Genomic DNA, 70951 nt, shown 5'->3' with positions numbered 1-70951 from the left:
TGGGAAGACTTTTACTTCTCCATCTATCTTGATAAAATTTGACTGGGTAGAGTATTCTTGCGTTTGCGTTCTTTTCCTTCAATTTTTGGAATATGTTACTCCACTATCTCCTCTTCTTCATAGTTTCTGCTGATAGGTCTGAGCATATTCTTATTTGGTAACCTTTATGTGTGATTGCTTATTTTTCTCTAGATGCTCTCATGATTTTCTCCTTTTCCTCAAGGTTGCATAGTTTATTATGTGCCTTGGTGACTTCTTCATGGGATTCAGTCTAGCTGGTGTTCTTTTAGCCTCCTGAATGGTTGCCTGGTTTACTTTCGTTAAGCTGGGGGAGTTTTCCTCCAAGAATTCTCTTACTATTGTTGCAGAAGAATTTTTTGTTGTGTCTTCCTCCAGTAATCCAATTATTGTAATGTTATTCCTCTTCATAGCATCAGATATAGCTCTTAGGTTTTCTTCAGCTTCTCTGATGATCTTATTAGATATTTGTTTGTGTTTGTTAAAGTCTGCTTGACTGTCCTTCAAGTTACTGATGCGGTTCTCTGCTTCTTCCAGTCGGTTCTCGAGGTCCATGTGTCTGCTACTAGTTTTTGTTATCTCCTCCCTAAGCTCTTGTGTTTCTCTTTGGTGTATGGACTTTATCTCCTCTATCATTTCATCCTTTTTCTGTATTGTTTCCCTCATATCCTGTATGACTCCAAGCAGCATTCTGAATATTTCTTTCTGTGGCAGCTCAATGTCTGCTTCTTTTATGCATGTTGTTATGTTCAGGACATCTTCTGCCATTGCCTTTTGTTTCTCCTGTTTTTTCATTAAGGTCATTGAGGCTGAAGGCTGTTTGCATTGTGTTGTTTTAGAGGAGCCAGGTGCCATTTTTCAGGGAGTCGAAGAGCACTGGCTCTCTCTGGGAGACTTGTAGCAATGCTTCTGCAAACTGCCTACAGCTAATTTCACTATGGAATTAAACTATCATTTTGTCCTCCTGTGGCTTCCCTCTCAGGGGAGTGCCCCAGAAGGCTGGTGGATTGCCTTCTTTGGTGTTGCGGCAGTTGGGCAGAGGTTCCTGCAGCAGCTTAGAATGTTGACGGGTGTTGGCTGAGCTGCCTTAGACCTTGTGAGCCATTAAGGTATGCCGGAGGAAGTTCCCTCAGTCATGTGGGACAACAGAGGAAAAATAGGAGCACCTCCAGCCGGAATTCCACAAGCAGGAATTCCCTTGTAAGAAGTTGGGTGGAATATCCCTGGTGGAGGTAGTCAGGGCTTTCCTCAGCCTTGGGCTAGCTGCACAAGGTGGAGCTCATCTAGCTAGGTGGGGCGCATGCATAAATGCCATAGGCTAAGGGGAGTGGTCTGGAGGTCAGCAATGGAGTGTGAGAGAACAGGAAAAAGACAAATAGGAGGGAAATTTTTTTAAGTAAGCCTGCTGAGACTGTGGGGGGATAGAGAAAAGAGAGGGAAACAAGAGTAACAATGTAGCTGAGCCCTGATCCCTGCCTATGGAGCTGCAAGGGTTTAATCCCTGCCCTGAGGTGGTGGCAAATTGTGGCTGTCTTGAGATTATGCCCCTGCGCTGGCTCCAAATCATCCTGGCTCTGGCCAAGACAGTGGCAGGGCTAAGATCAAGCCCTAGCTGGCCTCCAATGTGGTACACCAAAAGCCCCCAGTCCCTCAAAACCGTGTGGATCTGTGTCTACTCATCTTTATGATGCTTCTCCTGAGATCCAGCAGTGTTGAATTTCTCTCTAAGTAACTCTCTTGGGCTGATTTCTGTGGAGTCCCTCTGGTATGTTACTCAGTTGCCATCTTCCCAGAAGTCTCCTTTTAAATGGTTTTTAATTACTTTTTACTTTCTTCGTATAGGATGTTCTTGATGCCATGCCATACTCAGTCATTAGTGTTCAAATGTGTCAAATCTGTTCTTGAGATGGTCTCTAAATTTGGGTAGGATATGCTCTAGGTCACATTTGACCTATGTAAATGTGCTTTACTTCTCTTAAGCTTCAGCATATGAGCAATTGACAGTCTGTTCCACAGTCAATCCTTGACCTTGTTTTGGCCAAGGATTTTGTGCTGCTCCATTGTCTCTTTGCACAGATGTAATAATTTTGCTTCCTTTGTATTCTATCTGGAATGGTCCAAGATAATTGTCACTTAAATTATTGAAAAATAAGCCAAAAAGTAAAATAAAATATTTTTTAAAATAAAGAAAAAATGTCTTTGCAATGAAGAAGTTGTTTGCATTGTGAAATCCTATCATGTGATCTCTGGCCTCATTTCTATCACAAAGGTCACATTCCCCCAACTACTGAGACTTCCTCTTTGTTTCCAATTTTCTTATTCCCATCACAAGCATTTATCAATGCATCTTCATTGCATATTGATGAATTTCCAATTGAAGCTGGTAGAACTTTTCAATTTCTTTATCATTGGCTTTAGTGGTTCATATATAAACATGAATTGTGGTTTAGTAACTGGTCTTCTTTGCATGTGTATAGATAATATCTGATCACAGATAGCATTGCACAGCAAAAGAGATCTTGAAACTGGCTATAAATACCAGATTGGAGAGGAATGGTTTATTCATCATGAATACACCATTCCTCTCCAATCTGGTATTCCCAGCATAATAAGCTGTGCAATCTTTTTTTAAGCTGTATGATTTTTTAATGAAAAAAAAAAGCCAACATAAATCTATTTAGCTCACTAATACCTAGAATAAGTAGTTTGGGTGGTATAGTGGGGAAAGGTTAACAGTTGAACCCACTAGCCACTCTGTGGGGGAAAGATGAGGCTTTCTGCCCCCATAAAAATATGCAGCCTCAGAAATACCAAAGAGCACGTCTACTCTGTGCTATAACATTGCTGTGCGTAAGAATTGACTTGAGACTAGTGACTGGTTGAGTTGAATGCCTACGATATCAATCCATGTGATCCATTTCATTCTTTACAACTTAAGATTTTCCTATATTTAACTTTGTATAACCCATGTTCTGATTTTTAATGGGTTTTGCAGCTATTTCTTGAGCCATGTCACCTCGGAAACACAACTGGTTGCTGCATCTTTGGACATCTCCATCAGTTCAGGAGCCTTTCTTTTTTCGCTAATGCCTTCAGTGTCGCTTGTACTTCTTCATTTGGTACCATTGGTTCTTAATTATAGGCTACCTCTTGAAAACTTTGATTGTTCACTAATTCTTTTTGGTACAGTGACTCTTTGCATTCCTTCTATCTTCTTTGGAGGCTTCCTAAATCATTTCATATTTTGCCCATAAAATCTTTCAATATTGCAACTCTCAGCTTGAATTTTTTCAGTTCTTTTGGTTCAAGATACAGTAAGCATGTTCTTCTTTTTTGATTTTCTAACCTTTGTTTTTGCACATTTCACTCATATCCTTTGTCTCTCTGAATTATCCTTTGAAATTTTCTGTTCAATTTTTAATGTCATAATTTCTTACTTTTGCCTTAGCTACCCTATGATTTATAGCCAGTTTCAGGATCTCTTTTGGTCGTTTTTTTTTTTTCTTTCCTGCCCTTTCACTAACCTTCTATTTTCCTCATACATAATGTTCTTGATGTCATCCCACAGCTCATCGGGTCATCTGTCTTTAGTATTCAGTGTATCAAATCTGTTCTTTAAATGTTCTCAAAATTGAAGTGGGATAAACTCAAAGTAGTATTTTGCCTCTACTGAACCTGCTTTGGATTTCTTCAGCTTCAATTTGAATTTGCATATAATCAATTGATGATCTGCCCCACAATCAGCCTCTGGTCTCATTTTAGCTGTTGAGATTGAGCTTCTCCATCATCTTGTCCCACAGTTGTAGTTAATTTGATCTCTGTGTATTCCATCTGAAGAAGTCCGTGTATAGGATCTCACCATTTATGTTGTTGGAAAAAAAGTATTTTCAATGAAGAAGTCGAGTCTTATAAAATTCTGTCATGTAACCCCCAGCTGTATTTTTATTTCCAAGGCCCTATTTTTCAATTACTGTTCCAAACCTCTTCCCCCTCCCCCACCCAGATTTTGCATTTCAATTACCAATGCATCTTGATTGCATGTTTGATCAATTTCAAATTGAAAACTTTGACAGAATTCTTCCATATCTACATCACTAGCTCTTGTGGTTGGTGCATAACTTTCAATAGTTGTAGTATTGATTGGATGTCCTTGAAGAAAGATAGATATGACCTTATCACAGACAGCATTGTACTCCATGATTTCACAGTGTCCTTTATGACAATGAATGCCATGCCATTCCTCTTGTTCATGTTATTCCTGACAAAATAAATCATAAGATTTTATGATTCCAAATGGTCAATTCCAGTCCACTCAGTTCACTAAAGTCTAGTATATTGATCATTGTGGGGTTCATTTAATTTTTGATGCCTTTCAATTTTCATAGATTCATACTTTGTACATTCTAAGTTTCAATTATATTTTGTTGTGTTTCAATTATGAATAGTTGTTCATAGCTGTTTATCCTCATTTTGAGCCATGGTCCATCAGCAAATGAAGGTCCTGAAGGCTTTACTTCTGGAGGGTTTATTCAATGTCATTATGGTCGACTCTCCTTTGAGAAAAAGTAAGCTCTTCCCTAGTCATATGTTGAGTGCCTTCTGATCTGCGGAGCTTTTCTTCTGGCACTCTCTCTGACAGTGTTCTGCTGGTCTTCGTAAGGTTGTCAGCGGCTACTTCCTCTGGAATGGATAGCCTATTACTTCATCACAGTCTGTTCTTAGTCTGGAAGCTCTACTGACACTTGTTTACTTTGGTGACCCTGCAGGTAATCGAAATATCAGTAACATAACTTGGAGCATCACACAAACTATCAATAATATGACAAACTGACAGTTAAGTGGTAGTCAACAGTATGTAAGTTTCTCTGTTTACCTCAATGCTCACCTGAACTGCATATTATTGAGTATTTAAATCTTGATCAATTTGATAGATGAGGAATGCTGTTTTATGTCAGTTTACTTGGAATGTTTTGTTAGTGAGATAGGTAGTTTATTGTGCCAGCCTGGCCGATAAACACAAGTGGGATTAATTGAAGGGCAGAGAGATAAATGGTTCGGTGAGCCTCACCTTTCTTGTCTCTCGCTCTTTGATCATCGGACCAGTGTGTGGCTGCCTTGCTTGTTCTGTGCCTCAATTTACAGGCTACACTACCTGTGGGACGCCTAGTCTATGGACTGTGTCACTGTAAGTTGAGGTCCCTTTAAGACCACACAATTGGAATTTACATCTCTTGAGCTGGGGACTGACAGTTGGTGACCTGCCTTGTTGTTTGCTGCCTGTGCCAGCATAGCCTGGATCTCTCTACAGAGGACTATCTGGCAGCCCTCAAGACTTGAAGGACCACTAGTGTCTCACAACTCTCTCATGGGAGTGAGTTGCACTGAGCCATTTGTACTGTTTTATAATTTAACTGTTCATTTCTTGTGCTATCTATCTATCTTTATATAAATATACATATATCTATAAAATCATTAGCAATCTGGTTTTTTCTCTCTAGAGAACCCTGTCTAGCACATTTAGTGAGATTGCATGTTTATTCCTATGTATAGTCCCTAAATATGTTTTTCTATTAATTTCATTTTTTACAAACTTCATAGAGTAGCTATGATTCAGAATTGACTCAATCACAGTGGTTTATAGGTCAGAATTTCTTAAGTTGAAGTCCCAGAACCTTTCATATGTGATATGAAATTTTATATGTGGGGCTCAAGTGGGAAGAGAATGCTTTGAAAATGATGATGACGATATATGTGCAAATGTACTTAACACATTGGAGGAATGTATGGATTGTGATAAGAGATGTAAGAGCCCCCAATAAAAGTATTTAAAATGTTTTAAAGAAAAATTTTATGTCTAAACTATATGTATTTTCCCTCTGAATAAAGCCCTAGGAATACCAAGGACCACTGATCTTTAACAACTTTTGTAGCCTGAGAGCATTATGTAGAAGAGAGAAAAAGGCCTATAAGGGACTAGGTAAATGGCATGAGGATATGCTCTGTGAATGCTTCTATTCTGCTCTCAAATGTGGGAACACACACACATCTTAGTAGCTCATCTTCATCTTCCCAATAACAATTCCTCAGTCTGCTTTCCAGAGGGGCCACCGGCCACAGGAGAAACTATAGGTCGATTGTAAATTGGTAACTACTTTTTTTTTAAGTTAATGCTTTCATGAATGTTGACAAACAACTCAAAATCTTTATATTATGGTTTGTAGAAATATCCAAAGATATTTAAGCTTTAGCCTAAGTATCTGTCTACATCTCGTCATCTCTACTCCACTGCATATTTTCTGACTTGGCTGACCACACTCTCTAACTTGCCTCATATGGTCCTTGCCACCACCACCATCTCCAGACCACTGTCCACACGCTCATAAGGGCTATTATTGCAACACCCCCAGCTTTTCATTCATTCCCATTCATAGCCCCACTTTTTTTCTTCTTGAAGAAATGCCACCAGTAATCAATGGGAGCAGAGTCTACCCTTGCCTATCCCTTCTATTATGCTAAGCCTTCTGCCAGGCCTTTGGCTCTAGGCACCTAGAACCCTACGCATTCTCTCTCCAGTTCCAAATAACAAACCACTGGTATTTGAGTCTAATCTGACTCGGGGGGGGGGGGGGGCGCTCAGGTGTGAGATGATAGAACTATGCTCCTTTGGGTTTTCGGTAGCTCATGTTTTAGAAGTAGACCACCAGGTCTTTCTTCTGAAACACTTTAAACCTCGTACTTTTCAGGTAGCAACTTAGCACCTTAACCATTTGTACCATCCTAGGACTCCAGGATCTTTCTAAATCAGTTTCTTCCACCTAAATGTTGTCTTCTGTAATCTACTCCACTCCTTGACTGAACTAACGTCTACTGAGATTACAATGACTATCCTGACTTTCTAGACCAAGTGGTATGTGCCTGTTTGACACTTTGATAGCATCCTACATTTCCCCCTTGATAAAAATAAAAACTTGTAAGGAGTACCCAAAAAAAAAAACGTTATTTTTTTCAAAACTATGTATTTACTTTTTTTTTTTTTTTTTTACAAAACCACCTTATCACCTTCAAAGTACTCTCCATTACACTGAAGACGTTTGTCAAATCTGCAATTCCATTCTTGGAAACATTTTTCAAACTCATCTATTTGGATGGCTGGCAGCCCCTCCCTCGTGTTTTTTTTTTCTTCACCTCTTCTACATCCTCAAATCACTATCCTTTTATGTCCCTCTGCATTCGAGGAAGCCAAAAAATAATCACAAGGAGTGAGGTCAGGTGCATTGGGCAAGAGAAACATGCTGTTTTTGCCAAAAACTGGCACACTGAATTAGATGGCTGCATAAGCGGGTGCATTGTTGTGGTGGCAAAACCAGTCCCCCATTTGCCACACATCAGGCCCATTTTGTTGTGCACTGTTATACAGCCTTTTCAGAACCTCTAAATAGATTAATAGTCTGACCTGGTGGAACAAATCCCAAAGGCACTATTCCGCTCACATTTAAAAAAAAAAACCACTAAAAAAATAAATGAGCATCATCGTGAACTTTGATTCCACTTGATGACCTTTTGGGGGGTGTGGAGGGGGTGGCAAAGTGATGATGGTGTCTTCCACTGGCTTGATTGAGGTTTGCTTACAGGGTCATATAAATAGCACCATGTCTCCTCACTAGAAATGACCTTGGTGAAAAAAGTTCAGGTTGTAGTGGTAAGAATGGTGATACCAGGAATGTGGAGGGAGGGTGTGGTGGAAAGGGGGAACCAATTACAAGGATCTACATATAACCTCTACATATAACGGGCAACAGAAAAGTGGGTGAAGGGAGACATCGTACAGTGTAAGATATGACAAAGTAGTAATTTATGGGTTATCAAGGGTTCATAAGGGAGAAGGGAGCGGGGAAGGAGAGGGAAAAATGAGAAGCTGATGTCAGGGGCTTAGGTGGAGAGCAAATATTTTGAGAATGATTAGGGCAATGAATGTACGAATGTGCTTTACACAATTGATGTATGTATAGATTGTGATAAGAGTTGTATGAGCCCCTAATAAAATGATTTTTAAAAGTTCAGGTCGCTTCATAGCTGTTCGTTGAAAGCAGTGGATGTTTCCACTGGTCACTTTTTTCCCGGTCACTCAGAACCCAAGGCACAGATTTTGCACTGGTCCTTCTCACTCCCAAGTCTTCTGTTAAAAGTCACTGAACCAAGCTCTCCAAGGCAGTCCAGATAACTTCCTCATTTCTTCAATGGTTCATCTTCAGTCCTCGAGCACAAGTGCACAAATTGTGTCTACATTTTCATCCTTTGGGGCAGTCGACACATGGTCAAAACAAGGTGTGTCATCAATGAACATTTCACCTTTTTTGAAATGAGAAAAACACTTATACGCTTGAGTTTTTCCCATAGTGCTGTCCTTGTAAGTTGTGTTCAACATCACAACAGTTTCTACAGCATTTTTTTGCGAGCAGGAACCAAAATTTCACAGCTGCACGCTGTTCTCATAAATCGGCCTTCATAAAAATCTAGGTTCAAAGGAAACTGCTTTTATGAAAAAATGGACTGTGACCAGAGAGAACTTTCCCAGGGGACACCACTGGGCGCACTAACTCAGAGCAAGTTCCTTGATGCACAACTAGCAGGAAAAAATGCATCCTTCATAAATCACTTTAGTGGGGGCTCTTACATTTCTTACAACAATCTATACGTCAATTGTATTGAGCACATTTATACATATGTTGCCTTCATCAATTTAAAAATATTTTCTTTCTATTTAAGCCCTTGATACCAGTTCCTCTTTTTTCCCCCTGCTTCCCCCACTCATGGATCAATGCTGAGGAGGGTATAGAGTGCCTGATGGGGTTGGATCAAGTGCAATGTAGCTGAGAGAAAGTAGGAAAGTAAAAAAGAAACAGAGGAAAGAACTGGGAGGCAAAAGACATTTATAGAGGCATAAATTTATGCATACATATATGTAAATACATTAACATAAAATGATAGGAATATAGGTCTATGTACATATATTTAAATGTTAAGCAGTAAGGTAGCAGATGGCTACTGAGTCTCTACACAAGTATTTCTCAGTGCAAGAACACTTTGTTCTAATAACCTGACATTCTGTGATGCTCACCTTCCTGACAGAAGCAATGAAGACAAAGTGAGTGCATAAGCAAATGTGATGAAGAAAGCTGATTGTATTCGGCTGTTAAAAAATATGGCATCTTGGGTCTTAAACGATTGAAGTTTAACAAGCGGAAGAAGCACACCACACAACAGTAACGTGGACTAAAGGAGACAGCGGGTGGTGGAAGATATGAAAATAATATTTTTTCCCTTTAGTTCCTTCTGCTTAAGATACACTGAATGTGGTATTCCTTTTTGGTTTTCCCTTTGTCTTTGCACATTTCATTGTAGTATTTTATCATTCGTCTGTCAGTTTGTCATACTGTGGTGGCTTTTATGTGCCTATGATTGCTGTAAGCTATGTCTTGGGTATTTCGAATGCCATCAAAGTCACCCAAAGTGAGCAGGTATCAGCAGAGATTCAAGACAACAGGGAAGGTCTCGGCTCCCCACTTTGGAGGAATAAGTCACTGAAAATGTTATACACAGCTCTGAAGCATTTCCAATAAATGAACGCCTAAGCAAAGGATGCAGAACATTATCGGAGATACTGCGAGCAGATGAGCCCCTCAAAGCTAAGAGTACTCCAAATGTGACTCAAGAAGAGCTGCTATCTTGGAGGGGAGTCGACCGTGGAGAGCTGGGTCCAGTAACGGCTGGGGGAGTGGAGTCCTCTGGATCTTCATTTGCTGATGGTAGAGAGAAAGTTGCCAAGACCTAATGATTAGAACTTGGAATGTGAAAAGTATGACTTTAGGAAAATTGGAAGAGGTCAAAAATGAAGCAGAATGCATGAAGAGCGATATCCTGGGCATTTGCGAACTGAAGTGGACTGGTACTGGCCGTCTTGAATCAGAAAATCATATCCTTTACTGTACCAGGAATAACAAAACCAAGAGGAATGGGGTAGTATTTTTTTGTCAGAGAAGATTTTGCTAAATCCATTATGAACTACAATGCTATCTGTGACCGGATTATATCTAACCACCTTCAAACAAATTAATCAATACAAGTATTATTCAACTTTTGCATTATAACAAAAGCTAGTGATGAAGAAATTGGAAAATTCTACCAACTACTTCAGTCAGAAAGGAAATTAATCAAATATGCAATCAAGATGTATTAATAGTTATTGGTGACCGGAATGCAAAAGTTGGAAACAAAGAGGAAGGACCAGTAGTTGGAAAATACGGACTTGATGGTAGAAATGAAGCTGGAGATCATGCGTTAGAATTCTGCAAAACCAACGACTTGTTCTTAGCAAATACCTCTTTCCAACAACACAAAAGGTAACTGTACACATGGACTTCCACATTGACTACATCTGTGGGAAGAAATGATGGAGAAGGTCAATATCAGCAGCTAACACCAGACAAGGGTCAACTACGGAAGTTTCTCATATGTACGTTCAAGATAAAGCTGAAGAATATTAAAACAAGCCCATAGCAACCCAAATACATCCTTGAGTCTATCCCACCTGCATTTCCAGAACATCTCAAGAACTGGTTACCGCATTGACCACTAGTGACAGAAGACCTGATGAGCTGTGGCAGGACATCAAGACCATCCTTCATGAAGAAAGCAAAAACTAATTGAAAAGACAGGAAAGAAAGAAAAGATCAGAGTGGATGTCAGAAGAGACTTGAAACTTGCTATTAATCACAGAGTAGCCAACGCAAATGGAAGACAGGGTGAAGTCAAGGAGCTGAATAGAGAATTTCAAAGGGCAGCTCAAGAAGCCCCTCCCCCTCCCTATCTCCCACCCCTCATCCCTACATCCCCTGTAAACCCCACATCCCCAGATGTGATCTCTATGCGCATCTACACCTGTGCTTCACAAACTGGAAAACCCAACAGAAACAATAAAATAAGTAAAGTGGTAAGGACAAAATTATTATAATATAAAGATAAAAATACAAATCACGAGTAAGAAAGAAAAGGCAGCCATCAATATTCAAAAAGCCAAGGGCAGACATTTCCATAGAACAAGGAAGAAATACTTCCAGCAGAACAAATTCACATTGGGTGAAGAGGGAGGTCAACTGATCAAGTACCAAGTTTGATTCAGCATAATCAAGATTACAATGATCTCTATGTGATAGTAATAGATGTTCAAGACCCTTGCCTGTGGCTAGAGGTGATCTGCAGCGGCTTAATCTGACTAGATCGCCTGCAGGTGGGCTTTGGGCTCCCACTACCCACCATAGCCATCTACAAATTGAGTGTTCACAATTTAAGCTCTGAAACTTTTCCCTTCATCTTATTTCAATTTTGTACTTGTCATCTTTGGATCACACAAGCTGGTGTGCTTCTTCAACGTGGACTTAGTTAATGCCTCACTTAGATAGCTGCTTATTTAAATACAAGCCTTTAAGATCACAGACACTATTACAATTGATTGATTCCAATTCTTTTAAATGCGTTGGGATCTGTTTTATGACAAATTGTAGCCCGTCTTGTTCACATTTCATGTGAACTTGAAAAGAATGTGCATTCTCCTGCTGCTTTACAGTGTGTCTGTAAAGGTCAATTTGGTCCTGTTAATATGGATTTCATGTATGGAAGCTCACAAAAAAAAGTCAAGGATTCTAAAATCTTACTGATTTTTTTTAAATCTTACTGATTTTCAGTTTTCTTTTTCTATCAATTTCAAAATGAAGAATGTTGAAATTTCTAACTGTAATTTTGGATCATTTCTGTTTCTTTTCTCTTGCAGTTCTTTCAGGTTTGGGTTCATATAGGTTGAGGTTTCATTTCTTTTAGGATTACCCCACCGTACTGATGAATGTATCCCTTTATCTTATGAGATCCTCCTTATTCCACATAATATCCCTTCTTAAGGTGATCTATGCTACCTGCTATGAGTATTGCTGCTGTCTTGAAATTAGTGTGTCTTTACCCTTTGACTTTTACTCTGCGGGGTCTATATATTTCTATTTCTTTTCAGTTCCTTCAGGTTTTGCTTCATGTATATTGAAATTCCATTATTTAGGGCTGTCATAACTTCCTGACAAATTCATCCCTTTATCTTATGAAAGATCCCTCCTGTTCCTAGGGATATTCCTTCTTAGTGGTCTACTTTACCTGGTATTAATCATTGTCGCTTTCTTATAATTAGTGTTTTTCGACCCTTTTTCTTTTATTCTATTTGGTCTATTTATTCAAAGTGGGTTTCTTATACACAGGAGACAATAGAGCTTTCTTGCTTTTAAAAATATATACTCTGATAATCTCAGACTTTCAGTCGGAATGTTCCAACCATTTATATTTAGTATAATTCTCAATATTGTTGAGTTTACATCTCCCACTTTCTGTTGGTTTTATAGTCTTTGCTACTTTTTGTCTTTTCCTACTTGATTGGAATAAGATGGTACTTTTTAACATTTCATTTCTACTACTGGCTTTCAGATACTTTATTTTTATTATTATTATTATTATTATTATTATTATTATTACTGAATGCTGAAGCCTGGTTGGTGGTGGTGTCACAGTTAAGTATTCAGCTACCAACCAACCCGTTGATGCCTGGAGCTCACCCAGCTGCTCCACAGACAAGAAAGGCTGGCAAGGTGTTCCTGCGAGGATTACAAGCTAGGAACCAATGGGGGGCAGTGCTACCCTCACACAGGGTTGCAATGCGTTGAAATTGACTCGATGTCACCTAACAACAACAGTTTTTAACAGATATTTTTAACTTGTCATAATATACCGTCAAAGATGATGCCACCGCATACATAAAATCTTATCATGATAGATCGCCATTTTATATGTATATATTTTTTCAGAGCAAGTGAATTTTATTTTTGTTGATGATTGGTGCTTAAAACAAATTACTCCATGTAATGGTTGGGAACTCCTTGCTTTTGTGGTGTCTGTAGCTTTTGGGGGGCGTAACAGGCAGGAAAAGTAACAATCGTAACTGTTTCACGTATCCCTGGCATTCAATTCGGAGCAGCCTGCAAAATGTAATGCTCATTTGGAAGAAACATTTTATGATTTTTAACATAAATTTAGCAAACCACTTTTTAAATTAATAAATCATTTTATTGGGGTCTCTTACAGCTCTTGTTACAATCCATACATCAATTGTATCAAACACATTTGTATATATGTTGCCATTATCTTTTGCAAAACATTTTCTACTTGAGCCCTTGGTATCAGCTCTTTTTTCCCTCCCTCCCGCAACCTCCCACTCTCGTGGACCCCTGATAAATTATAAATTATTAATATTTTCATATATTACACCATCCACTGTCTCCCTTCTCCCGTGTTTCTGTTGTTCATCTATTATTCTCCCATCTTATCTTTCAAGCATTGTCAACCATATTTTATAAACCTCAAGACTATATTGTGATTATTTTTGTTTTATACAGTTACCTCGTGTTTCCAGAAATTTGAGAAGGGTAAAACAAAATCTTTTATTTGCCCACATATTTATAATTTCTGGTACCCTAGACTCCCAATTTCCATCTGGTATCATTTTTCTTTTGTCTGAATATTTTCTTTCAACATTTCTGGGATTGTATATATGTGTGGGCAATAAATTAATAATTTCCTTCAAGTTTGTCTTATAAGGTTACATTCACCTTTTATTTTTGAAGGATATGTTTAGTGGGTTCTCCCAATATTTTCAAGATGTTCTTTCATTGACTTTTAGCTGAAAAGCTTCTCAGATCAAATCTGGATGATTCTTATGCCTTTCCCTCTAGGTATCATGTATGCATGTTTCCTGTCTTTAAATATTAGTTTTCAACAATTTTATCAGCATGCAACTTATTGATTTGCTTTATTAATTTTTTTCTTTCGGTTTGGCTATGGCTCATTTTCTTGGGCTTACGGGATTATAGTTTTCATCATATTTTGATATATTTCAGAGAAATATTGTTTCTATTACTTCTACCTCTTCTCTGCTCTCCCTCAGACTTTAAGTACCTTTAGGGATCAGTTGATCATTATGCTACTGATGACTGAGTGAGAAATCTTTTTTTTTCTTCTCTGTGATCCATCTGTGTCAATTCCAGATGTTTCTTTTATTCTTCTTTTTATCATGGGATAGTCTTACAGTTCATTTGTTGTCCGTAGGTGCCACTGAGTCCGTTCCATCCCCTAGCGACCTCGTTGGCAGCAGAATGAAACCAGGCCGGAGTCATCCTAACAACTGTTATATGCTGGAGCCCATGTTGGCAGCCCCTGTGTCCAGCCAGCTCCTTGGAGAGGGGAGAGGGGGCTGTCTTCTGGCAGTCCCTATGACTTTCAATGAGAAGAAATTCAAAAGAAAAGAACCCACCGTGCAGCCCAATTCCAGAACACCATCACGGGTGCATCTCTTACTGACATAGAGGCATTAAGACATCTGAGCTTGGCAAGATCCTATGCAAACAGGCTATCCTGGCTGACAACCAGACAACCACCACACACTCACTGCCATAAGATTGATGCTGACTCATGGCGACCCTATAGGACGGGGTACAACTGCCCCCGTGACTTTCCAGACTATGGCTTTTTACAGGGGAGCAGCGGGGAGTTTCAAGATGCTGGTCATCTGGTTAGCAGCCCAGTGCGTGTCCACAAGGCTGCCGGGGCCCCTGAGATTCTAAGCAAAAGATGGGGAAGCCCATGAAGGTTTCTGCTCCCTGAGTGGTGGAAAGCCCTCCCTTTACTAAGACAGTGACGGTGCATAGGTGCGGGCGCTGGTATTTCAATCCTACATTGATCACTTTAGAGTAGGACTTATGCCCACCTTGGTAAAGTGACCTGACTTTGCCAGTGCTCTCTGAGACTAGCTGCTGACTACGCTGCTTACCAATGCTTTAATGAAAGATCTACGAAGGTGCTCCAAAAAGCACCTGGGTGGGGGAAGGGGGAATTCCATTATCGTTTAATTCCATTTCCCCACAACCTTGTGGAAGCCCCACCCCACCTTTGCATTTATGTTTCTAGATTGCTGTGGGTGGTCCTTGAATAATCTTTTGACTCATGTCAATATTAGGTGTAGCAGAAGGAAATGCAGCCAGTCCTGGTCTATTTGCATGACACTGAGATAGACTGAATTAAGTATTCTCCAGAGTTCTGGTCCACAAAGAGTTTTGTAATCTAGACTGGAAGCCAGAGAGGTTCAAGTAAAGATAGCCCACAGTGTGAGGAAGTGTGTGGCGAATAACAAAGGGAGGATGCTGTCACTTTCTTCTCAGAGATTCATGCTCCGGGATGCTTATCTGAGCTGAGCCTAGAAGGATATCTCCTTTGGTCCTTAGTGTGGTTCCAGCAGATCTTATGGGAGACTTGGGGAAATGAGACTGGAAAGGCAATAAGACTATACGATAAAGCCTTTATCATAAAGGCCTTAAATTTAGGTCAAGGAGGGGGCTTAAAAGACTCGAGAACCAGCTCTATTGACCACAGTTGACTTTTCCAAGATCAGTTTCCAATGCATGGTATTTTGTTACTTAAAATTAACAGGGTTTGTTAAATGTGATTTAATGTCTGGAAGCTTACAAAGCTTATAAAAGTCCGTTTACCAATTCGTCGAGTTGAAACGCAGCATTTACTCAGCTACCAAATATTTGTTGGATGCCTTGTGCCAGGAGCCCTGATGGCATAATGGCTTACACATTGGGCTGCTAACTTTGAGGGCAGCAGTTCGAAGGCACCAGTCGCTCCTCAAGGGAAAGCAGCCTTGTACTCCCATAGATTTAGTCGGAAAAACCCGCAGGGGCAGATCTACCCTTCCCTTTCAGGTCTCCATGAGTCAGAATTGAGTTGATGGCAGGGAGTGTTCGTGCCAGGCTCAGGGATGGACATTTGGTGCAGTCTGTTAGGCACATTGTGGGACAGACAGAAAAACAGCTGCCCTTGTGGAGTTTTCGTTCTAGCAGACATGGGTGATGTTACTGTGAATAAAGTCTAGAAGTTGGGTGACCCAGGTTGCCATGCGCCAGGCACAGCTTCGGCCATGCTTGTGTACATCAACGTATCAAAGGCTGTAGCCAGACAGCAAGGTGAGCATTACTATGGCACTTTAAAGGTGGAAATGTTGGGCCGGCCACGTTCGTTAACAGTGGAGGTTGCTTTAGTGATAGTGTTCTTAATGTTTGCCTTGGGTGAGATCTTTAGAAATGAAAATAAAACACACAAAAAAAGAAAGGAAAATAAAGCAATGACAGTATATAGGTACAGATTCATGATCAGTTTCTGGAAACTAACCCAGCGCTCCCTAGAAGCAAGGGTGGCAAGCCTTTGTCTCACATCCTTTTCATGTGTATCAGCAGATGTCCTCACAGACTTTTAACACGCTCTAGTCCCTGGAAAAGGACCTCATGTTTGGGAAAGTAGAAGAAGGACAGCCAAACAGAGAAAGCCCCTTGGTGAGATGGAACGACAAAGCGGCTTCAGTGGGTCAAACAAACCATCGTGAAGCTGTCTCAGGGCTGGGCGTGTTTCGTTGCGCTGTTCACTGGGGTCACTAGGAATCACAACCCACTTGACAGAGCCTGACGACAGGAATATAGACCTGGGGATGAGGAAGATTTTACTTTATATATTAGTCTAAGAATAAAACCAAAGATAGAAGTCATGTTGGATAACTAGGTATCTTTTTTACTATCCCAAAATAAAAAGCAAAACACCCACTGCCATTGAGTTGATTGCGACTCACGGGAGCACTTGGAGGCAGGGTAAGAACTGCTGGGGGCATCTGAGACTATTGACCGGAGTAGGACACCCTGTCTTTCTCCTGCAGAGCAGCTGGTGGTTTCGAACAGCAGAACTTCCAGTTCGCAGCCCAACTTTTAACCCACCACACAGCCGTGCCTCCTCCAATACTAGTAAATAAAAATTATAATATAAAGTTTACACAGTAAATAGTAATGGTACTTTCTCACTGATTATACAGGGATGTTATGGGTTATCTCTTTCCTTTACATTGGATTTGCATCAGAATTAGCAAGCCCGACTTGACACCAGTCCTGGGTGCCAGTCCCCTTTGTAAGATGTAATTTGCCTGTTAATTCAACCATGCTGCTTTTCTGGGAGGGTGGATTTGGTTCATGAAATACTTATGGAAGACCGAGGTGGCAGGCCACTCCATGCTTCTCAAAGGATAAGATAGATAGATAGATAGATAGATAGATAGATAGATAATTTCACAGTTACATCTTTATTCGGAAGTCTCATCTGCCAACTTAGCACTTTCCACCAACTCAGGGAGCAGAAACTTTCACAGGCTTCACAATCTTTTGCTTGGGTGTTGCCTGTGTGGGAGTCGTAGCAGCAGCCATTGCTGTCTGTTGAGGTTCCTGCTTAACCCCTTTTTTGCTTCCTTTTTTTGCTGCCCTGATATCCTGTTCTCATTGGGCCTTTCTAACTGCAGGATTCTGATTCCCTTTGGTCTTTATGTCATGAACAGAAGGCACCACCAAAGTCAAGTCCCTTAACAAGTTGGACACAAATCCTACTGAAAGTGGGGCTGTAGGACTGAAATAAAGCATAGTCGGTCTAATGCAACACTGTTGCCTTAGGATACTGGTAACACAACATCCCCTATGTTTCAATCAGGAGATTCCATTCGTGCTGGGACTTTCCTTTCCAAGGCTTCTGAAAATCATTCCTCTTGTGTTTTTGATTGTGTAGACACTTACCACAGATAACCAAATTAGCAGCAGGATGGGGAAATGGGTTTGGTGATAGAAACCTTTTGTGGGTTTTAGCAAACAACCAAAGTGCGTTGATGAAACAAGAGGCAGAAAAAAAATATTGTAAAGACTCTATTCCTTTTTTTAAAAAAGCACTTTCTGTGATTTTTCTGAATTCTCATGATAAAAAACATTAGCCACTATCTGTTGTCTCTTGACTTAAATGACCCCTTAGGAAAAATGCGTGTGATATTCCTGGTTGCTTTTTAACTGCTTGATCCTGCCTTCCAATGTTCTTTTTATTAAAGACCCTACTGTAGTTGTTTTCTTTCCTTTCAGTTAATTGGATCCAAGCAATAAAGGCAAATAATGGTTATGGGGGTGAGGCTCTAATCCCTCACATAAACAGATAAGACTGGTTGTCACCTTCTTTGGTGACATTCCTTTTAAAATGCCTGGTCCAACTTTCTCTCCACATTGATGTGAGATAGTATTTGGGAATTTCAGAAGAATAGAACTTTTAATTATAATGACTTTCCAAGGGAAATTAGGTTCAACATACTGCTCTTTTGAGTAAAATTTGTATTTCCAGGATTGTAACTCGGTGATACGAAATCAAGCAATATGCTGCGAGGTACAAAATGTTAAAAGCCAAACCAAACCAGTTAATACATACATCACACTCCAGGTGCCCTTTTGAAGGACAAAGGGGAAAGTCAAAGAAATGGGGGGAAATTGACCTGCGTGAGCAAAGAAATGAGTCATCAGAATCACTCAGAGCTGTCTGTTAAGCACAAAGAGTTGTAACTAGGAAAAAGATAAAGCACATGACCGCACTAACTTAAAACTAGAGGAGCTTGCCTCCCTCCAAAGATAAACTAGGAAGGGGCAGGGACCAGAAAGTGGGAATTCTGGAATCTGAAAGCAAATTTTATTTGATTTGCAAGGAGGATTTCTGTTTTAGAATTTTAAAGTTTGAATTATACTTTTTTTTTAAGTGATGATATAGGAAACGATGGATTTCTTTAAAACAAGCTGTCGAGGGTGGAGGGGAGGTAAAGTGGTAAAGTAGAAAGGGGGAACTGATCACAAGGATCTCCATATAACCCCCTCCCTGGGGGACGGACAACAGAAAAGTGGGTGAAGGGAGACATCAGACAGTGTAAGAAATGACAAAATAACAATAATTTATAAATGATCAAGGGTTCATGAGGGAGTGGGGAGCAGAAACTCCACAGAAAGTGTCTCTCCTGGTAGGACAACTCAATCAATGAGCAAGGACAGTCCCACATTTGAGGATTCAAGTGAAATTCCTCTCACTGGTTCCCAGATAATCTTGTTCCAACCTCAGAATTGTCAAGAAGGATATCCATATCGAACTCTCATCTATGAAGAAGAAGAAGAAGAAGAAGAAGAAGAAGAAGAAGAAGAAGGAGGAGGAGGAGGAGGAGGAGGAGGAGGAGGAGGAGGAGGAGGAGGAGGAGGAGAAGAAGAAGAAGAAAAGTACCGCTCCTACGACTTGGTACATTCTTGTCAACACCTTTCTTGTCTCCTCCTAAAAACTTCAAGCTGCTCCCAGCTTCTCAGCAAAGGACTGGCCTCATAAGAAAGCACAGAACCCTGTGCGAATCGGGGGGAAATCTTTATTGTTTAGACATCCAGGGAATATTTTGAGAAGCATAAAATAGAGATGGGAGTTGATGATTCCACCATTAATTTGTTTCTTTTGCGTCTTCTCTTTTTTTTTTCTCTTAAGCTCAAAAGACGACTTCAAACTCATTGTCACTAAGTCAATTTCTACACCCCTGCAGGACAGAGTAGAACTGCCCCTTTCGGGTTTCGGAGATTTTTTCATCTTACAGGTGTAGATTTCTCATCTTTCTCCCTCAGAGTGTCTGATGGGTTCCAATGCCGGCCTTGGGGTTCACAGCTCAATGTGCAATTTCCGACTCCGTTAGTGCCCCCAAGAGAAGGTCACGAGGGAACTGATCACAAAGGTCTCTACATAGGACCCCCTCCCTGGGGGACGGACCACAGAAAAGTGGGTGAAGGGAGACGTCGGACAGTGTAAGATATGACAAAATAATTTATAAATTATCAAGACTTCATGAGGGAGGGGGGAAAATGAGAAGCTGATACCAAGGGCTCAAGTAGAAAGCAAATGTTTTGAGAAGGCTGATGGCAGCAAATGTACAAATGTGCTTGACACAATGGATGTAGGTGTGGATAGTGATAAGAGTCATATGAGCGAGCCCCCAATAAAATGATTTTGAAAAGAAAAACAAAAAGGTCACGGATGAAATAAATTTCTGTCCAGCAACAGTTGTACTAAATGAGTCCTGAGAATTTTCTCTTTTATTAAAGAAAACAAAAATTTCTTGATTTCAAGATACTATAACTATTAGATAATATATTCAGTTTTGCTGAAGTTCTGGTAACATTTTTTGTTTAAAATCATTTTATTGGGGACTCTTACAGCTCTTATAACATTCCATACATCCCACTGTATCAAGCATATTTGTACATATGTTGCCATCATCATTTTCTAAACATTTACTTTCTATTGAGCCCTTGGGATCAGCTCTTCTTCCCCTTCACCTCACAACCCCTTGATAAATTGTGATTGTTTTCATATCTTACACCTACCGCTGTCTTCATTCACCCACATTTCTGTTGTTTATCCCCCTGTGGGGCAGGGATATGCATCAATCATTGCAATCAGTTCCCGCTTCCTCCCCTCCTCCCCCCACCTCCTGGTATCCCTTCTCTCATTTCTGTTCCTGAGGGGGTTATCTGAGCTGGATTCTGTGTGTCCTGAGCTCTCATCTGTACCAGTGTACATGCTGCGGCCTAGCCAGAACTGAAAGCCAGGACTGGGGACATGATAGTGGGGGTTGAGGACGTCTCAAAGGACCAGAGGAATATTGTGTGTTTCATCAGTGCTGTATGCGCCCTGGTTGACTCATCCCTTCCTAGTGACCCTTCTGTGAGGGGATGTCCTATTGTCTACAGATAGCTTTGGGGTCTCTGCTCCAACCCCCCTCATTCTCAACAACATTTTGTTATTTTGTTTGAGGTCTTCTGATGCCTGTCTGGTAACATCTTTTATGATGGTATTTTTCAGTATTCCCCAGAGACTTGCAACACTTAGCAGTACTGGCTTCCATGACGTCCAATAGCTCTGCTGGCATTGTTAGGTGCCATTGTCAGTTCCAACCGACAGCACCCCTATGCACAACCGAAGGAGACACTGCACGGTCTTGTGCCATCTTGACAATTGTTCCTGTGCCTGAGCCCACTGATGTAGCCACCGTGTCAATCCTCGTCCTTGAGAGCCTTCTTTCTGTATTCATCTTGTATTCGAGTTTAAATTCTGAGTTGTTGCTTTGTGGAAGGCTACACTTCACAGCGAGAGCCCTAAATCCATTTCTAGTCTACAGAGAAGACTCAGCGTCCAATGAGCTTTTTGACCATTGGCCAGCAATGGGAAAGGCTTTGTCCTCAGCATTTTGAAAGTAGATTACTACCACTGCCCTAGTCCACCTAGGGAGGGCTTGCCTCGGCACGCCCTTGATGGAAACTGGGGTGGGGGTGGGGAGGTGGGGGGGTAAGATGGGGGTGGGAGTGTGTGTGTGGGGGGGTACTAAGGTGGAATAGTCATGAGTCATGCCCTGACTTAGTCGGAGGGCCCTAAACCAATCTTGTAAATTTTTCTAATGTGCAACCCTGTCCGTATCCCTGGCATGGTCCCTTTCCTGCTTCTGTGGGCCTCCTGCCACTGTGATGTACTGATCTACTGCCAATCATGATTTTGCGATGGGGCCCTGTGCTCTTCATGTCTGATCTAAGTGGCCACTGGACAAAGAATCCTAGGGCACCATTATGGATTTGTCTTTTCTTCTCTTTGTCCTGTTTAACACTTAATAAAATGGGTGTCTGTAAATTATATTTGAATTTCAGGTCTCCTTTCTCCCCTCGAACAAGTTGCAACAACAACAAAACCAACAAAAGTGAAATGTAAGTCTAAATAGTTTACCTAAAATTATTAACTGACTATAAGATTCCTTAAAATTTACTAAATGAAGTACTCTACCTCTATGAGCATAAACATACTGCACACTGTGTTGTTTTTTTGTGTGTGTGTGGTCTTGAAATAACCCAGTAACTTGAAATAGGTAAAAATTGCCCTCCAAGGCTCCAGGTCTCAGTAGGAAGATCCTCGTCGATTTCTTTCATCCTCCACCACTCCTTTAAAATTCCTGGAAATACAGTTAGCTATCTCCCAAGACAGGAGGAGGGAAAAATAAACCAGCATAGAAATGCACATCAAGATACTTCACAGTCATGCCTAATAAAGGAAAACACCGAGGAATTAAATAGATATATGTCTATGAATACATAGTCCAGATGAGTCTCTCTATACATATAGGCTCATATGACTATCTACCTCCTTTGGTACAGGGAACATTTACAAAGTTTTAAAAAAGTCAAAAGTCAGCCAACTGTGGGGAGAAAAACATGGCCCGAAGGATGGGTAGCGAAGTGGGGGTAGGGGTGGGGCAGGGGAACAGAGCCCGGGAGACAAACAGGATGCAGGGAGGTGAGAAATAAGGGTGGGGAGGAGTGGGCAATCTCAAGAGGAACTAGCAGGCTCTGTTGCTTATAGTTACCCAGAAAACCTGAAGAACAATAACAAACAGACGGAGCTCAGAAAGAGCCCCAGGGGAGCCAGGACCCCAAGTGTGGAGAGGAGACCGTCGGGTGTCAGTGGTGCCCCGTGGCCGGCGGTAGGTAGTTCCCCCCCCCCCCCTTCATCCCCAGCCACAACCGCTGACCCGGCTGTTTCCCGTGTTACCAACAGATCCTGGCGAAAGACCACGGGAGAGGGAAAGTGGACCTTGTGCTTCAGGAAGTGTGTTTCTAGCTCTTGAGAAATAGGAACTTCAGCTCTATTCCGACGGGTTAGCTGTTTTTTTGTGTTTTTTTTTTAACTTTTTCTCTCTTGAGAGGCCTTTCAAGTAAATATATGTTACTTTGAGGAAGCCTTTAAACAGCTCAAGAGGTTCACCGTCTGCCCCGGCAGTGACCTCCTGGACCCTCCCCTGGCGGCCCACCCTTTTTCAAAACACACAGGCTGGGAGCCACACCTCTGGGGTCAGGGTGCATGTGCGCTCCCAGGCCACCTCGCACAACTGGGTTTGAGGGCCCCCGTTGAATGGTACACAATATACATACAAATTTTAGAAGAGTTTCTTTCCTTTCTCATGAAGTCCTACGTGCTTCCTAAAGAGTATTGCCAGCCAAAGGAAAACAGAGCCACCCGCCCGCTACCACCTTTAGGCAATTTTCATGTTTGCAAGGCTTGCTTTCTGTTAACAAACGTTTCTTCTTTGAATCGCAAGGCTGCTGAGAAGGTGGCACTGTTGATGTGAAGGACCACACTGAGTTCCCTTCCCGGGACCAGCACAACGTCCAAAGCGGGTGTGCACACGGATTGGCTTGCCAGGTGGGAGAAGGAGATCAAAGGGGGAGGCTGGAGGCCTCTTCCCAGGGAAGGCCGTGGCATGTGCCTGGGCACAGAGGGACAGGGCCCAGACTGCAGGGCGTGGTGGTGGTGGTGGTGGTGGGGGGGGGGCATCAAGACATGTGGACTAGGCAGAAAAAGCAAGGCACACAGGCACTTCCTAGAGGCCAGTTTACATACTACTTCTTGGCTGGCTCAGTCATGGGGGAGGTAAAGTGTGTGTGTGTGTGTGTGTGTGTGTGTGTGTGTGTGTGTACAGAACAAAAAGGGCTGCAAAGGGCAAGATGGCATAGGGAGAGAGGGGAGCTGCCGTGGAGTCAACTCCAGCTGACAGCGACGTTGCACGTGTTGACAGAATGGAGCGATGCCTGCCCACTGCACACCCCACCGAGGCTGTTGTGAAAATGCATCCCACCAAGGGGCTCCCTCCCACTCCCTGTTCCTCCGCTTCACCAAGCATGATGTCTTCCTCTAGCCAAGCACCCCTCTTGCGGATGCGTCTAAAGCAAGCAAGGGTTCATTTGGCTACGAGCCATAGGGTTCTCCTGGACTAATTCTCTAGAATGAATCACCAGGCCTTTCTTCCTCATTTCTCTTAACCTGGAAGCCCTGGTGAAGCCTGTCCACCATAAAGACCCTGCATTTGAAATACTGGTAGTATAGCTTCCACCATCACAGCAACACACAAGCTACCATGCAGATAGCCCAATACACTGACAGATGGTGTGTGTGTGTGGGGGGGTGGTGGTGGTGGAGGAAACACATGTGTTTGTACCACTCAAAACAAAAACTCACTGCCCTTGAGCAGATTCGGACTCCCAGTGACCCTATAGGACAGAGTAGGCTGCCCATGTGGACTTTTGAGGCTTTATCTTGATGGGGGCAGAAAGCCACATCTCTCCTGCAGTCTCATATGGACCTATTCCATCCTTGGGACATGCCCCGTGGCTGCTGCCTCTTTCTCCCCACTGTCAGAATCATAAAATTAAGTTATATTGACTGTACACTTTGTCTGCTCTCAAGCAACGCACCTGTGTACAAAACCACCCTTGGCTTCCTGAAGCCTGTTGAAAAAGAGTTCTGACCCCTGAACTTGGTCCCTTTTCTCTCCACACTGTTGGGTGGCCCTGCTCCCATGCCACTCTGATCCTTGGGCCTTTCCCAGTTCCTGCAAGGTGACTTGTAGCCCCTCCTGCTCTGAGTACTGACATTCCAGTGCAGCTGTTACTTCTTTGGAGAGAATCCAGGTGGGGGTGGATTTCTCGGACACGATTTCTCTTGCAAGACTGTTAGCTTCTTGAAGACAAGGACCAAATCGGCCGTGAATACATGATTTCTGAATGGACACAGGTATCTTTGGGCTGCGAGCCACCAGGTTGGTGGTTCGCATCAATCCACTCGAGAAAGGTGAGGCTGTCTGCTCCTTAAAAGATTGACAGCCTCAGCCACGCTATGAGATGGAATCCCCTCAGTTGGTGGCAGTGGGTTGTATTAGCTTTTAGTTTCTCCTTTTAACGTTCGTCATCATTCATACTTTTCCAAACTGGACGTACCCTGTACTGCACTGTGGAAGCATCAATTAAGAAGCTCTATAGTGCCACACTAAAGGTGCCTGGTGGCACAGATTAAGCGTCAGGCTAGTCACCACAGGTCATCAGTTCAAATTCACCCATTGCTTTGTGGGAGAAAAAGGAGGCTGTGTGCTCCCATCAAAACAGACACTCTCAGAAACCCTAGGGAGCAGGCTGAGGATCCTCTAAGGTTGCTATGCGTTGCATTCACACCGTGGCGGTGGGTTGGTTGGGGTTGGGTGTTACAACGGTTCGGGTTGGCAGACTGAATTCTCCCAGCAGCTCCAAGAGAGAAACACATGACCCGGTGCTTCCGTCAAGATTACAGCCAAGAAAACTCTTGGAGTGGGTTCGACTCTGTCACACACGGGGTTGCTCTGAATCCACGACTGCCTCTGACGGCAGTTAACAGACAAGAACAGCAATAATCAATCCCTGTGTACGTGAGGCAGCTTCAAATGTTTATAATAGGTTCTATTCTCTTTTAATTCCATTTTCCCGCGAACGTTCTGAAGCCTCCACGTGTATGTTCTGGTGAGGGCCATTCAAAGTCTCGTGGGCTGAACAAAAGAACAAACAAGTCAGTCTCGGAAGCGGTGCTTCGCCTCATGGACTTCGGACGTGTTGTCAGGAGAGAGCAGTTTCTGGGGAAGGCCACGGTGCTTGGCAGAGGGCAGGGAAACAGAGGACAGCCCTGCTCAAGGTAGATGGACACCGTGGGCTCAATCAGAAAAGCCACCGTGTGGATGCACATCACTGGGCCATTTGGGGTTCAGTTGTACATAGGGGCGCTTAAGTCGGAACTGACTGGGCAGCACCTACATGTAACAATGTATATGTTCTCACAAAAGTCTCTGATGGTGGAAACCATGTTGCACATAGTTCTTGTCTTCTTCCCCACCACCTCCCTCCACTAGTCCCAAAGTAAATGTTCTAACAAGGCTTACTTACCGACATTAAACCCGGGATGGAAATGCCAGTAATTTTTCCTTGATCACAAAGGAGAGGGATCGAAGCATCAGGCGTCAGCCTCGTTCCAAAAACAAGCAGAAAATGCAGCAGCAGTTTGCCCACTCTGTGATCCATAATTCTCTGAGCATTTGGCCTCCTGGTGTGGCAGTCATCAACGCAGAATATAAGCTACGCTTTCTGCCTTCATATTTATAGGTCATGGACTTGGAAACAGCAGTTCATTTTCCCCTTAAAATAATATTATAAATAAGGTTTTAAGATCCCTGGTGTTCCCCGGAGCCCACTTAACTCTCAATAAAGTAGGCATTGTATATTTTGCTTGTTGCTCTCAAAAGTAAAAAAGAAGACGATTGTGACACTGTACTAGTAAAATAATCAATAAGCAAGCAAATACAGCAGGGGACTCTTTTTTTCACTCGAGAATCATGATCCAGGAGCAGCAGATGGAACGACAACAGAGACGAAACAACCACATCTCTGCTGTAGGGTCCCTTCCAGCTCACAGTCACCTAAGAGGATGGGGCAGGATTGCCCACAGGGCTTCCCAGGCTGCAAGCATTACTGTGAGCAGACTAAACCACCCCACCCCTGCGAGGCTGCTGGGGGGATTCAAACCACCAGCCTCTTAGTGAGCAGCTGAGCACTTTAGCCAGCAGGGCTGCTAACGGTAAAACAAACAAACAAACAAACAAGTCATTGCCATCTAGTTGATTGTGACTCAGTGAGCCTCTAGGACAGGTAGAATTGCCCCTGTGGGTTCCTTTGCGGGAGTAGAAAGCCTCCCTTCTCCTGAGGAGCGGCTGGTGGTTTACAACTGCTTACGGTCCTGGCAGCCTGAGGGGTGACACGCTAGGCCATCACGGCTTCCTTTAATTGTAGGAAGAGGGGGCTATCTTCTAAGCATTCTGGCCTGGTTGCTTTCATCTACCTGTTTTCCGGAGACTGTCTTTCTTGCAATGAAGATGTAACCTGAGGCCCGAAATCCTACACTGGATCCAAGTCTGACTGTAATGCTGAAGCGGGTTCAGAATCCTTGTGGAATGAGGTCCAACACCACATTCGCTCTTTTTCATCGTCTGCTCGTTTCTTCAGAAATCATCTCCACTCCCCGCGAGTCTTTCGCTCCCACAAGGACTTTCTGGACCACCCTGGGATGCTGCACTTGTACACTGTCAAGCACACATATCCCCACTCTGTGACAACCCACCTCCCAACCTTCAAGCCACCACTACCATCAGCTGTCACCAAGTCAATTCATAGAGTGAATCGTGTATGTGGGAAGAGGGCTGTGCTCCATTGGATTTTCATTGGCTGATTTTTGATAACGAGATCCCTAGGACTTTCTGCTGGTGAACCTGAACGTCAGCCTTTTGGGTCATCGGGAAGTTGTCCTTCCTTGTCGCTCACTACCACTCTCACTGCACATGTGCTCTTCCATCCACGGCGAACACCCAGATCTCTGAGATCTCAGCCACTTTGGGCTTCTTGCTGTTTTAATCTCCAGCTCAGTCGTTTTCCAGGCAGTATTCTAAGCTCTTTTTGTGCCCCTGTCCTACAATGATCCTGTCTTAGCTGAAAGAAATCTAGGATGATCCTCATGGTCGACTTGCACCAGCAATGTTAAGAGCTCCTGGTGGGTAGAGAATGGGAATCATCCATTACATGTGGTCTTTATTGAAAGCCTTGGTTACCTAATTCAATCTCAGTGTTTCCTGGAAATCCTCAGGAAATGAATTTGTCTTTATTCTGAGAGCATGAGGGAGTCTCTGAAGCCTTCTGAGCAAGGGGTGACATGATTCAATTTACACTCGCAAAGATCATCAAGTTGCAATAGGAATAATGGATTACAAGGCGGTCAAGGTGAATGCTAGTTGCCCAGTGTGGTAGTTACATAATTTGTCAATCAGGTCACAGCCAATGAGGCCTCTGTGGGCATGGTCTTCTCCTGAGGATTCTGGGTACTCTGGTGCTCCTTGCTGGAGGTGGGACACACAGACTCTCTACACATTCCTGTTAGCAAGCTACAGGGAGCTACGCTGATGGAAGCCAGAGCCCTGGAGCTGGAGGAGCCATGTGGAGACCCCTCCCGGCTCTGAGATGCTACCACCACCATTGGATCCACAAGACTTTCCGCTGGCCTGTGATCTTCCTGCATTCTGCATCATTGCTTAAGTCTGAAGAGGAATTTATAGACTGGTATCGGACATATGGGCTAATATCAGACTGACAGACTTGATCTGGACTGGGCTGGGATGTTTTTTAATAAATAATTTTCTTTTACATAAAATTCTTTATTACACACATATGAGCGCCTCTGCAGTTGTTTCTCTAGTCCACCCGGAGCAACACACCCAGTTACGCAGCTCCTGCAACCTAATTCCAGGGTAGCGACTGTGGTGTCTTACACTACTGCTCGGTGACGGAGATGAAGAGGAGAAGGCAGATTGTGAGAGCAACTTTGTTGGTGCTGATCTGCTTATGAGGGCGGGTGGAAGAAGGGGAAGCCAAGTGGATGACCTCTGAGCTGCAGCTGTCACATCTGTAACAGCGTTGGTAAGGGGACATTCTGCCCCAGATAACTGCTTGTTGGGGGGACATCTTCGCAGGCTGCTTAGAAGCACAAGTGTTCTCTTTAAACTCAACACCAATAGCAAGCCCAAGTCATGACCACGACAACCAAGTGTCTCCAGACACAAGTGTCTCCAGTGGTCACATGTCCTGGGCAGGAGGGTGGCAAAATCTTTCCCCCGTGGAGAAACACTGGTCTGCCTAGACCCTGATGCCATTTGACAAGAGAACTCGGGACGAGGTGGCGTCAGTGGGCTGACTAGGGTTCCATGTGACGGTCCAGCTACACAGACATTTAATTAACTCACATCGCAGTAAGTCAGGGGTAGTTAATTAGGCAGCTCTGTGGGGATGACAAGATGGCTGCCACATCTTCCAGCTTCATGGCCTCACTTAACAACTCCCAAAGCACATCTGCATGCTTATCCTTAAAAGGGCCTCATTTTCTAGGGGGAGGGAGTTTTTCCACACCCCTTGTCCCCATCAGCCCCCTTTCCTTTCAGGGCCCACTGGCCAGTCCTCGGCCACTTGCCCACCCTCCAACTTTAGTGTTGTGAAGTCATCCAGCCAAGTGATTTCCAACTCACCGTAACCCACGTGACGCAGACCTACCCCAGGCCTGTACGCTGCCATCCCTAGGACAGCGGGTTGCCTGGTCTTTCCACTGTGGAAAAGCGGCATGGGTTCAAACCACTGACCCTCCAGTGAGGCGCTGAATATTTCACCAAACACTACCAGGGCGCCTTTCTCCCAGCTCATCATGGACAGGGGATGGAGGGGGTGGGTTGGGGGGACTGGGGCTGCAGTAATGAGCTGGGGGCAACAACTCTTCTGAAGATGCCCTCCAATAAGCTGCACTGAACCCAGACCAGACCCGCCTGCTGCCAGCATGGAGCAAGGGCAAAACCTTTGCCACAGGACCAGGCTGGAGATAGTTCATGTACTCTGGATTTAGTGAACACTTAACCATGGATCAGAAGGCCCCAAAGGGCACAAGTGGCTAAGCACAGGTTGGCAGTTCACATCCACCCCAAAGAGCCTTGGCAGAAGGGTCTTAAGATCTCTTTCTGAAAGGCCACCCACAGGCCCGGAGATGCCTATGGGACACAACTAGACTCTGAAACACCAGGGGCCACCATGAGTTGGTATCAACTGGACAGCAAGTGGTCTGGCTGTTTTTTAAACACGTGCAGGGCACCGAGTTAAGGAAACGAAGAAAAACCAAGGCACCACTTCGACCATTTTACTTTGCTGCTTACCAATGGTCTGGGGGAGAACTGCTCCCTCTCTCCCCGTCACTCTTCCAAAGGCCTTGGGTTTCTTCCAAAGTCAAGGAACAACACATAGCCACTTGCTGTTTTTAAGCCCCCTCTCACCTCTTCCATCTCAGGATGATTTCCTCTTCTTCTCAATGTCCACCCCCCCCACCCCACCCCCAGCTCATGTGCACATGCGCAAACAGTCCTTGCTCATCTAGAACCCGAGGAGACATTGTTCATAGAAAGGCAAGGCCCCTGTCCTCAGAGTGGCCATTCAGTGCCACAGAGCGAATGAAACATGTCAGGAGGAGCAAGCAGGGCACTAGCTGAGCATATCCATCTGGGCGGCTGGGATGGAGGAGACGGTGTCGAAGACGCTATATTTTGGAGGAAATGTCACAAAAGTCAAAACTTGAATGAGGACAATCTGGGGAAATGAGAATGGAGGTCAGGAGTTGGAGAAGAGATCCAGGAGACTACTCCGTCTAGAAACAGGAGCATGTGCAAAGGGCTGGGGGCGTAGAGTGAGTTGGGGGAAGAAAAACATTCAGCACTGCTGGAGAAGGACGTGGGAAGGGAAAGCAGGGAGAGATGAGTCTAGAGCGGTGGTTCTCAACCTGTGGGTCGCGACCCCCTGGGGGGGTCAAACAACCCTTTCACAGGGGTCACCTGATTTATAACAGTAGCAAAATTACAGTTATGAAGTAGCAATGAAAATAATTTTATGGTTGGGGATCACCCCAATATGAGGAACTGTATAAAGGGTCGCGGCATTTGGAAGGTTGCAAACCACTGGTCTAGAGGATAAGTGGAGGCCAGGTCATTAGGAGTGGTAAGCTCTTGAACTTATCCTAAGATAAGTCATTGAAGAGACAGACTGCCATGTTTGAGGAAAGGCTCTAGTTCCTCTTCCACGCTCCAGCCATACTCCCACACACGATGACTCACAGACACTGGCGGATTTCTGGACCCAGGTAGTGGTCAGAGTGGATATGGAACATGGAGGTCCAGCAGTCAGGAAGTTCAGGGCTGTACCTGGTTAGGTAGAGTGACTAACAGATCTTAAGCTGAAGAAATGAAAGAAGAAGAAAAAAGTCAAGCCTCAAGTTGCAATAGTGATTCTACAGGCAAAATATTGAACGACGAAGGAAACCTCAAAAGAATATGGAAATAGGCAGACTCACGCTAACAAAAAGAAGTGGCTGACATTCCACCATTTCAGGAGAAAGCATATGCTCAAGAATCGATGGCAACGAAGGAGGAAGTCCAAGCTGCTCTGAAGGCATTGGCCAAAAACAAGGCTCCAGGACTTGATGGAATGCCCACTGGAATGTTTTAGCACGCTGATGAAACACTCACTGCAAGCAGTCATTTGTCTATGCCAAGAAGTACCTGGTCGATTGATTGGAAGAGATCCGTATCTGTACTCATTCCAAAGAAAGGTGATCCAACAGAAGGCAGAAATTATGGAACAATATTATTACTGTCACATGCAAGTCAAATTTTGCTGGAGATAATTTTTAAAATGGTTTCTAGAAAAACATGCAAATGCACTGAGTCCCACACCTGCGTGTATTCAGACCACTAATGCTTCTAGGCTTGCCAGGGTCATACACACACAAGGGGTGACCAGACCAGCAACATATATAGTGTGGATATGTGTGTGTGTGTGTTTAACAGCAGTGCGTTGACAGGGAGCAGCCAGAGGTACAGCACAGACTCAGGAGAGGATGTGGAACGAGGGATATGTTTGCTGGTATCAGATGGATTTTGGCTGAAGGCAGAAAATAACAGAAAGATGTTTATTTGTGTTTTACTGACTATGTAAAGACATTCGACTCTGTGGGCCATAACAAACTACACATAGTCTTGAGAAGAATGGGAATTGGAGCATACTTCATTGGGCTCAGGAGGAACTGTACATAGATCAAGAGGAGGGTGTGTGTGAACAGAATAAGGGAGCACTGCATAGTTTAAAATCAGGAAAGGTGTGCGGCAGGGTTGTATTTTTTCACCATACTTATTCAATCTGTAGGCTGAGCAAATCATCAGAGAAGATGGAATATGTGAAGAAGAATGCGGCATCAGGATTGAAGGAAAGTTTATTAGCAACCTACAATGCACAGATGTCAACACCTTGTTTGCTGAAAGTGAGGAGGACATGAGCATTTGATGATGAAGATCAAAGATGGCAAACTGCTATGTTGATAATAACTTCAATGTGAAGAAAATCCAAATCCTCACAAATAGATCAAGAGGTAACCAACATGATGAGCGAAAAAGATTGACGTTGTCAAAGATTTCATCTTGCTTGGATCCACAACCAATACTCATGGAAGCAGCAGTCAAGAGCTAAGAGACACACTGCATTAGGTGAACCGGCGGCACAAGACCTCTTTCATGTGTCGAAGAACCAGGATGTGACTCTGAGGATGAAGGTGTGCCTCACCCAAGCCAGGGCATTTGCAGTCACTTCACATGCATAGAAAAGCTAGACACTGAATAAGCAAGACCCAAGACTGGAGGCGTTTGAACTGTGGTTTGGGGAAGGCTATTCCAAGCACCATGGACTGGCAAAGAACAAACAGATCTGTCTTGAAAGAAGGACAACCAGAACGCTCCTTTGAATGAAGAAGGCCAAGACTTGATCTCATGTTCTTTGGACAAGTTATCAGAAGAGACCAGTCCCTGGAGAAGGAACTCGGGCTTGGTGTGGACTGATCCAGTGGCTGTAACCATGGGCTCAACCACGACAACTGCGAGCCTGGTGCAGGCCTTGCAGTGTTTCATTCTGATGCACGTAGGGGTTCACTATGAGTCAGAACCGAATGGACAGCACCTAACAACACCAGCAACGTGGTTGGGGTGGGGTGGGGGTGGGGGAACAGACTAGAATGGCTTCCTTACAGCTCCAGTTCCAGCGAGTGGAGGTGTGGACGGTGCAGTCCTGCGCAGGGCGCTCCGGTCCTGCTGGATTCGTTTCTGTGCATGTTGTAGTGGAGCGCCAGCCCTAGGGCACTGAAAATAGAGCCCGTTCATTAATTAACCCATTTTTATGGCCTCCCTCTTCCATCTCCCATTTCAAAGCCACTCACTCCCTATTTACCTTGGCTCCTACTCTCCTCCGCTTTTCTCCCTGGGGGTCCACAGCCACTTGAAGGATGCCAGACGTTAAGTTTTCACCCCTGTATCTCAGGGCGGCCCTACTATCAACCAGGCACTGAACTCCAGGGCAAGTGCATCGGGCATCAGGAACATGGTCTGCCAGTTAACAGGAATCTAAGGGCTACACCCAGACGTGTATGGCAGTGATCAATGCATTACAATTCACTGGAATTCAACGCCCCCCCCCCTTGTGTGTCTTTTATTAACAAAACAAAACAAAACATGCCTTCTAGATTTTAAAGATGAATCTTTAAAAGATGGCACGTGAACCAGCACAATTCTGGCTGCCTTCCAAGTGGTCTTTCATGTCAATACATTATGTGCAAGATGCAATTTCACTACTTGAGGTTACCGGGTACTAATTTTATAATACCTTGTAGCTACACGACGGGGCTCGGGATACAGGCGAGCGCTGGGATTTAAGCCTTCCCATGCATGCCTCGGTGAAGCATCAAAGTGAGGCTGGTGAACTTAAAGGCCCTTTCAAACATCTTGAAGCAATAAGCAGTCCATAGATTGAAGCAAGGGCGTTTTTCAAACATTACACAGAACGAAAACAATTGAACCAATTTGTCCTTTGTTCTTTTTATTGCGTTCTTTATTACATTAATACTGCTTTAAAAAGGAAAATCAAAAGGCACTAAACTCTACAAGCAAGCGCTGCCTAGTCCTCGAAGGGGGTGGGGGTGTCCCGGGGACAGCGCGCGCTTCCGGCTGCCCGGTTAGGAGCGCGGTAAAAGGCCAAGGAGTTGGGTCCTCGGGAAGCCACATGAAACCAAAGGTCGCAGGGCCGAGCCCTGGCGCGGGGCTCGGGCAGTCGCCGCGGGAGGGAGGCTCAGGATCGAAGTTTGCCAAGTTTTCGGGCAGGCCCAGCTGAACAAGCGCGGCAGCTGGCGGGGCTGGCCCGGGAGAGGTTCGCCGGGGGTCTCCGGGCGCTCCAGGAAAAGCCCCGGGGAGGCTGGCCCTCCCTCGGCTAGGCCGGAGGTGGAAGGGATCTGGTGTCCCGAAGCACAAAGAAAGAGCGCCCCAGCAGGATGTGCAATGACCCCAGGAACTCAGGACCGTGCTTGGCTTGAAGTCAACCCAACTGCCCTCCGGTCCTGGCCTCCCCGGCGCCGCGTCCTTCTTTCTCTCCCCCCGCCCCCCACCCCGCACCGATGCATCTTCTTCTTCCTTCCTTTTTCTCTCGCCCAGCACCCCCTCCCCCAAGAGTTTATGCACTGGGCCCAGGGGAGGCCGCGCTGGCCCTTCCCGCCGGGCCCGCCCGGGGCCGCCCTTCCCGCCGGAGCCGCGTGATGGACAGCCGGGCCGGCCGGGTCCCCCGCCTCGCTGGCCCGCGAGCCGGCTGTGTGTTTTGGAAGCGGCGCAGAGGGCTGCAGCCGCGCGGCGCCCGGAGCGGGCAGCGCCGCCCTTCCTTCCCCCCGGGCTCGGGCGGCGGCGCGGCGGCGGCGGCGGGGCCGGGCGGGGCGCGCGCTCGGGGCGGAGGCCCCAGGCGGGCGGGGCCGCGGAGCCGGGCGGGGGGCGGGGGGCGGGGGGCGGGGAGGGCGCGGGCTCCGGGGCGGGGGCCGCGCCGCGCCTCGCGGGACAGGTCCGGCCGGCGGGGCGGCGCCCGGCTCCGGGGAATAATGAGTGTCTGTCAGGCCGTCCCCGGGTGACTGGGCGGGGCGGGGCGGGGCGGCGCGGGCGGCGGGGGTGGCGGGGGAAGGGCGCAGGGCGGGGTGCGTGTTTGCTCGAGTGACTCGGCCGACCCCTCCGGCGGCTGCCTCCACCCAAGTGGGTGGGGACCCGCCCAGCCCGGGCGGCCGCGGCGGCTCCCTCTCCCCTCCCTGACCCTCCCACCCCGGGTCCCAGCCTCTACTTACCCCGCCAGCCCCGGGAGGCTCGCAGAGCGAGCGGCGCCGGCGTCATGTGACTGCCCGGAGTTGGTGCCAGGAGCCAGGAGCGGAGCCGCGCGGAGCCGGGGCCGAGCCGGAGCGCAGAGCGAGCGCCCGCCCGCCGCACGCGCGCCCGTCCTCCTCCCTGTCCCCTGCGGCCGCCGCCGCCCGACCGGAGCGCTGACACTACTGCCTTCGCGGGGCCCGGGCAAGCCCGGCTCTGGGCCTCATTTCTGGCCTGCTGCGCTCCGCGCCACGGCTAGCGAAGTAAGTCCCTTCTCACCTTGCCTCGCGCCCCACTCCTGCCGCCCCCTTTGCGCCGTGGCTAGTTTAATCTTTTTAACGGGGAGGTGGGTGGGGGACAACGTGCATGGGGGGTGCAGCGTGGGGGTGGGGACATTTGCGGGCTTGGGAAAGTGCATGAGCCACCCGGGTGGAGGCGGCGAGGGAGGGGGGTCCCGGGGTCCAGCGGCTGCAAGGGTGGGATTGGGGAGAACCGCCGCGAGGATCTAGGGGTGCGGAATACCAGCCCGATAGCTCCCACCAGGGCCCCCCGAAGAGGCCGTCTGCGTGGGCAGGGGTTGCTCACCTGTGTGGTCCCCTGGCCGCCTCCCGCCCGCGACTCCCTCCCGAGCCCCAGAAATCACTGTTCGCCGCGTGTGGCAACGTTGTTTGGAGAAAGGTAGCGCCGAGGCCGCGCGCTCCTGCTCCTCCCCCTCCGCCCCCCCCCACCTCGCCCCGCTCCCCCCGCGCCCCTCACCCCCACCCCGCCGCCTCCCTCCCTGGACCGGCGCGCGGCTGCTCGCCCGGCGGAGCAAACTTGCCGCCGCCTTCCAGGCCCTCTGGGAAGAAACTTGGGCAATTGGGACCGGACGCAGCATCCCGTTCTGTGTCCGGCGGCTCGGGCGCTGCCAGGGTGCCGGGGACCCCCGGGGTTCATGACGAGCTGGCCGGCTTTGGAGAGCCCTTCCCTGGAGCCCAGCGAGAACCTGCCGCAGTGACCGAGCCAGCACTGCTGCGTGGCTGGAGGCGGAGAGCGCCTAGGACCCCACTGCGTGTTGCATTAGGGACCCAAGCCTGGTGCGGGCACCGGGGCTGACCCCCGAGACGGAGTCACTCTCTCAGAGATGGCAGCTAAAACCTGTAATTGCTTTCTTTTCCTTGGGCGCGATTTATTGTGCCTTTCGACCTAGGGACTATGTATAGGGACTTATTCTTAATGTCAGGTGAAGTGGGTATTACTCGTCTTTTATTTCACTAAAATAAACATTTTACACCGATTTTTTTTTTACTACTTGATTCTCTCCTCCTTCCCCGCCACCCCCACCCTCCCAACTGCTATCACTCAAGAGACTTTAAATATATTGCCGTGTTTTTAGCAGAGTCTTTGGTGTCTGGGGGGAAAGGACGAACTCAGATTTAGTATCTATAATTATGCGATATGAAGTGGGGAGCAAGGGTCATTCATAGGGATTTCCACTGTGTTGTCCCTTTTGGGTGTTCCCAGGAGTAGTTTTTCCAAGAGAAGTCTATCTGGCCGATAATCTGCCTGAGTTTTAGGGAAGACTTGCTTTTTTTTTTTTTCTGCGGGGTGGGGCAATCTGATAGCATCAATCTCTCCAAATTTTTGTGAACTAATAGTACCTCAGAAAGTGGACACATGCCTACTGTGGCTTGAGACGAGACACGTGTGTGTTGACCTTAGACTGTTAACTAATCTGAAATGTGTGATTAATTTAAACTCCCTAGAGAAACTATTTCTCCATTTCTAGAGTCAGTAGGGTTTGCTGCAGTACTCGTAGGAGCAAACCTCCTGCCCTGTTAGTAAGTGCTGCAAAGCTATAGTGGTAGGAACATTTGGTTTGCATGAAGGAGCATGGAAGTATAAAACTCACAATGTGTGATTAACAAAGAAAAGTAGCTGCGTGGACCACAAGCCCTTGTCAGATACAAAACACAGAACCTTGCTTGGGAGAAACCTATTGCTTGCTTTATTCACTGCAAAATCGCTCCATCAAAACGCAGTCACTGGGTTGCTAGGGGCACAGCAGCTATGTCTTTTTTTTTTTATGCCTTTGTTTGTTTGTTTACCTGTAATTCAGTATACCGAGATCCCCGAATCTCTGATGTAAAGCTGAGTTAAACAGCGCTGGCAGGCAAAGTACGGAGAGCAATGGCTATGAACAGATTTCCTTTAAAGATCCCTAACAGAAAATAGACCTTGTAGGGAGGGATCTCTTTTCAAAGTTGGTTCCTTGTTCCGCAAATTGTATGCCAATTTTAGACGAAATGAAAGGTCGGGAACGGGCCCACCTTCTTAAGGTGGACGTCTGTGGCTGTGTGGACACGTAGCACAGATGTGCAGCTGGACGCCGCCCGCGTGCCCTTTGCTGTGCGGGAGGGGGGGCTCGGAGCGCCTCTGATGACCCCAGTCTGTTTTGGAATGTAGATTTGGTCCAGTTTCAGTTACATGGGGCAGTGCGGTGGTCCTCTGAAGTCTTCACCAGCCGTATTCTGTCTTAATTTGATTTTTTTTTTAATGACGTTCTGAGCAAGAGAAAAATCATCGCCGGAACTCAGCATTTGATCAGGGCCCGAGACCAGCTCTGGGGATGGGTGGGAGAAAGGGACAAAAGAAACCTGGGGGGTGGGGGGGAATCCGGGTGCAGAATCTGAAGGTCTCGCTTCTTGAATATGATAAAATCACAGGTTTACCTACACTGTTTACTGGCTGTGGCAGCCCCTATTTGTAAATAGGGCAGGTCCCCTCTATAAAGCTGTGTTATTATTCACACCCAAAGAACAAACACCTCCACCTCCCTGTTGTTGTCTTAAAAACTCCAGCTGCTCATGAATATAGGGTCAGGGAGGGCCGGCTAAATGTTTCTCTGTGCTTTCTCTCCAGCACAGCCAGCAGAGCTGTTTCCTGTTCTTTGTTTCAAGGCTGGGGTTTGCGTCATACATTCCAAGTGGCATATGTGCGCTCTTTCCTGTTTCAGGCTGTTTTCTGGTAGATCAGTAGTCCAGACCAGGCCGTGGTCCCTGCCCCTAAACTCCCTGTCCCCACCCAGAGAGTTATCATGTCTCTACACACTCAACGATTGCTTGCTTAAGATGCTCCTGTTATGTCACAAGGAGAAGTCAGTTAACCTTTTAACATGCATCCTTTGCTCCAGTCTGTTTATGTGGTTGAATTAAATTTTAAAAATTAAAAAAACTTTTATCTTTTGAAAATTTTTTTCATGCACTAAAACTGGGTTTTGAAATGTGGATGCTTATGAAGAAATCTAGAAAGAGGTGTTGTTGGTTTTGCTTTTTAATGTTTAGAAATTCTTGTTTTAAGGTGGGTTGGGTGTGTGCAGTTAAGCATCTGGCCCTGCAGCTGTCAGTTGGGGACTAGGAGGGACACTTTACAGGTTGGCAGTCAGCTAGCTTAATCTGGGTGTGGTGGCCCACCCTTGTCCTTGGGGAAGACAGGATGCTCCAGGCATGGAGGCTGCTCTCTTTTGGAGGCTAGAAGCAGTTTCAGCAGTCTGAGCTAACTTTGCATATCTTAAGAGAAGAAATCTTGGGGAAAATTATCCAAGGAAGACATTCAGCTATCTTGAGAAAATCCAGAATCATGTCTTCCTTCCTTTCTTCCTTTCTTTCTTATAAACAAAGGTTCAAATACCAGGATTTTTTTGGGGGGGAGCAAAGATTTTCCTTTATTCCAGAACTCATTCCTAGATTGTTTTGTGAATAAGAAAGCCCAAAGAAAAGGAGAACTGGAAATGTAAAAAAGTCCATTTAATGATAGATCGTTTGGAAAATATTAGTCTCAAATTTTGAAAATGGGTGAATTCTCATGTTTCTTTTAATTTAATTTTATTTTTTTAAATAAGGACAACATTTTGACCCTTCTGTTGGTCTCTTCTGCCAGTTGTGAGTTCATGAATGGCTGGGGATAACAAGTTAAAACCTAGCTTGATGGATTATTTTCCTCTCAGTTTTTCAGTTTTAAAGGAAGCAGCTGATGGGGGAAAGAAACCTGAGGGCAACTTTTTTTTATTTCAAACTTCCTATTTGGGGATTATCTATAAATGTAAGGGGTGTCTCCACCATCTTCTGAAAGGAACTGAATTCAAAAGCAGCCAAGCAGACTCTATAATGCCCCACATGTGGGGGCAGCGGTGTCTTGGTGTTGGCCTTGGTGCCCCTCCACACTCTTTATTTGTGGGCGAAAGGGAAGTGCAGAACACCAGGCTAAGAGATGTACTAGAATCAAAGAATCAAACCATCTTTGGAAAATGATGGGAAGTTTGGCAAGTTTTCATAGGAGAGACTCCTTTGTAGAAAGTAGACCTGCAGGACAAGAGGCCCTTAAATGAAAATATTCATAAATAATCCCAGTTGAAGCAAGCAGTTTCAGGTGTTTTTTTGTTTCAGTTCCAAGGTTGCAAAAATCCAAGTAGATTTGGTAGACAGGGTGCTAATTTGGCCTTCCTCTTAATCCTTTTAATTATTTGTTCTTCCTCTTTTTTGGGGGGGAGGGAAGTGGTTAATAGAAATGATTAGAGTCTAGTGTTTTCCATTAGAATTAAAGATTTGGAAGCATTTAAATGTTAAACAACTAGGCAAACAACTAGGCGAGTGTATCCTATCTGATAGAGTTATAGCAAGAAGAGAAATGGAAATAGAAATTCTATTTCTTAACCTTGTAAACTAATCATTATTGCCAATCCCATTTTCCCTCTGGCCTCCCCCTCATATTTCCAAATTAGCATTTTTGCTATACAATGTTGTTGTTTTCTTCCCTCCTCTTCATCTCTGTCTAAGAAAACGAAAGAGAAGCAGACCCATTGCAGGTCATCCTGGAGTCACTGGCAAGAACACGATTACCCTGGGGTTTCTGCAGCCTGCCTTCCTTTGGAGTGTGATCAGTTCCCTCTCTGAGACCCTGCTTCTCATCTCAAGCAGTAATGCCCGAGCTCCAGACAGGAAACCAGACAGCAGTCTGCCCTGATAAGGGAGAGCATTGTCTAAAGGAGGTAGTCCTGCCCCCCGCCCCCCCATCCTACCCCTTCAACTCTCCTTGCTTGAAATCTAGTAGTAATAAAAGAGACACAGTGCTATGGAAACAGTTTCTGAAACTAAGAGTTTTCTTCCAAAGCAGAGAGAGAGAGTGTGTGTGTACACGTACTCTTATTTGGCCCTGGACTGATGCTGAGATTATCTGGATGCTTTTTAGCTTTGGTGAGCGTGTTTAGTAGTAAACCTTATTTTTCTTAGCAAAACAGGTTCCTGGAGCTTTTTGAAACTTAGTCCATTGTGTTGTCAGCCAGAATACATTATCATTTTCCCATCTAATTATCAAAGAGGTGAAGGACTGGAGCCAGGGGAGTAGCCAGTAAGAGCCCCTAGGGCTCAGGCATTTGGTGGGACCCCTGGAGCTACAATCCACCCTGTCTCAGGGGGTGACTCCTAGAGGCTGCCCACTTGGAAGAGACCTCTGAGAACCGAACTTGTTCCGGGCCATGCCCAGGATACTGGCCAATCTCTGGAAAGTTTGGGGAGTTTGCCAGGGATCGCCTGTGGCAAGTCTAGATCCAGAGCAGTGGAATTTGGCCAACTCTAGACTTCAGAGAGGCCAGGGGTCAGCATGTTCGACCCTGGAGAGCGCCATGGGAATCCAGGGTGGGCCTAGTCTGCTCAGACCCCCTCTGGCCTTTCTACTAACCACTGTTCTCTGAACCGGATCCCTGAAAACTCCTCCTCTATCTGCCCTTGCCCTTTACACCCAGATTCCGCCCAAAGCCTTGCACCCCAAGCCTACTTTCTCATTAGTAAGGTCAAGGTCCTGCTTTGCCAAACCTAGCGCATCCATTCGCCTTCACAAACTGCATTTCAGAAGCAGATCGGGGTGGGGGGAGGGCGGCGCGCTGGCTTTACCAGCCCCTGGCAAAAGGTCCTCGTGAATCACCCAGTAGGCGACCACCAGGCCTCAGTCCTTCATCTTATCCTTAGCATGTGAGGTTTGGTTTACATTTCTGTCTTCATCTCCCAGGTATTTTATTGAGCACCTACTCATTAGCGCTAATCGCAAATTATGTGCGCTCATGCGGTGCCACGGGATGGAATAGATAGATCTGCAGTGATCTAACCTGAAGAGGCATTTTGAAATCATAATTGCCTGCTGGAACCTTCCGAGAGGCCGGCTGAGCGTGGACCTGCGTGGGGGGAGGTGCGCCTCCCACTGCCCGAAGGAGGTGGCGGCCTGGCCTCCGGAGGAGTGGCCCAGAGCAGGGGGCATGCCGGTGATTTTACCTGAAAGGGCGCCCCGCAGGAGCAGACTCTGGGAAGCAGAGCAGGAAAGAGTCGGGTCCGCAGGCGGACGGACTCCTGTTCTTGGCTGCCGCTTCCAGCAGCTCTGCGAGTTTGGGCGGGTCACCCCACCTCTGTCCCTCCATTTCCTCATTTCTAAAATGGGGGGTGAGGACCTGACCCTTCCACCTTGGTGCAGTTATTAGGAGGATTTCCGTATTTACTTGAATCAAGCTGCCAATTTCTCTCGGCAGTTTTTATGGACCATTTGCAGGTGCATTGGCCTGGAGGAAGAATAGCCTAATTTGGGGCCTCCTGAACAGGTCTTTTGATCTCCGTCCAAGTTTGCATTCTCTCTGAGAGGGAGGTAGGCTGCAGGGGTCAGTTGGGAGGAGTTGAAAGTGCTGCTACTGTAAATACACCACACCAGAGTTCACATCCTCTTCTCCCCGCCCCCCATGCACCAACTTTCCCGCAGAGATCCCCTCCCCAGTCCCTCTAGGACCGGTCCCGGCTCTCCTGGTGCTGTGTTGGGCCTTACGTGGCCTCATGTGATCTCCTGCAGATTCCCCACTGTAACTCGCCCGCCACTTAAGGGATTAAATAACACAGCCCTTGTCAAGGGTGGTGGTGCTGGCCTGCAGGACCCCTGGGACCCCACCGGCCTCCGTGGACAAAAGTATCCCCTCTGGAAAGGTTTTTTTACCATCCCCCACCTCTTAGGCTCATTCACTATGCAATCCAGCGCTTTCCTCCTCCCTATTTTTTTCCTTCCCATTTCAGATTTTAAATAGAGACCTTGACCCTAAACTTCTTTAGCAGACCTGTCTGGGTGGACTTAGAGAAAAAAGTCCTAAGGTGATACAACAGAAGGTTCTGGAAAGCCTGGGGGCAGGCGAGGTTCAGCTGATGGTGGAGATCCTTTTGTTAAGGAAGTTGGGCTTAATGCACTCTCACTAGGTGTAGGGGCGGGGAGGGGCCATTGTTTGTTTTAGGGAGATTTCAAGTGCATGCAAAGAGAAAGGGAAATTACTCCGGGCACCTACTGTGTGCCAGGTGCGCCTGCCTGAGCCCCCACTCCCAACCCCGGGGCCTGGTAGCACAGAGGTTAAAGGGGGCGCACTGGAAAACCGGTAGGCTGGTAATCCTCACGGAGTCAGTTCTACTCTGCCACTTGAGGTCACTGTGAGCTGAGACCGGACCTGATGACACCTAACAACCACGCCCAAACGAAATCCAGCCAGTCCCCTCACCCCCCTGCATTTAGTGTGAAGAGGTGTGGTCTCCTTAGGAGATGGGAGGGCGCGCCCTGAAGCCGCCTCCAGCACTTCTGCTGGTCAGGTGCTCAGAGGCCCAGTGGTGCTGGAAGACTCAGCCTTTGGAAAGTCAGGAGGCCCGGCCCATGTAGGTGAGAAGGGGTGCTTTGGAACTTCCTGGGAGCCATCAGCTGGCTGGCCGTCCAGGAGAGTGGCCAGGGCCTTGAGCTGGTCTTTGAAGAATTAGGCGGATTTAGATAAGCCGGAAGGGGGGTGGGCATTCCACACTGGTTGCCCAGCATCAGGGCCAAAAATGAACAAAGGGCATGAGGAGGGGGGCAGCCCAGCACCAAGGACACTTGTTGGAGCAAGGGGCAGCTGGCTGGAAAGGGGGTGCCGAACTTGGGCTCTTGGACACACTCTCTAAAGCCGTGAACATCCTGGGGAGGGGTGAGCTTGGAAGGGCTTTGGGACATTTAGGTGGTGGTGGTGGTGGGCGGGGGGCTAGGGCATGGATGAGCTGTATAGTTGAAGGGACGGACTGGGGAGAGCAGTAGCAGAGGCTCAAGGCCCTGGGGCCTCACCCTGATGACTGCAGGAGAAATGGAAAGAAAAGGTGAGGGAGACCCAAAAGACCACAAGGTTTCCATGGTGGATAGACTCAGAGAGTGCGAACGGGGAGGCGGGCGGGTGGGGGGAGCAGGGCAGCCTTTCGCAGCCAGGAGGAGGAGGAAGATTGGGCCTGGGACATGTTGAATTCATTTTCGTACACAGCAGTGGTTCCTAGGGCTTTTCTGTTTCCTTTTTGCTTGTCTTGCAGGGGCAGTATTAGCTCTTGGTTCTGTAACCGAAGGGTTGAGAGTGAGGGCGGCATGGGGGGGGGGCTCCAGGTGGCAAACGCTTAATAGAGAAACCCTCGGGAGGAGCATGGACTGCCACCACCCCGATCATTTTTTTCCTGGTTATTTATAAGGTTCCAGCCATCTCGTTAGGGCAGGAATTTCCAGAAACCAGCTGCTGACTGGAGCCAACTGGCCCCTCCCAGCCTCCCACTCCCTGTAGGGTGTGGCCCATGGGTGGAGGCCCCTCAGGGTGGAGTAGGGTGGGTCTCCAGAGATAGGGCACCACCTCAGGCCTGGCAGATGAGAGGCCATGTGGCCTCACACAGTCCAGGCCTTCTGGGTTTGATTATATAACGCCCCACAGCAGACAGTTGTGAGGTCCCGGCTAGGCCTTGTAAGAGGCTGCCATCCTGGGAGGGCTTAGGGACAGCAGGAGCTTTCCCTGTGGGCATTTCCCAGTTGCTTGCCCTGAATACTGAAACACAAGATGATCAGCATAAGAAAGAAAAAAATGAGAGAGAAAAGCAAAGTTAGGTACCATGGAGTTGATTTTCAATTCACAGCCACCTTAAAGAGTTTGCAAAATGTTTTATAGGAGGGTGTGGTTTTCGCTCCTTCACCAGGTGGCCACTGAACTTGAGAGTTTACCCCAAGGGGAAGATAGAGCTTTGTGTCTCCACCCCCAGGCCTGCTTTGCTGAGTGTTTCCTCCCCCCTCTCAAAGTCTGGAAGGGGTGTCAGGATTTTGCTCTGTTGCTACCTTTGCACCTGTCCCTATTTACATGCAAAATCAATTGCTTCACTTGGTCTTTCCGAAGCACAGGGTGTGGGCAGAATCTTATCTGAAGCTATGTCCTGTTTGGACAAGTTGGACTCCCTTGGCCACTCTCCATAGGGTGGAGCAGATGGGTGGAGGCAGGAAAGTAAAATTGGGTGGCTTGTTAGCCGAGAGAGGAGAGGGGGCGGACTGTTTGCTCACTGGATCATTATATTTAATCTGAAACTAAATAATTAACTTCTTTCCCATTTACAAAACTTTTTTATGCAAAGTAACTAATTTGTGAGGGGCGACAATTTAGAACTCTTGCCGGGAGTGCTCCTTCCAACGCAGCCATGGAAGCCTGAGGTAGGGGAAAGATTCCGGGGGAAGGAACAGGCCAGTGTCTCAGGTAGGTGCAAACCTTTGGCTTTTCTAAAGGGGGCTTCTGGATGCCGATTGACAGCCGCTGGCCTGCCCTCTGGGATTTCTGACCAGGGTTCCACAGCATCCAAACCCCACGGAAGACTTTGGCTATAAACCGAGAAGACCATTTCTCTGAAAAGGAAGTTTAGCTACAGGGATATTGCTTGCCTGCCTGGTATTCCTCCACCATGCATCTCTCTCTCTCTCTCTCTCTCTCTCTCTCTCTCTCTCTCACACACACACACACACACACACACAGATTTTTCGTTATTCTTAACTTGATCCTCCCTCTTCCCCTACCCCTCACTAAGGTTTCTTTGGGAGTAAAGGGTGAGGGATGGTGAGGTGCTTGCTCTCTGGACTGCCCCGACGGTTGAGGTAAAAGGGGAACCCTTAAGAGAGGGTGTGTTGCCTCAGCCATGCAGTCCCTCCTCCTGCCACCCCGCTCAGGTCAGCTAGGCAAGAACAAACAGCTTGACTGGAGGAAGGCTGTGGTGTGGGGCTTAGGGTGAGCCGGGTGGCGGGAAGACGAGGCAGGAACCTTGCGGGTCTGGGAAAGGGATGAGGGATTTGGGAAGGATTCTAATAAGGGAGGAGGATGTCCCAGGCAGGCAGGCTCTCCTGTTCTCTAGGAAACGGGAAGAAACCCCCTCTCTTCTCTTGAGCTACAACTACAGACCCTCTCGTATTCAAATTGTGCACACACCGCCCACCCACACAGACACTGTACTTTACACAGCCATTTATAAGTTTTGTTTCTTTAGTAAAACATGCTCAGGTTTAAAACCAGCCCCTCCCCAAGGAAGGGTAGCATCCCTTCCTTCTGTGAAGCCCTGTAACAACTCCTAACCCTCATAAAGCAATCCTGCGGGAGGCCCCGAGAGCCCAGCAGGGCTCTGAAACAGAATGGTGTTGGATCTGAAACTCCGGGTCAATGATCAGCCAGTCTTTTAATAAATAAGCACAGGGTTTGGCACTTTGGCCCCTCCCCCCCGTAGGAAAGTCAGGATAGTGTTCAAAGGAAATTTTATTTCTTCTTTTCTGCTGTCTCCTCTGTTTCTGCTCTGAAGTAGCTGGGTAAGGTAGTGCTTGTTGTATTTTTTTAAAACAGCTTATGATTCGCCCCCCCCCACCCTCACCCCAACCCCTTTTCCTGGTTGAAGTGCAGTTTTGTGATCCTGGGGTAGCAGAGCTTGGCTGCAGAATGTAATACAGTTAAGATGTAAATGTGTTTGTGATGGGAAAAGAGTTGTTAAAAGAAAACCCCAAAAAACCAAACCAGAACTGTACTTGAGGCCCTCTCATCTCTGTGATACATAAAATGGTTAACAGAATTCCTGAGCATGGTTAAAACCACGAGGTTTAAAGACCCTGAGGTTGGCCAGCTCCATTCACTGTGGTCTCTAATCCTTGTTGCAGCACGCCACCTACCGGCTCTGCCTAAGATTGCCGCCAGTCGTGGGTGAAGGATTTCTACGTGTGTTCAATTCATGTTGTTTATTTGGCGTTCCTTTAAAATAATGGGTCACCAGAGCTCTGAGCTGCTCACACATACCAAAGGCCACCAAGTTTAGGGGCGCTCATTCTCCCAATGCTTGTGTTCCTTCTCAGCGATGTGGCTTTTGGGGACTCCGCAGTCACCACTGTGCTTCTGAACTAGAAATCCGAGACAAAGTCAAGCTCATAGCAAGAGCTATTCATGATTTGGGCACCACGGGTATAAGGTGTTAAAAACAAGTTTTAAAAAAAAGGCATAGACAAGGCTTTTGGTGTTAATGTAGGTAGTTTTTGTTCTCGATTTGGGGCCTTTCTAACTTAGCTTCCCTCTTGTTTTTATTAGAATATTTTCAATATTACAGGCTTAACAGATTAAAAAATCAGCACACAGATGTGTACAAAGCTGCCTTTCTGCCATCCCCCACGTCACACCCAAAATGCTTTTGGTCTGTCTAGGGTGTATCATTCCAGGTTTTTCTGTGCATTGGCTCACCTTTTCTCGCCTCCATCCCTCTCCCTGCTGCCGGTCACTAAGAGGGTACCACCGAGAATCAGTCATAGAAGGGACCATTTGGGAGCGCAGTGCTCAGGAGTTAGATGTGTGGGTGGACAGCGAGTTTGAGTCCTTCGCAGTGATGTGAGTTTTGTGCACCAGACTTTAGGTTGTCCGCGGATTGTTCTTCAGCAGAGACGTCCCCAAGGTCAATATTCGAATTCTCTCATTTCTTCTTCAGTTGTTGGCGGCGGTTGTCTCTTGAGAAGTAGCCCTTCATCACCAATGTTGTTACTGGGGTTACAGCTCGTGCAAATCAATGAGATACTATGGCAGTGCTTTCGAGGCTTGTATTAGACCTTGATTTCGGATAAGGCATGAAAAATTAAAGAACAAGAGTGATTAGAACATCTGGAGAGGATTAAATCAATACTATATTAAGTATCTCAATACATAAGTATAGTACTGGCATAATGTTAATGTTATGTAATATAGTAATAGACACCTATGTTTTAATATATGTTAATATATATTAAGTACACGTTTATACAGTGGGTTTGTGCAAAATGTTTCTAAATGGGTCCCGGAATCTTTGCTGTCAGCCTGCGAAAAAGTCATGGATGACTGTACGCTCATCAAGGTAGCATTAGAACTGGGAGCGGAATGGAGTCCAGAGTCCTTCATCCTAATTACTGGGCCATGCTGCTGTTGCCCGTAGTAACGGGGGCACGGTAGACCTAGCCCAGCTGGGAAGCTCCTTGGGAGGTGCAGTTGTGGAATGTCAGGGTGAGCGCCCTTACTAGGTGACTGTCAGCGATTACACAGCATCAAGCCAGAGTTGATATTTCAGGGAGTAGGGAACTGTGTCCTCCAAGGATTGGGGGCCAGCAAAGAGGCAAATGCCAGACGGGCCTCCAAAAATTGGAGCCCATAAGCATAGCCCTGTGTGGTGTGCAGGGTGCGTATCCCAAAAATGACGCATGGCATTTTGTGAATAGAAGGCAAGGGCTTTTAAAAGGTTTTTTGTTCTTTTTACCACTCTTCTTATCTCCTGGGATCTTTGGCAAACCTTGTGATGGGGGTGCTGTCGTGGAAAGAGAGAGCGGTCCTGAGGCTGAGCTAGGATGCCCATTTGCTTAGAGAATATCAGCGCTTTTCTTTAGACAGATTCTCCACAGCAGTGGTTCTCAACCTTCCTAATGCCGAGACCCTTTAATACAGTTCTTCATGTTGTGGTGACCCCTCCCCCCAACCATAAAATGATTTTTATTGCTACTTTGTCACTGTCATTTTGCTACCGTGATGAATCAAGCGACCCCTCTGAAAGGGGTCGAGACCCACAGGTTGAGAACCACAGCTCTACAGGAGCCAGCCTACTGGAGTGGCTGAATCTGTAAGGGCAACTGACTTCCTTCCGTCCGGAGGCTGATGGGCGGTGAAGGTGGGGCTGGTTGGTGGGCTGAGAGGTGACCAGGTCTTGGTGATGTGAACAGGCCACTGCACATCTTTTGTTTGGGGTCTGCTAGGGAGCAGTGGGTAGCAGTTCTTAGCACGTTGTCCAGCTGACCAGCTGCTAGGCTGGGAACTGGTTAATAATAGATCCCAAGACACAAAAGGTTTTCATCGTTCATCATGAAGTCTTCCCCCTTTCACCACCTGTTGGGGTTTTGTTCTTGCTGGGATGCATGTGCGGGTCGCACACCAGTGATTTGAGCAGCCGGGTGTGAAATTGCATGGCAGATTATAGTGTGCCGTATGACGTAAGAGAATAATCATTTTGAAGTGCGGGCTAACGAAGATATTCCTGTGCGGCCACAGGCCCAGGAGAGGCTTTCTGTGAGAGCAGCAAAGTACGAGACGGCCCCATGGGCGCAGGAATGACAGGGTGCCATCGTGGGAGCGGGTGGTGGGCGTGGGAGTTAGGAAGTACCAGAGGTAGCCTACGACCGGCTCTTTGGCAGCTTTTGCAGGTAGATGCCAGCCTACAACGTGTTGATTTACCTGCCTGCACCAGGGCGAGCTTTATAAAGACCCTTGCTTGTAACAGAGGCACTGAGCACGTAACTGGGCTTGGACAGCAGGGGCTGGAGGAGGCCTTGGCGTCCTGAGAGATGCAGCTGACCAGTGAGCACCCGGAATGCCCTGACCTCGAGGCAACAGTGGCGTCCATGCAGACTGACCAGGAGCACAGGAGAGGATGTCGGGGTGGGCCAGGTGCACAGGACAGGATCACAGTGTACATGTTCTCTGTGCATTTAGTGAAGAGTTGCTGCATTCCCCAGTGGGGAAATTGAGGTCAATGTTCAAACTAGCTGATACCCTTCATATGTGAAAAGTGTCTAGGAAACAGTGATGGGCGGGGGCTCAAGACCGGAGTAGGCATCTCCAAATAAGGAATAGAAATGTTCAGTGGGGGAGGGGGGTTGAGTATTGTTTAACATTAATTATTAAGTCATTTTAGAATAAAAATAATTTGAGACTTAAACAAAAAAGTGGCCATATTTCCATTTTTCCAGTGTGGCTTTTTAAAGGCAGTCCTGTACGGTAGACGTGTTAGAAGCAGTTCTGTTTGACTGGGACAGTGATCCTAACAAACCCTGTGGGCAGGGTACACGCGTCTCTCATTCACCCCGCCACGCTCCGACAGAAAATGCACCCTAAAGCACCAGGGCTGCGCGGGAGACTAGGTAGCGGGGGCTCGATGTCGCTGGTGATAGTGCCTACTCGGAGGATGGACATGCCTAACTGAAAGAGGACGTGGTCACTCCACCAGGTGGTCCACACAGCGGCCCTCTGCATTTGGTGGCGCGGAGCCATGCGTGTTGAAAAGAAAGCACGTTCACAGGATTAGCGCATGAAAACGTGAGGGCTAACTATTTTGAACACCGCGGCCCCATTCACAAGGCCGTTTGGAAAGGTAGAAGCGAAAGCTGTCATCTTGGTGGTTCCGGGTTTTTTTGGCCCGCCCGGTTTTCCTGCCGTGAACATGAGGGCAAAAGAAAGTGTTTCGCAGTCATCTGAAACATGAACGTCTATGCTGAGCTGCACAGTCAGCTTAAGCTCACGCTGCTGCTCAGAAGGGGCTGTGCATGTTGTTGCAGAAACGTCAGGGCTGAGGTATCTGAGTTAGAAACGCTGGCTGGCCCTCCTGACTCTGGCGGTGGAGTCTGGCTTTAATTATATAAAACAGCATCTTTCATAGGTAAAGGAAACGGATTCCAGCCATTCTGGAGGAAGGGGGAAGGGTGGGTGCGGGGAAGCCCAGGAGGGGCTCGGCTTGGGTCTTTCCCTAGTTTGTGTGGAACATTACCTCGAGCTTTAGCTGGACCTTGTCTTGTTTTCCAGGCTCAGCACCAGAGCACCCTAGAAAGTTCAACCAAAAGAATGCTCATGTTCGACCCCGTCCCTGTGAAGCAGGAGGCCATGGACCCCATCTCCGTGGTAAGCTTCTCCCACGTGCAAGCCCCTTTTCCTACTCTGCCCCAAGTGATACAACATTGCTACGTGTGCGCATTCTTCCTCCGCGGTTCTCCTGCCCTGGTAGGGACAGGCTTGTCTCAGAGCCCATGGTAGCAAGTGAGCCGGATACCCTCCCTGCCGCCGCCGGGTGTCCCTTCCTTTATGGGGACCCACTGCCCCTTCAGCGTATACCCCACGTCCCCTGACAGGTGACCAAGACCAAACTTGGGCCACAGGAGAACCTGGCCCCGCTGGAACTAGGCTTACCAAACGTGTAGTCTTTGGTATGGAAAAATGTCGTCAGGATGCGGTTTGCTGGCAAACCATTGACCGCAGCCTTACGGAGTTGGGGGTGTCATTGACCGCAGCCTTACGGAGTTGGGTGTGTGTGTGCGAGCAGACCGACTAGAGGGGAACCAGCAAATGCAAGAGCTTGGCAGTGAGGGCGCCATGTAGCTTTACGTGGAAGATATGATGTTCAATGATGTTCATCGCCCCTTTCACCACCTGGCTCCCCTCTCCTAAGCCAGGCCCAGCTGGCTGCTGCTGGGCCATGCGGGGTGGGGGTGGGGGCTCGTCGGGTGTTATTTAGTGAGTACGGTGGTGATGAGACGCAGGTGACAATGGAAAGGAGGCCGGCTTCCAAGCAGGGAGTGGTTTCAGCGGAGAGAGGGTCTGGTTTAGGCGATCTTCCCTGTGCTTGGAAGCTAGTCACGAGGGGGAGAAAACTTGGCCCGTGTTGTCGATCCGAAGGCTGGTAATGACACGCTTGCAAAATTAGATCATCCTCATGGACTGGCGGTGGAGGTTCCTGCCAGCAGTGTTGAGACAAGACGTGCGGGTCACTCCGAGGCCCTTGGAACTGCGTTGCTATGGATATTTCCACCCCAGGGGAGGGAGTGTCTGCCTGTGTGTGTGTGTGTGTGTGTGTGTGTGTGTGTGTGTGTGTGATGAAAAGTTGAGTACAAGTGACTGCCAGGCAGTAGCGTCATATCAGCCAACGTGACAGTGGGACCACTGGGTGTCTGAAAATGGTGGTAACTGAGCAGTCAGTTTTAGCCCCTAAAAATGTGACCCCCTTCCTAAAAAGGACTTGCCGAGTTGCTGGGTGCTGTCTTCATCAGCACTGCTCCCCACCCGCCCTCCCAAAGCCCTCGCAGGATGGGTTTTTTTGCTCTGGTTTCATTGTACATATGCATAGGAGTAGTTTCTGGTGACTTACAGGAAATCTCCCCCTCGGAGGGCACAACCGAAGCAGTCGGCTTGGAGGGAATGTCGCTGTCTCACTCTGGGCCACTGAGTTGATGCTGACAGGTCGGACTGCCCCTGGCAGTTCCCTAACTCTGTATGGGAGCAGAAAGCGAGGCGATGTCCACGGGAGCCCGCACACCTTTCTCTGCTAAACCTCGCGCCTTGAAGAAGACGGTGAGGCTTTGGGTGGGTTCCCAAGTTAAAATCTGTAAGGATGGAAAGCAGGATAGACACCCATTTCACAGGTCTAAGGGTCCCTGAAGTTGGCGTGGGGCTGGGGCTCACGTGCTCAGATGCCCGGTTGTCGACCACAAGGGCGGCAGTTCCATTGCACGTCCAGGCGCCTTGAAAGAAAGGCCTGATGGTGTACCCTTGGAAAACCAGCCGTTGTGGCTGATTTTTGCTGACACATGTGGAGGGGGCATTACTGTGAACCCGAATCAATGGTGACTGGTTCCCTGGTGTCTCCAGGTATGTTCTGGGGTCTCTGATGCCCCCTAGCCACGTGAGAGTGACCACATTACCACCAGCCCTTCAGCCTCCACACCTCTACACCCGGAGCTTTTCATGTGTAAACTTGGAGAGAGCCCGTGCGTGTAGCATGCCCCTGTGAAGGGACAGGTTTGACCAGCACGGTTCCCTCAGACTCTGAATATTGAAGCGCACGAGTCAGGAAGGGAGGAGAGTAAACTGTACAACAGGTACCGCTAGGTGGCTCTGACCCATAGCGACTACATGCACCACCACGACAGACCACCCAGCCTGTCCTGCCCCATACGCACAGTTCTGCCTGAGCCACAGAGTCAATTCCGCGACTGGAACACGGGTCTTCCTCATTGAGGTGGCCCTCTACTTGACCCCAGCATGTCCTTCTGCAGGGACATGTCTAAAGGACGCAAGACGGAGTCTCGCCACCCTTGCCTCTAAGGAGCATGCCGGCCGTACTGCGGAGACAGATCGGCTTGCCCTCTTAGCAGGACCTGGTACTTTCAACTCCAGCACCACACGTCAAATGCATCCGTTTTTCTTCGGTCTTACCCATTCAGTAGTCAGCAACAACCTCTCTTTTAGCTGTACCTCTATACTTGTAGGAGTATTACTTTTTTAACCCAAAATCCATTTTCATTAGGACACAATCCAGACATCCTAAGGTTCAATAGTTAAGTCACAACAAGAAGCGTGTACAGTCGCAACCACACTCAGTTTCCAGTCGTTTTCTTCCTCCGTGTGCTCCTTGTTATTCGCTCCCCATTACCCCCGCCACCTCCTCTGCTGTGTCCCCCAGAAGCCCTCTAAACTAGCTATTGTATCAATTCTCCCATTGTGGGTCTAGTGTCCTGAAAAACATGTAACAGAGAGTGAAGAAGCTGTCAATAATAACAAAAACACAAGAGAGATAAGCCCCCGTTTGAAAGAAAACAAAATATTAAACACCAGAGTGTTGACAGAGATCAGATGATAAGGTTGTAACCGTTCAAGTCGGATATTTTCATTTTAGCCCACTATAGTCGTCTCTGCAGTACTCTCCGTCTGATAACCAGGCTGCTCCTGTCCCTCGATTGTGGTCCAAGGGGACTCTCAGGAGGCTTATTCCATGTTTAGATCCTGCAGCTGGATTGTGGGCGTCCACTGTCACCCAGAGCCTCCTGCAAACCAGGAGTTCACAATTCCTTGGGTTTACATTATATTATTTACAAGAAGTTGACTTTTAAAGAAAACTTGCTCCCCTTTTTCTGTTTTTTCAATGACAACTGCCATCTCACCGACTCCTTGCAGATGGCGATGTCCTTAAAATCAGTAGTCTCTCGGCCCTGGCCTCGTACAAACTTCTCGGGACTTTTTGTTTGCACAGTGGGGCAAGGCTCTGGCTGTTTCCAGGTTGTCAGTTTATAGATGAACCCCGCCTTGGGAGCCCCACCCTTACTGGAAGATTCCTTGGACTTGCTGTCCTGCTGTCCCAGCTGTCCTTGTCATTCCCCCACCCCTCACATCCAAGAAGAGGGGAATTGAGACTGTCCCCTTGGCCATGGCCTTACCTTCCTTGAGCCATGGAAATCTCACTCACCGATTCCTAATGAAAAAGAAGCTGTGGAAGTTCTCACTTTGCTACCAAGTATCCGCTGGAGGTTTGGGGAATGTTCCAGACCCCGTGCCCTTTCCCCCAGTCATTTCTTCCCGAGTCAGAAGGACGGCCATATCCCAGCCTGAGCCTTGTGGGTAGTGAAGCCTTGCCAAGGTAGCGTGTGCTACTTTGCTGATTGCCTTCATCAAGTGCTCGGCTGGCATTCCTGTGAGAGGAAGTAGTCATTGATAGGACTCGGGGGTCGTGGTGGCTTACAGCTGAACACTTGTCACTACAGACATAAAGACCCCTCTTCCTAATAGCAATCCCTTTTGAAGACCTGGTAGCATACTGGTGTAAGTTAGGCTGCAAACCATAAGGCCAACAGTTTGAAACCACCAGCTGCTCCGCATGAGAAAGAGGGGGCTTCCTATTCCCGTAAAGAGTACTGTCTTGGGCAGCCATGTATCAGACTCATAGCAATGAAGGTTGCTTGTTTGCTTGCTTGCTTTTTAAATTATAACCCATTACTGCCCTTAAGGACTGCTTCCTGGGTAGAGAGTACTTGACTACTAACAGAAAAATTGGCTGTTTGAACCCATTTGTGTTCAGCCCATTGTGTGTTAGTACGGGTGTACTAGTGAAACAAATTCATAGACACTCTTATGTGTATAAGAAAGAGCTTTATCTACAAGAGCAATTGAATATTAAGAAAAAAAATCCCAGCCCAGTCCATATCAAGCTCGTAAGTCCGATATCAGCCCATATGGCCGACCATTACCAATCGATAAAGGTCCTCTTCAGACTCACCAAACACATGTGGTGACGCCGAGTGCATAAAGATCACAGGCCAGTTGGTGGGAAGTCTTGTGATCAATCCAGTGGCAGTGGAAGCATGTCAGCACTGGCAGGGGGCTCCACGTGGCTCCTCCAGCTCCAGGGCTCTGGCTCCATCCCTGTAGCTCCATATGCCCTGTCAGCAGGAATATATGCTGAGAGAGAGTGTCTGTCCTCCCGTGAGTTATTTATCTTCATCATGCCTCTAAATGAGGTCATCAAACTACGACCCAATTGACAGGCTAGGCTCCACCCCTCACTCTTAATAGTCTCAAGTTGATAGGAGATTATCCACTTGGGAAGAAATGCCTGCTGAGCTTTACTGCCAAAAAGAACAACCAGCCAGACGGCATCTTGCCATCACGTTGATGCTGACTCATGGCAACTCCCGCGAAAATCCCAGTGGACCACACTGATTTCCTGACACGTGGGCTGCCAAAGGTTGGCTCAACACAGTGGCAACTGGAGTGGGGTATGCGCGCACGTCAGCCCTTGCTTGTATCTGTCTTGAGAAGCGCTTCTGCTCCAGGTCGCAGGTGTCCTTCGGTGCGCAGGTGCTGGCTGCGCAGAGCACGTGATGTGGCTTCTGTCAGGCGCTCTACGGGTCAGTGTCAGCTATGGACGACCCCGTGTGACAGAGTAGGACAGCTGCACAGGTGGCCCCTGCAGGGAAGCTGATGGCCAGCTCTCTCCTCTAGGGGGGTTTGAAGGGCCAACCTGTAGGTTAGTCACCGAGTGCTAAGCCACTGCGTCACCAGGGCCAGTCCCTCCAGGGCAGAGGTGCCTGTTCTGATTAGGATCTGAGCTGGTGCTGCCATACTGGTTTGCTCTGCTTTGTTAGAAGTCAGGAATGGCCTGAAACAGGAGAAGCCTGACTAGTATGTCCCCGCCCATGGTGCCCCCCCCCGCCCCCCACCCTCAGTGAGTCCCAAATCAGCCTGTACCTGGAGGCGAGCCAGGTTCCTGCAAGCTGAGCCCCTACTCCCACCTCCTGCCCCCACATCATGGACATCCCTGTTTCTCATGTCCTGTTCTGACGGCCTGGCTGTGAAATGTGCCCACGGGACAGTGTGAGGGACCCGTTTTGGTGAAGCAGCCTGACTGGGAATAGTTAATTATCTGAAAGCATCTCGCTGCATTGCGTCCATGTCTGCTCCTCACAGTCACCCCACAACCAAAGCACAGGGGACTCCTCCTGGTGAGAGCAAACGCTCGGAAACCTGAGCGCATTAGTATGTATATTTGCAGATCTCCCAGGATTCCTAAACTCACCCTCTGGATAAAAATGTTTAAAAAAACAAAACCCAGCAATGATAGTGTCCTTATTCTGCTTCCATCTCCCTGGCACAAACGATTGGCATTAAAATCTAGGTCATGAGAAGGTCCTCGTAGAACAAGGCTGAAGGTACATTTTGATGACGTCTCAGCAGTTCCTGAATGCTGCCTCCTCTTTCCTGAGGATCTTTCTTCCCTCTCTGATCGGCTCTTATAAAGTAGGTTGAACTTGATGGGCCTGGAGCCTCGCTTCCCCACCCCACTGTACGCCGTTTTTAAGCCCTTCTCAGACCTGGTGGCATAGTGGTTAAGCATTGGCCTGCTAACTGCAAGGTCTGCAGTTCAGAACCATCAGCTGGCTCTGTGGGAAGACAGGTTTTCTATACGTGTCAAGAGTTCTAGTTTCAGAATCTCAGAGGGTCAGTTTTACCCTGCCCTGTCTTGGGTTGCTCTGAGTCAGCATTGACTCAATGGCAGTGAGTTTGGTTTGGTGTGCCCCTGCTTTACATAAACACAGCAGGAGGTGGCCTTGGATGGCACAAACAGTGACCCTGCTTGGCTCCTGACTGAAAGATTGGGCAAGTACACCCACAGGTGTAGCAGAAGTAAGTCCTGGTGATCGGCTCCCTGAAACACCCATGGAGAGAGTGCGTTACATGCCTGCCGTCGGTATCGGTGCAGGGCAGCAGCCATCCCATGGTTCTTTTTAACCGACGGTGTAGCCACAGGGTGGGGGGACTCTTGGATGGTGAGGCTCCATGGGTGGGTGTTCTGGATCGCCGCATGAATGAGGACCACCAGCGTGCCATGAGAGCACGACTGGAAGCAGCAGGGACACACACCAACCCCACACATTCCAACAGGAATGGCTTTCGGTAGGTGGGCTTGATGTGTGAACCCCCAAAACGTCAGTTTTCCTCAGGCGACTACCTTATATCAAGGAAACCGTTTCCGTGGCTTAGTTTTTCACAAATTCAACCTTGTTAGGAGGTGCTTCCCCCTCCCGGGAAGAGTCCCCGTCTCAGAAACCCGCGGGGGCAGTTCTGCTCTGTCCTGTGGGGCCACCGGGAGTAGGACTCGACTCTGGTACAGTGTGTTTGGTTTTTAGCAGGCATTAATTGTAAGAAGACATTCAACAACTTTTTTTTCCTTCTGCAGTAGAAATAATGTTAGTGAATACCATGGCCAGAGGACGGCGCCCACAAATAAGTTTCATTTGTGACTGGTTGATGGTAGTGTCGGGTGTAAATCTGGTCGTGTTGGAGATCCACGGGGAACCATGCGGAGGAGGCCTTGGCTTTGGGGGGAAACTGACCAGTCTGGTTCTCTCCCTTTTTTCCATGCGTTTTATTGGCATGTAATTCAGCTGTTCAGGGCACATCAAGAAGAGCTGCACAATCGGATCGCGTTCTACAGCCCGCATTACTGCAAGTGCTGATTGCAAATGTTTGCCCGAGTTTGTTTCAGGCACACGTCTCTGAGAGCATCTGTTAACGTTTTTCTTCTTTTGCTTGCTGCTAGTCCTACCCGTCGAATTACATGGAGCCCGTGAAGGCCAACAAGTACGGAGTCATCTACTCCGCGCCTCTGCCCGATAAGTTCTTCCAGAACTCCGAAGGCCTGTCCCACGTGCAGCTGGAGCCTGTGGACCTCACCGTGAACAAGCGGGGCTCGCCGCCCGTGCCCGGGAACTCCCCTTCCTCCCTGAAATTCCAGCCGCCGCACCGCCGTGCCTCGCCCGGCCTGAGCGTGCCTTCTTCGAGCCCCCCGATGAAGAAGTACTCGCCCCCGCCGGCCGGCGTGCAGCCCTTCGGCGTGCCGCTGTCCATGCCCCCCGTCATGGCCGCCGCGCTCACCCGGCACGGCATCCGCAGCCCGGGGATCCTGCCCGTCATCCAGCCCGTGGTGGTGCAGCCTGTCCCCTTCATGTACACAAGCCACCTGCAGCAGCCACTCATGGTCTTGTCCGAGGAGATGGACAATTCAAACAGCAGCATGCAAGGTAAACGCCGCTCCCCGGGCAGCCAGGAGAGGCGGCCCAGAGCCTGCGAAGTCCTAAAGGACTGGACCTAAAGCTGTGTCACTGTGGGGGGAGCGGGAGGGTGGGCTCCCAAGAATCAGGTGCCCGCTGTTCAGTACCGCGAGACGATGACTTTCAGCGTAGGACTGGCAGGTCTGGCTGTGTAAGACCCTTAGCTCGACGCTGCTCCGTTGGATGCCAGCGTGCTCTTAGGAGCGGGAAAAGCCTTTCACGAAAGCATTTTGACTGGTGACGGCAGACTCGACGCAGCCGTGTGTTATCCGCTGGTGGCAGAACTGTAGGGCTGGAAGGACATAACCAAAAGTCGTCCTTCGGGAAAGACCATTGGGGGGGGGGCGGGGTCATAGGCTGGCGAAATAAGGATTCCCCTCACATTTCATCTCCCTTCCCCCCTTAAATTTCATTTCCGGCGTGACTTCCGCCAGAGGCAAGTAAACAGTGCACCTGCTTTGTAGCTGCGAGGCATGCCGTGATTGGTGAGTTGTGCCTGGAGTGTGACTCTGCCCGTTTTCATTTTTCAGTACCTGTCATCGAATCCTACGAGAAGCCTTTATTACAGAAAAAAATTAAAATAGAGCCGGGGATCGAGCCACAGAGGACAGACTATTATCCTGAAGAAATGTCACCCCCTTTAATGAACTCAGTGTCCCCCCCGCAGGCGTTGTTGCAAGAGTAAGTATGCACGGGCCGACTGGCCTTGGCATCGTGGGGTGCAGCTCAGAACCTGGGGTGGGGGGGAGAGCCCGTGTCACGCGTGTCATGGGCAGGGGGCGCCAAGGCGGCGTTGGTGCCTGCGCAGCAGCTGCGGGGCAGTGTGACCCCCTGTGCCCGCTGGTCAGGACTCTCCCAAGCCGGCGTCTTTTGTGTCACACAGACCGCAGCCACGTCACCTTCCCGATCCAAGCGTCCCTCGCGGTCGTGCCGCCTCATTCCTTGTACCAGTCCTTTTTATGTGGGTGTTACATGTTTCCCCGCATCATTTGCCCATAGCTGTAACACTAACGGGTGAATTGGGTGTCCTGGAGACCCCACTTCGAAGGCCGTGCCTTGAGAACGTCTCCGGTGGCGGACACAGTGTCTTCCTCAGTTGTCGCTTCTCAGTCACTTCTGGGGCGTGTCTTTAATCAGTCATCGGGCGACCACAGGGTCGAGAGACCTCCCAAACAAGCGCTGTGTGAAGCGGTGGCCACCGCACGTGGTCTGTAGCTCGGGGTGGCTCTGCGTTGAAAGGGACTCTATTCTCAGGTCTTTTCCTCTGACCCGCCGGCAGCGTGTTCCGTCACCCCCAGACCATGCCCTCCAGAGAGAAGGTGTGCTGCATGGGACAGCCCCTCCCCTCTGTCCCCCGCCCCGAGCACCTGAGTGGTCCGTGCAGGCGGCAGGCAGACCAAATAGCAGATATTCTTGACGTAACCAGCGATGTCGCTGGAGGCTGCTGCCGCAGCTGAGGAGGAGACTTCCAGCTCCGCTCTGCGCCGCGCCATACCTGCTCAGCTGTCATTAGTATTTGTTGCTGTGTTTGTGTTAACGCTGCTGTCCACGTTGGAGGCGGTGGCTGGCTGACCTGGTGCAGAGGGAACAGGAGACAACATGCATCCTTGCGCACGCACCTGCCTCCTGCCTCGCCTACCCCTCCCCTCTCCCTCACAGACTTAGCTCTGCAGCTGAGCTGGGACTTCAAGCCCAGAGCAGTGGTTTGCTGCCATCGAGTCAGTGACCTTGCAGGTTAGGTGGCACAGCTCCTGTGGGTGTCTAAGACTGTAATTCTGGACGGGAAAGCCGCTCTAGAGCTGTCCTCCTGCTAGCCACATGTGATACTTGTCTGCTGGGCCAGGCCATCATTAGTTTGGCTTTGATTGTTTGTTTGCTTTGCTAATCTGCATTACTTAGCACTGCTGCAACAGAAATATCACACATGGAGAAATGTCCTTTCCCACAGCGCAGGCGGCTGGCAGTCCATATTCAGGGGGAAGGTACCTGCCTCATCGGAGCTTCTGCTTCTGGGAGATCATGCGATGGCCAGGCGTGCATCCGTCTCCCCCCCCCCTGCTTCCTCTCTTGTTGGTTGATCCCTACTGTATCTTGAGAGAGGTTCGCCCGACGTACATTCCTCCTGCTTCATTTTCAACCTCAGCCCCGTGGGCACAAGAGGTTAGGATTTACACTCCGCATTTCAGGGGGACACAATTTAAGCCCTAACAGGTGTCTAGACCCACTTGCAGGTGAAGACATGGGACTGACGTTACCCAGGTACCTTAGCTGATGGGGAGCAAAGGTCTCTCAGGGAGTGATATGTGGCCACCCTGGATGACTACAACTGAGCAGAGCCCTCCTCCTCTTGAAGAAAAACAAACGAAACACTTCCACGTGTTTCCAAAGGAATGAGTTGGTGCTAGTTCCCCTTCACAAGCTTGCAAGAGTCAGCATCTAGAGGGAACCGATGAGCCGAGCCAAGCCATGAAACAGCTCATCTGTTGCCAACACACTGCCAGCAGTGCCCTGGGTTATACTCACGCAAAGGTTGGTGGCTCAGATCCACCCTGAGGCACCTCCGAAGAAAGGCCTGGCCTTCCTGTCAAAGGTCACAGCCATTGAAACCTCTCTGCAGCACAGTTCTCTGAGAAGCTCGGCGTCAGCTCCAGGGGAGCCCATTCGATGGCAGCCGGTTGGTTAGGGCTTGGTGGTGTGATTCCATCACATTATTAACAAGATGGGACCTGCGCTTCCAGCTCCCGCCACCCTCTCTGTATCTGACCGACGGCATCTGTGAGCCTGCACTCCCTCGGGTGACAGGAAGCATGGCATACCCGCACAAAATGTACACTCTATGATGGAGGGAGGAGTCTTTTCTCGGGACAAGAAACTAGCGGCCTGGCAAACACTTGTAATTTGTTCTTGCCCTGGTGAGGGATCCGTTGCTCTACAGCTAAATGTAGCCAGCTGCCCACCCAGGGACCCAGCGGCTGGAAGGAGGCTAGGGCATTCCAAAGCCTAGGGCATTAGGCAGTTACCGTGTGAAGCAACCCTGCAAGCGGGTGAAAGGCAGTTTGCAGTTGGGACCCCGGCTGTGAAGGAAACGCTTTCTCCAGGTGTACTGCAATCTGCTTTCCACGATCCCCATCCAGCCCGGGAGCATGATCGTTTTCATGCTGACAGAAAATCCAGCAGGTTAGCCACAGCAGCCACGTCCTCAGGAACGTCATTCCCCGACCGATTCGCAGATGTGCTGAAGTCATGTCTTGGAGGGCACCCAGCAGCAGCCCACAGGAAAGCCAGCTAGCCAGGAAAGAATCACTTGAAACCGAATGACGAGGAGGCCCCGGTCCTACTGGCCTTAGAAATCCTTCCTCTCAAAGGGCAGGCCTGCGGAATCTGTTTGCTCCGTCACAGACTTAGTTATAAGGGCACTGGTATGCATCTGTTTACCTCCCGCCCCCAATCCCACATGGAGCATGTGTGAAAATGTATTTAGAACAAAAAAGACCCAATTTCCCTCTTTGACTGGGTGTATGAGTTATCACGAATTTAAAAGGTCAGCTTGGCCGACAGCCATTACGAGGTATTTTGCTTTACTTTTTTAAAGTGCTTCCAGCCTGTCAATTACAGGATCCCAAAGAGCGTCTAAAAACTGAGGCGTGAGGAGCCCAGAAAGTGTGAAATCCTCAGGCCCTCCCTCTCCGGCCACAGCCTACACTATACCATCAGCCATCCCCAAGGCCCTGTCATGGAGTCGATTCAACTCAGAGCGGCCCCTGGAGGACAGAGTAGAACTGCCCCATAGGGTTTCTTAGAGGCTGTAAATCTTTACAGGAGCCGACAGCCTCATCTTTCCTCCTGAGAAGGGCGGTTACGCTTGAACCGCCAACCTTAGACTCTCGGAAATGGGGCTGCTCATAACCTCGTTCGGAGGGCCGTCACGGTGTGAGATAGCCATAACTCTGCTCGGGTGGAGAACCCTCCGAGAATATCATCATCCACATTCTGCAGAGAGGACAAGGGGCCACAGGGCTGAGTACCGCACCCAGCGCCGCGGACGAAGCTAGGATTTAAAGGTTGAAACACCCAGCCTTCTAGAGAGGAAGCAGCGGAAAAAGCCATGTGCATGACTGCCCAGACGCCCATCCCAGATCCCGATCACTGGGAGCGACTTCTCCAGTCGGAACTCGCCCCCATGCCCCACAGGAAGAAGCAGAGCTCGCCAACCATTAAAACTAGCCGTCTGGCCAAGCACCAGGCGGGCCTACAAGAGAGCAGTGGTGCTTGTGAGCAAGGAGCCATCAACCACCCCAGACAGTCAGGGGCAGCATTTGCCCAGAGCAGGAAAAGAAGGGCAAATGGGAATGGAGCCCAGGGAGGAAGCGGGTCAGGCGCTGTTCCACTGAGGGGGAGACGGAAGCACCAGCTGCGGCTGTGGTGTTGAGTGGAAGCCAGGCACCCTGTCTGAGCAGATAGATCATCAAAGTCTTGGTTCCTATTTACTTTTGCCCTCACTGTTTCACCTTCAGTTTTCCATGTATCACAACGAGGTACTTTTAAAACTCCAGGACAGGGAGGTGAAGTGATAACTAAAAACCGGCAGTTTTCATTCGTAACCAAAGGGTGTCCTAGAGTAACGGCTTCTCCTCTGGTCTTAACCGCTTGTTAGCGTGCCCGAGAAAGTACAGTGCCACTGGTAACGGGAGTTGCGACCCAGTTTTTAAAACCAAGACCAAAAGCAAGTTGCACCCCACGAAGCCCCTGTTGCTTTTTATTTTCCTCGTCGCTGAATTTTCATATCCCTTTTGTGCCTCCTAAGCATGGAAGTCTGTCCTCCTTGACCCTTGACCTTTCCACCGAGCTGGTGGACCAGACACTCACGGTGGTTGCAGTCGAGGGCTGCCAAGGCGAAGTGCAAGGAGAAAGGAGCCCTTTGTGGGTTGGAGGCAAACACACAGCTCAGGAGTGGCTGGTGGTCCGAACTGCTGACCTTGGGGTTAGCAGCCCAACGTGTGATCCCAGCACTCCTTGGGAATAGATGGTGCCTTCCAATACCTCCACGCCCCCATCAGAAACGGGAAGGGCCTTGGTTCCCATCTTCCTTCCCCACCCCACCCCCACCCCTTCCTTTCTAAAAGAGAAAGTGGATCGTCATGCCACTTCACACGGCCGGATTTCAAGCCCGCCCAGGAGGTGTGCGGATGCAGGTTGTGGGTCTGGGTGACCGGCACGGTCACGAGATAAGGGCTGAGGTGGTGAAGCTGCCGATGCCAACATTGCCTTTGGTTTCTGGAGGCACCCACGTTGGCACATTGGGGCGAATCGGCCTCCTGCTTTCCGAGACTCCTACTAAGTGTCAGTCCCGTGAAGGCCCAAAAGTGAGCTCCACCACGGTGTCCACACGGTGTCCACACGGTGTCCTCTTCGGATGCTGACCCTTTTCCAGCCTCCCCTGTGGGAGCCTGAAGGCGCATGAGGCCAGCCTGTGGAGGGCGTCTCAGGGCGTTAGCGTGGGCACTGCCTTGCACCCCAGAGCCCTGTACCTGGGCGAGTGTTCAGCGCGAGGCTCCTGGGCCCTGGCCCCCTCCTCCTGCGCAGCACCGCCCGCTTCTTGCTGTCCTGACTTACCAACGTGTCTATCTCCCCTAGCGTGTGAGCTCCTCCAGGACAGCACTGTTTTTATGCACCTTTGTGTCCTGGTGCCAAGCAGTGCGCTTGGCTCCGGGTGGGTGCTCCGTCCCTGTTTGTTGAGTGACTAGGGCAGCGCTTCTTGGGTGGACGAGCTCACTCCGTTTCTACATTGGGTATTGGTTTCCATTCTTGTTTTGTTGCGTTTCGCCCCCGGGTTGTCTCAGTGCTCTCGGTAGACAGAAGGAAGAGCCCATTGCCCCACGTCTCACGCCCCACGTCTCATGTCTCACGTCGACTCTTGCAGGAACCACCCCTCCGTCATTGTTCAGCCGGGGAAGAGACCGTTGCCTGTAGAGTCTCCAGACACACAGCGGAAGCGGAGGATACACAGATGCGACTACGACGGGTGCAACAAGGTGTACACAAAGAGCTCCCACTTGAAAGCACACAGGAGGACACACACAGGTACGCACGCCGCGGGCGGAGCCGGCTGCTGACTGATGCCTTTGAGCTGTCCTGACGCATAGCCTCCATAGACACAACAAGACGACACACTGCCCCGTCGGGCGCCCATCCTCACGGGGGTTCCTACAGGACGTTGAACCCCTGGCGTCGGAGTGAGTTGCTATGGGTCAGAATGGACTCAAAGGCCATGAGGATAAGGGGGGGAAGTCCCAGGCTCTGGAAAATCGCCTTAGTTGTCTGTAGATGCCTCTACTGGTTTCTAAGAATGACCTTCTTGATGAGGACCCGCCTTTTTAATACTTGGGAGGCAGTTCCAGGCCATATATGTAACCCGGTCTTTCATGATCACGTGCCTTCCCAGAGTCTCCTCTGGAGCAAACACACATGGTCAGTTTCAGGGTCGCCAAGGACAGTCCTTGGGGCAGAACCAATGACTACCGCTGCCGAGTAGAAAAGAGACGCAGACACGAGTCTCCATGCACGTACCTTATCCTTAGCAGCTCACCTCCGTGGGCATCCTCTGCGTGTGGGACTGGGGAGGGAACCGGGGAGGGAGGCAAGGAGGTGACAGGAGGCAGCGCAGTTTCTCAGTGAGTCCCGGGAGGAGGCAGGGGTCAGCGGTCCACAGCAAGTGTCAGGAAATGCCGGGCCTCGGGATCCCGTCTGCGTACTGCTGGGCCTTAATAGGATGGCAGAGAGCTGAGGGTTAGAGCCCTGGCTTGTGTGTAAATTTGTCACACGCGCGTGAAAGCTGGACCGGGGCATAAGGAAGACCAGAAACGCCTGTGAACTGACGGTCGAGAGAATTCGTCCTAAGGCCAACCCGCATGATGTGGTCACCCCTTGGCCTGGATCACATAGCCGCTTTGAGCAAGTGGTGCTTCAGTAGTAGACACGATTTCTGCCCAGGGGCCCTCCGGTGAGGCCACTACCCGTCTGTCAGTGGGGGCTTGCTGGTGAACAGCAGAGGTGTTCACTGAACAGCGGAGGTGGTGCTTCCAGACAAAATCAGATGGGCTGTCCTGAGGTTGTCTGAAGCCAGAGGTCAGCTCATAGCACCTGATGACAGCACACAGTGAGGACTGGGAAAGCTTGGGAATGTGCCTGCATGCCCTGTTGGGGGTTTATAAAAGCACTGGAACTGGGGAGGGAGGGGTGTGGCCGTTTCTGGGAAACATGGCTTGTTCAAGAGCTCATTGTGCTCCAGCCTTCCCCCAGCTGCCTTGACTGAGCCAGCGACGGCCCTTTGCCTGCAGAAAACCGTGAGCTCTGCTGTCTTTCCCTCTGCAGGCGAAAAGCCCTACAAATGTACCTGGGAAGGCTGCACGTGGAAGTTTGCTCGGTCCGACGAACTCACCAGACATTTCCGGAAACACACTGGAATCAAACCCTTCCAGTGCCCGGACTGTGACCGCAGCTTCTCCCGCTCCGACCACCTCGCCCTCCATAGGAAACGCCACATGCTGGTGTGAACGCCGCCGCCGCCGTCCCCCGTCGCCTCGGCGCAGCGCCCCGCCCTCCTGGCTCTCTCTCTGCCCTCCTGCCCATCAGCTAACTCATTTTTTACATGTACATTTTAATTTGGATTCAGCTGGTCTGAATCTGGGAATTTATATCATTGAAACTTCCGTATGGTCATTAGTAGATCTTCTCTAATCCTCCTCCTCCTTACCACGGGTCAGACCTAAAGAATGTGAACACTTTCCTTTTGTTTTGTTGTTTTCTCTTTCCCCAGGGGATGCAAAGCAAGCCCTTCTTACACACACGTTTAATGTACTCGAACAAGGGACGTGTAACTAACATAACCGGTTGTTGGTCTCTCCATGTATTCCTCAAAAGAATGTCAAAGTAAATGTATTAGAAATACAGTATCCAGCCTGCTAGTCCTTGCCAGACACACCCAGACCCGTGTGCCCATGGGGGCTCTGCGGTGGCGAGAACGGCGGGCCCTCCCAACACTTGGTTAGCCAGATGCGCAGTGAGAGGTCAAGCTAATCCCGTCCGCGCTTCTGCTGCCCACCACGAGTCTTGCTGTCCGACCTGGATTTATCGCTGCATCTAAGTTGAGGCGTGACCCTCCCTTGGTCCGGCGGTTGTTTGGAGGGCTTTGCCACCATTGGGAGGTGAGCCAAAGCTGCTGCTTTAGGTGGGTGATGTACACCTGCTGGGCCACCTTGACTGGGTCGATGTTGTGGTACACAGCATGGAGTTGGAGCCAAGGGGCGCTGAGCGGGCGTCAGCAGAGGCGGACAGAGGAGGGAGCCGGCCATTCTTTCTGGGCTGAGGTTTTTCAGTGGGGTTTCCGCATTGGGCTGGCTGTGCATCGCCTCAGCCCAAAGCTTTCCTCTATACACGTAGGGTGACACTGCCATCCAAATGCTGATGGGGTGACCATGCGACCATCTCTGTGTTCTTATAGTGTCCTTAACATGAAGAACCGAGCATTGATCCTGGGGCAACACAAAAGTATTTACCTAGTCGTGGTAAGAATCTTTTAGGTAAATATGTGGATGGTTTTTTTTGACCCAACCAGCTTTATACCCTTTTAGCAAACAGGGAAATCTTGGTACTTAATTCCCACATCAAATGAATCACATAGCCTCTCGAGAGAAACTCTTCGGTGTGAGCTGGAAGGTGCCAACTTGACGGCCATTTGTGTTTTGGAAACATTAGTAATCAGCATCCACTAAGGCTGTAGTGGTTTAATTGAATCTAAGCCCCGGGGTACACGCTTTGCAAACGGAATCATGAGGAAGCAGCACACAGCTTGCTCTGTGGGACAGCTTTCTTTTCAAAAAAACAAACAAAAAAACACAGCTGAAAAACAGTTCAGGGATTCCCGGGTGTTGCTCAGAAATTCCCCAAAGTGGACTGTTGGTTGGAGTTGTCAGAGGAACAAGAACAAACCAGAAGGACCAGCTCCTGTTGGAAGCGCAAAGAGCCACCGTTGCTGGGGGAAGGATGTCATTCAAAAGCTGGCTTTTGAGGACGTCCCATCGTCCAGATGCCAAGAACGAGAATTCACACGTCCACATGCCCTTGGTCCTAAAGTCAAAGAAAGTGGGTGGATTGTGGGTGCCCGTAACCCAACAGACCTTCGTCCCTTGAGCAAGGATGCGGGAGGCGCGAGCAGACTGAGACTGGCCCCCGCAGGTCCATCGCAGGCCACAACTCGGATCCAGCACAGCCGGACTGGGCAGCGCATGTTGTGTCATCGTGTGATGCAACCACCGGGAAGGAGCGGAGGCCTGCGCGTCGCTTTGCGGGGAGCTTGTTTCCGTGGTACCCCGATACTACAGGGCAGTTAAAGGAGCTTTGCTCCTGAGACCTCGCTTGCCCCGCCCTGTGAGCTAGCTGCAAGGAAATGACGTGGAGAAATGAGAGAAGCCATGTGAGACCTGGCACTTGGGTTTGATTTGCTTTCTTTTATTAAGCGCTGCAAATTGATCTTTCGAATCTTAGCGTGAATCCTGATTGAGCTGTTTCTTTGGTTGGAACGGTGTCACCAATTGAGGGATAACAATGGCTTCTGGGGAAATAGGCAGTGTTGTGTGCACTGCTTGCTCAGTCACGCTCCTGCCCGAAGCGTTCCGAGTCTCCACGGGGTTGTAGCACAACGGACGGAAGCATCTGTGGAATGTAAGGAGCATCTTTGCTCGGACGGGGCTAACCGGCTCCAGTGTGTTCCAGCGGGTGTGGGAGAAGAAGAGAAGGGGGCAGGACGAGAGGATCGTGGTCTTTGCCTCCGGTCTGAGTCCAATGATAGAAAGCTTCATGGGTCCTCGTGCAATTGAATGTGTTTGCCATGGCCTGTTTAGATGATGTTCAGCAGAGCAAGGAAGACCCTAGCCCTAGCCCTTGCACCCCCGGATTGCTTGGCTGATGTGGGCAGTCCCTTGACAAAAATCCATTTTCCCACTTTGAAAAGAAAAGCAATCCAGAGAGGCCATGGGCTGTCCCATGCTGTTCTGTATGCTTCAGTTTCCGAATTGGCGCTTACCAAATTTTTCTTCTATATATATTTGTATTTTACTACGATAGTTGAGAAATTTAGTCTTGTAGTCATTTTTAGCTGTTATTGTGGAAGACCTCAAACACAAGATAATCTTAGGATGCCTTGAATGTGTGGTTTTAATGGTGTGCCATTGTTGCCCATCAACGGTGGTTTCATGGTGAAATGGGAAACTGGCGAGGATTTTAAACACGAAGTCAGCATCATGTCACTTCTCATTAATAAAATTTTTTGATTATTTTTCCCTGGGTGCCATCTTGGGGAAGCAGTCTGAGCAATTCAATCTGCACCCACCCAATTTTCTAGTTTTACGATGTGAACCGACACCATACATGGGCATTAGTGTAAATTGCGTCGTTCGGCAAAGGTGATTGTCGGCACAGCTCAGTTCAATTAAGGAGATGCTAGATCGCAGAAGTTTCAAGAGCCTTTGAACAGAATTGACAGGGGAACTAGAGAAGTATGTCTATTTTATTAAACACCCATCTGCACTATCAGTATTGCACTATTGTGGAATTTCAAAGGCTGTACAGCTGATACCTGTGTATCTGCACATCATTCCTGACGAGATTGTTCTAAGAGCTGTGGCTTGACCGTAATTCGGTCAGTTTGGAAATACAGAGCAGAGTCTTGAAGGAATTCCTGTCACACATGACGTGGCCGTGAGTCTGTCTTTATTCTTGGTTCGAGGTTAACAATTCCTAAATGATTGCAAATGTCCTTCGGAAATAATACATTTACAAAGCCATCTGACGTGCATTAAACGAGGGCTACAACAATATTTTGTTTTACAAATAATAGCACTTTTTTTTTGCTGTTATGTACTTAGTGTTAGAGGGTCACAATAATCTTTTCTGCTTAGCATCTCTTAAACCAGACCTGCAGCTGTAGCAGGATTATTACATTTACAGTACTTTAATACTTGTATAAACTATGCAGAAATTTTTAATAAAGTGTAATATATTTTATAAGCTAATAAGACTGAATGGGTAAAGGTTTTTAGCATGCATTAGTATACTTGCAGATACTGAAACATTTTGGTAATCTTTCTTACTAAAGATGTGAATGTTTGATGTACCTTCTCTGTTTCTACTCTGTAGTCCAATGGGAATTCAGTAATGACATTTTGTCATGTCAAACTGTGAACATAAATTTGTACTGTACAGTCCTCATATATATAGTATGCAATATATGTATTATATACTTGTTAATAAAACCATCAGAATATTAAAGGTGATCATGTGATTACTAGATGTGCAATGATCACAAGGAACAAAACCTCAGAGATGCTAAGTTAGCCCCTTTAAGAGAGTCTGCTTAGAAATTCATCAGCCACTCTTGGCTGGGTGCTAGCTGTTGATGGACGGGGATAAAAGAGCGGATCTGAGGGGAAGATGCAGTAGGTAGTTTAAGCCCTAAAGCTTGTCTTCCTGGGTTCCTGGCAATAGCCAACAGGAAGTTCCCGGAGAGCAGGCTTTCTAAGCCTTCAGACAACCCAGCATTAAGGTAGAAATTTATTGTATTTGTGAGAGATTGACTGTCCACGGCCCCTGCTTTCAAAAGCGTTTGCAGTGTCTTGTATTAAAAGATACCTTATGAGTAATCGTTTAAGCATTTTAACCAAAAGATAGCATTTAGTGAGTGGAGAATCAAGCAGTAGTAATTGCATCAAAGTCAATACCTCTGGATAAACATGAGGTTGTTTGTTTGTTCAAGGCTTCAGGAAGCCGTGACCATGGGCATTGTAGTCTACAGCATCACACGACAGGATTCTAGAACCATTCGTTTTAAAGGCTACTCCTAAATACATGTCCTTTGCAATATTGTTTAGAAAGAGGCATATTTGTGTGGGTCAGTATTTGACCGCTACCCAGGGTAGCTGTGAGTCAGAATTGAATCCACGGCCGTGAGTTCGTTGGTTCTTTGGGGAGAAGTGGCGCTACGAGCCCAGGGGGCGGAGTGGTTGCCCGCCGGGCTGCTAACCTCAAGGTCAGCGTTGGGAAACCACCAGCTGCTTTGCAGGAGAATGACAAAATTTTCCATTCCCGTGAAGTTACAGTTTCAGAAATCCACCGGGGCAGTTCTACACTGTCCGACAGGGTCACCATGAGTCGGAACCAATGCCGTGGCTGTGAGTTTGGTTTGATTTTGGATTTCTACTGGTCTCTATGCTTTCCCACTATCACATTATTTTGATAACAGCTGCTTTATAGTAAACCTGGACAATGGGCCCCCCACGGGTCATCCGAACAAGCTACTCTTGCTTAGGTTAGCTCTGCTTTTCCATTTAAACTGCAGAATCAGTTTGCCAATCCCTAGATGAATTTTTGTTTTCAAAGTCTTGGGGAATTAGTTTGGGAATGCATTGTATTTATAAATCCATTTGGGAGAATTGACAACTACACCTTCCAATCCAAGACTACTCCCATTTATTTAAGTCCTCTTTGATTTTTTTTTCCCTCCGCAATCCTATAGGTTTCATGTACAAGTCTTGTAAGTATTTAAACAGATTTACACTTCAGTTTTTCCTGTTTGTAGGTGCAGGTGTGTGGGCACAAGGATTGACTTAAGCAGAGGTTCTCAACCTTCCTAATGCCGCAACCCTTCCATACAGTTCCTCATGTGCTGACCTCCCCCCAACCATAAAATTATTGTCGTTGCTACTTCATCACTGTCATTTTGCTGCTGTTATGAAGCAGGCAACCCCTGGGAAAGGGTTGTTCAACCCCCAAAGGAGTCACAGCCCACAGGTTGAGAACCGCTGCCTGGATGAGACAAAGTGACGGTGGGTCCATCCCTTAGTGAGGTGGAGAATTGAAACAGCTGCATAAAGTCCCTGGGCGTGAGCACAGACAAACCACACCTTGAAGGCCCTATCAGGACCTCCAAACATTTGTAAGGAAAGCGACATTTTTGCTTAAGCTTTTGAAGCCCCTTCATACTCTTGAAGCCACTAGACCGAAATGTCAGAAAGATAGTTTGATGACAGGCCTGTTTGATAAGTACATGGGAAGACATCTATGAATGAGGGTCAGCAGCCTCACTGCTACGGACATAATAGAGGAACTGTCTGAAATTGTAAAATGTGTATGTTTAAAGACAATCCGGAACCAAAGAGAGAGCCCCGGTTTTGCTCAAGATATGAATAAGTACATGTCACTCGATTCCTCCTGTCAATTAAATTCTAATATGTCACATATATATAAAACATATAACATGAATGATAAGTGTGTATATCATGTAGTTATCAACTAGGACTAGATTGTGAAGGGAGAAGGGAGGATGGTGAATAGGCTGAGGAATTTGGGGCGCAAGGGCCAACCCAACAATGAGTGTCCTGGGGTTGAGTCGGTTGTTGGTTTTCCCTCTTCTGATCTGAGCACTGCAGCCGCCAGACCCCAGACCACTCGCACAGCGCTATAGACCAGAAGATAAAAAGGCTGTGTGGGTGTGTGTGTGGGGGGGGGGTGGCAAGCAAGAGGAGGAACCCGGGAGGGGCCTTGGGTAGGAAAGCACCTTGGTGAGAACCAGTTGGGGGGTGCTTTGGACTGGGAGAAAGGTGACAGTTTGCTTCCCCAAAGACTGCCGTCTCGGGAACCTTCCTGCTGCCAGGCAATTGGTCTTTATGAGCCAAAATCAACTTGATGGCAGTGGGCTTGGGGGGTTTTGGCTTCCTA

The 70951-nt window shown here is 48.0% G+C and overlaps 1 protein-coding gene and 1 long non-coding RNA gene across 3 annotated transcripts; one reads left to right on the top strand and one right to left on the bottom strand.

The window, feature by feature from the left end:
• Positions 1–23418: 23418 nt before the first annotated feature.
• On the bottom strand, positions 23419–32931 carry LOC142443709 (uncharacterized). The gene is made up of 4 exons (XR_012783521.1): positions 32760–32931; positions 32561–32671; positions 25806–26054; positions 23419–25414 (listed from the first exon to the last, which is right to left on the bottom strand). It is a non-coding gene; the product is annotated as an uncharacterized LOC142443709 (long non-coding RNA).
• A 1691-nt stretch (positions 32932–34622) lies between these two features.
• Positions 34623–68506, top strand: KLF3 (KLF transcription factor 3). Of its 2 annotated transcripts, none has more exons than XM_075544439.1 (6): positions 34623–34959; positions 49611–49706; positions 56671–57151; positions 57712–57862; positions 63102–63262; positions 64553–68506. In XM_075544439.1, the coding sequence occupies exons 2-6, from the start codon at positions 49650–49652 to the stop codon at positions 64732–64734; spliced, it is 1032 nt and encodes a 343-aa protein (XP_075400554.1). In that variant the 5' UTR covers positions 34623–34959; positions 49611–49649; the 3' UTR covers positions 64735–68506. The 2 variants fall into 2 exon arrangements, with proteins under 2 accessions (XP_075400554.1, XP_075400555.1); XM_075544440.1 differs by lacking the exon at positions 34623–34959 and adding an exon at positions 44071–44261.
• Positions 68507–70951: the final 2445 nt, after the last annotated feature.

Source organism: Tenrec ecaudatus, chromosome 3, assembly GCF_050624435.1.
Source record: "Tenrec ecaudatus isolate mTenEca1 chromosome 3, mTenEca1.hap1, whole genome shotgun sequence".
NCBI lineage: Eukaryota > Metazoa > Chordata > Mammalia > Afrosoricida > Tenrecidae > Tenrec > Tenrec ecaudatus.
Note: the sequence above shows the minus strand (reverse complement) of the source record. Positions and strands in the feature narration are given on the sequence as shown.

What these genes read in the sequence shown, in the direction of transcription:
- KLF3 (XM_075544439.1), top strand. Translation starts at nt 49,650, where the DNA reads ATGCTCATGTTCGACCCCGTCCCTGTGAAGCAGGAGGCCATGGACCCC. An exon ending in TTCAAACAGCAGCATGCAAG is followed by an intron (nt 57,152 to 57,711) that starts GTAAACGCCGCT and finishes TTCATTTTTCAG; the next exon opens with TACCTGTCATCGAATCCTAC. An exon ending in CCGCAGGCGTTGTTGCAAGA is followed by an intron (nt 57,863 to 63,101) that starts GTAAGTATGCAC and finishes CGACTCTTGCAG; the next exon opens with GAACCACCCCTCCGTCATTG.